Source organism: Cyrtonyx montezumae, unplaced genomic scaffold (assembly GCF_038088225.1).
Source record: "Cyrtonyx montezumae isolate F1298 unplaced genomic scaffold, pur_monq_1.0 scaffold_8, whole genome shotgun sequence".
Taxonomy (NCBI): Eukaryota; Metazoa; Chordata; class Aves; order Galliformes; family Odontophoridae; genus Cyrtonyx; species Cyrtonyx montezumae.
This window is the reverse complement of record NW_027072089.1, coordinates 20,988,474-21,059,620: the sequence shown is the minus strand read 5'-3', so window position 1 is coordinate 21,059,620 and position 71,147 is coordinate 20,988,474. Positions and strand designations below refer to the sequence as shown.

The 71,147-nt window shown below is 40.5% G+C and overlaps 3 protein-coding genes across 4 annotated transcripts; 1 reads left to right on the top strand and 2 right to left on the bottom strand.

The window, feature by feature from the left end:
* Positions 1-14,427: 14,427 nt before the first annotated feature.
* On the bottom strand, positions 14,428-18,327 carry LOC136058435 (cytochrome b-c1 complex subunit 7). The gene is made up of 4 exons (XM_065751859.1): positions 18,186-18,327; positions 17,421-17,492; positions 15,820-15,986; positions 14,428-14,668 (listed from the first exon to the last, which is right to left on the bottom strand). The coding sequence occupies exons 1-4, from the start codon at positions 18,310-18,312 to the stop codon at positions 14,591-14,593; spliced, it is 444 nt and encodes a 147-aa protein (XP_065607931.1). The 5' UTR covers positions 18,313-18,327; the 3' UTR covers positions 14,428-14,590.
* A 1,200-nt stretch (positions 18,328-19,527) lies between these two features.
* On the bottom strand, positions 19,528-35,991 carry MTERF3 (mitochondrial transcription termination factor 3). The gene is made up of 7 exons (XM_065752124.1): positions 35,705-35,991; positions 32,944-33,096; positions 31,205-31,394; positions 26,505-26,652; positions 25,163-25,234; positions 22,201-22,362; positions 19,528-19,890 (listed from the first exon to the last, which is right to left on the bottom strand). Exons 1-7 carry the CDS (start codon positions 35,973-35,975, stop codon positions 19,696-19,698), a joined length of 1,191 nt encoding a protein of 396 aa, XP_065608196.1. The 5' UTR covers positions 35,976-35,991; the 3' UTR covers positions 19,528-19,695.
* A 198-nt stretch (positions 35,992-36,189) lies between these two features.
* On the top strand, positions 36,190-65,786 carry PTDSS1 (phosphatidylserine synthase 1). 2 transcript variants are annotated; one of them, XM_065753624.1, is made up of 13 exons: positions 36,190-36,423; positions 41,299-41,390; positions 42,844-42,888; positions 44,911-45,035; positions 47,489-47,647; positions 51,212-51,363; positions 52,896-53,037; positions 53,882-53,994; positions 55,498-55,563; positions 59,500-59,599; positions 60,563-60,631; positions 61,119-61,188; positions 62,535-65,786. In XM_065753624.1, the coding sequence occupies exons 1-13, from the start codon at positions 36,245-36,247 to the stop codon at positions 62,642-62,644; spliced, it is 1,422 nt and encodes a 473-aa protein (XP_065609696.1). In that variant the 5' UTR covers positions 36,190-36,244; the 3' UTR covers positions 62,645-65,786. The 2 variants fall into 2 exon arrangements, with proteins under 2 accessions (XP_065609696.1, XP_065609695.1); XM_065753623.1 differs by having other exon boundaries at positions 62,532-65,786.
* Positions 65,787-71,147: the final 5,361 nt, after the last annotated feature.

The window sequence follows — 71,147 nt, the reverse complement described above, 5'->3', positions numbered from 1 at the left end:
TGCTCAGGGTGTCCATGCTGGAGCAGGGGTAGGTCAGAATGGTCCAGAGAGCCCTGGTAACCTTACTCTGCCTGGGGTTCTGGGGTTCTCCACAAAGGACAGTTTTTGTTAGCTTTGCTTCCTATAACATCACCCTCTCTTGGCCTCAGCAGAACAATATCTCGATTTTCCTAGTTCTCTGAAAGGACTGTATGAAAATATTCCTTTTGTGGATTGAAAATGATTTTTACCTTGATATGGCAACGGTTCTACATTCCTCATCTTTTCCAGGGCTGTAGGTGCTGCTGCTCCCACTGGTGGCTGCCAGAGGTGTTGGTCTTCAGTTTGGAGGGGGCTGTGGATGAGCACAGGTGCCACAAGTGAAGAAGGAACAGGAACAAGAAACACTACACTAATGCATTTATAAGAGTTTCCAGATAGCAACCACCAGCAACCTCATTACCCCAATTTATGCCCTGAACACATTGGGCAACACTTCCCATAGCAGAGCCAAGGTAGATTGGGTTGATGAGGACAAAGCAGGTGGTGGTACACACCCTGACTATAGCAGGGCGTTGAGTCTGTCCCCTGTCACGTTCCTGTGAGGACTGCTAAGAATATGTAGGCCAGATGAAGTCATTAGTCAGTGGGTGCGCGAGTGGTCGAAAAACATGCTGAACTTATCACAGTTCACCATCAAACTGAAAATTTTTTTTTAATGGGGTCACCCAGGGTCTGTCCAGGGCCTGTTTCTATTTGATATTTTCATTGGTAACTCGGATAATGGAATAAAGTATGCTTATAAAATCTGCCCATCACACTAAGCCAGGAGGATTGTGAGCGTATTGGGGCCCAGGATTAAAATTCAAAATAGTTATGAAAAATCGGAGAGGTTTTCCAGAATCAACAAATGGAACTAAATAGAGACACGTGCAAAGAGCAAAGGGGTCAAAAGGACTCCTATTGAAGTGGAGGTGAATGACCAGATGGAAGAGGAACCTGGGAGATGCTGTGGAGCCAGCACAGACCAGAGAGCACATGGCACCCCTGGGTGCACCCATGGAGATGGAGAAGGTGAGAGCTGGGGGTTTTGTCACAGATTCTGCAGCTTGAGCACTGAGTCCAACAAAGTACATCAGCTTTAAAGAATGATGTAAATAATATAGAAAGTCCTGAGAGACCAATAGAGATGTTAAGGGGTTTATAAAATCTGACCTGTAACAGGATAAAAGAGCTTGGGGTTGTTTGTCCAGAGAAGATGGAGAGGGCAGAAAGGAGCAGGATAATGGCCTTCCGAGATTACCACGAAGAGGATAATGAGTTGCGGCGAGTTGCTCGAGTCTGGGACAAGGAATAGTAGTTTTAATGGGAAGCAAAAGGTATTAGAAACTTCTCAGCTGTAAAGATAAGCTCAGAAGCAGGCACCCTATGTGGGTTAGGGGAGCTCAGCCATTATACATTTTTAAGAACATATGAGGCAAAGATCTGTTGGCGGCGGTCTGTGACAACCCATCTCACATCAGGGATCAAACCACCTCATCTTCCATTGCTGGGATTGCTCTGTTTTCCCCACTGTCATTTCCTGGAGTTTTGCAGGAGCTCAGGGAGCTGTGGGTCTGCTATTTGGGATGCAGGGAAATGTGGCAAGAGGAGAACACAAACACCTCTCTGAAGCATGAGCAGCCTGAGTGTATGGTGCTAGTAATGCATACACCTTACACACAGCTGAAAGCCAGAGCAGATAATCATTTAAGTTCCATCTGCCCTTTGGTTTCCTTGCTCAGTGGGGTGCTTAAAACATCTCCTTAAGGGACGAGATGAAGTTCTGCTCCAATGCCTCATTCCTGAAGAGTATGAGCAGGTTTAGTGCATGGAGGAGGCTCTCTGGTGACAGCCAACGCTATGGTAGAATCATAGAATCACAGAATCTTTTGAGTTGAAAGGGACCATTAAGGGTCATCTGTTCCAGCTCCCCTGCAATGAACGGGAACACCTACAGCTGGATCAGGTTGCTCAAAGCCTCCTCAAGCCTAACCTTGAGTGCCTCCAGGGATAGGACATACACCACCTCTCTGGGCAACCTGTCCCACTGCTTCACCACACGTACTGTAAAAAAAATAAATATATTTATATCCAACCTAAATCTCCCCTCTCTTAGTTTGAAACCATTTCCTCTTGCCCTATTGCAGTCCCTGCTAAAGAGTCAGTTCCCATCTTATAGCCCCCTTTAGATACTGAAAGGCCACTCTCAGCTCTCCCAAGAGCCTTCTCTTATCCAGGCTGAACAGCCCCAGCTCTCTCAGCCTGTCCTTATAGGAAAGATGCCCCACCCCTTGGATCATTTTTTGGTCCTCCTCTGGACATGCTCCAACAGGTCTATGTCACTCCTGTACTGAGGACTCCACTTCTGGATGCAGTATTCCAGGTGAGGCCTCATCACCACAGAGTAGAGGAGGCAGGATCATCTCCTTCACCCTACTGACTACGCTTCTTTTGATGCAGCCCAGGATACAGTTGGCTTTCTGGGCTGTGAGGGCACGTTGGTGGCTCATGTCCAGCTCGCCATCCATCGGTACCCCCAAGTCCTTTTTGGCAGCGCTGCGTTCCATCCTTACATCCCCCGGCTTGTATTGATAATGATTTACCATGACCCAGGTGCCAGACATTGCAATTGGATTTGCTGAACCTCATGAGGCTCACCTGGGCCCACCACTCAAGCCTGTCTGGGTCTCTCTGGATGGCATCTTGTCTCTCTGGTGTGTCAACAGCACTTGGATGTCATCCATAGACTTGCAGAAGGTGCACTTGATCCCACTACTGATGTCTTTGATGAAGATATTACAGAGCACTGGTCCCAATACTGACCACTGAGGAACATCACTCTGCACTGATCTCTGTCTGGACATTGAGCCATTGACCACCACTCTGGGCATGAGGTTATAATTTGAATCAGTCACCACAATGCTGTTCCTACTCCAAGTGCCAAAAAATAGAATACCAAAGCTGCACATAACAAAGGTAACCATACTACTTTGTACACCAGAACAACTGTTTACTGGCAACTCACCGTCTTTCTACTTTTTTATTTTTTTTTCATTGTGAGATGGCCTATGATAAAACGTGATTTGAAAAGCACATAGTTAAGTAATAAGTGCAATCTGCTTGCTATTACAGATCCTGTCCTGAGCTATGAATCAATGCCTTTTCTCTGCAACAGTCCTGGGTTATTCAAGCACATAGGGCTGTGTTCTAGGAAACTGTAAAAATTGTCTCCTCAATGATAAATAATTGCTTCTTCTTTAGAAGCACTTGTTATCACCTCTTCATATCGAGTATTTTTAGTACTAGCAAAATATCTTCTTTTCAGCTCCCTGGAGACATCTGCTCTCCATATGGCTGTCTTGCTGCCGCTCCCACAGCTTGTTTCTGAGGAGACTCGTGATATGACAGATTGGAATTATTTCCAGCTCCTTGAACCCTTCACTGGTTCCTGACTCATGTAATTGAGCTTAACAAATTCTACACAACAGTATATTTTTAATCCCTCTTGACGAGGAAATTTGTGTCACATTGCTTCTGTTGTCAACAAGTTGCCCTTGGAGCACAGAGGAAGAGAGCTGGTGCGGTGCTGAGCCCATCTAGCATGTGTCATCCCTTTGAGTCCTTCTGGTTCCCTGCAGAAGCCCATGGGATGTGATACAGGGACACAGTCCCACTGGTGTGACTGTTGGTCCAGCACAGCCCGTATGAAGAGCCCCATTCCTGTGACCCATGTCAGAAAATCAAGGCCATCCCACGGCTATCCTGTTGCTTCAGTGATTTCCAAACATCATTCTGTGGAACAAAGTTTTGTTCCGTGATCATGGAGTGGGAACATAATTTTTTTTGTTGGCTTGGCAGTGGATTCCGGAGTGCGGATCAAGAGCTAAAAGATAATGGCTTATGTTTGTGTGTTGTGCACATATCTATAGTTACCTCTAATTCCCCACTGTACCCTGACACGTGTGCGCACTCTCTGATCTCACACTATAAAACACATGCACTGTTCAAATATGTTTCCTCATGCTTTACTGCAGGGATTGACAGTGTGAATCTTTATAGAAGCTGTTATAGTAAAAAGAAACACAAAACTCTATCAAGTGATGACTCAGCACAACAGAATGACATTACGAAGACCAGTGGGGAAAAACCCCACAGCTGATATTTTAAGAGCAAAACCTTTATAAAAATGCAGTGGTCAGTGCTGAATGTTAATAGCTTTCACTCTGCAGGTTTGCATATTGCAGTAACAGTCCAAGCACACACTCTCCTTTCAAGCCATCAGGAATTAGGGAGCTGCCTGCGACCCAATCCCAAAAGCCATGTTTAGGAGATGTTGTGCCAAAGCCCCATGGGGCAGTAAACCTGGGCACCACTCGTGTCAGAGCAGCACAGTGTGCTGAGACCCATGGCTGCTCCTGTGCTGAGCCAGCACTCATTTTGCTCTGAAAATCTGACACTTAGAGCTTTCTGCACACTATAATTTCCATGCTATGTAGCTAAAACTCCAAGGATACAAGATAAGGCTGTGAGAAATTCACCCAGCCATGATATCTTTTTGATACCAAATTCAGAACAAATTCAATTGTTCTTAATTAGAAATAAAAGAAGTCAATTATTTTGGCAAATACGTACTACATACAAAATTCCTGGAGAAAAATACTCTGGGTCCCACTGAGAGTGGTGGGGACAAAGTAAAATAATAAAACAGGGGGAAAAATACCATATTTCTGCTACATTTTTGGTTAGAGAGAAACTCACCAGTCTTTTTATCCACTGTGTAAGAGATATGGTATACAAATTGTTTCTTGAACATGAAAAATAACATTTGGGCTTGCTCCTTTGGGTCGGTTCAGAGATCTGTGTTCTATGGCTACACAAATAACTTCTACATATGTAGCAGCATATAGGGCACATTCAGCAGATAGGATACTGCTTGGTTTCTGAACAGTATTAGATGCATTAGTAATTCATTGCATCATTAAAGACTTAAAGGGCAGAGATCTGTCAAGTTCAGTATGCTGCTTTGTCTCAACATTTCCTGCATCCCGGGTTAGAGCAGGACAATTCAGCGGCATGTTCTCCAGCGCTGAGCCACTGCCAACATTTTCTTAATGGGATTAAGTTGTGCCTTGTTACTGTACAAAGACATATTTTAAGTGTGCTTGGCCATTCATCTGGAGTAGGATTCTCTTCAGGTCAACTAGTACCCTGGATTTGTGAATAGTAAAATCTTTACTTCATTACTCACCAAAATTCTTCCCCTTGAATTTATCCAATTAGTGACAGAGGTATTAGAAGGAGAAGCAAGATTTTAGATCCACTAGAGTCGTCAGAAGCTTTTCCCTTCCTTTAGTATCTCTGTTAGTAACTGAGTAAACACGGGAAGAAGTTCAGCCTTTTGGCGTATGTACAGTTCCAAAGAATACTGAACAACAGCAGCACGGAGGAACTCTTCTGTGGTGATGCCCTGAAGCAGGAAGTTCAGACTGCGGCACTACCATGCACAGCTAATCTAAGGGTTGGAGGGAGTGCTCAGGGCATGGAGTGGGAGTGGGGGTGAAGTGGACTGCTTGGCTGCCCAAGGAGCAGCAGGGACCGAGTCATTCTTGGGCCATGATGCAGGTGGCCATCACATCAACAACAGTCCAAACTTGATGAAAATACTTATGTTTGCTTTATCCTCAGCCAAGATCCACACCTGCACAGATGTGCCTGGCACAAGAGCCAGCAGAGATTTCAACCAGGCTGAGCAGGACAGCTCACAGCCATGCACAGCAGGCTTTGCTCACCCGGGCATTTGGCACTCTGGGTACAGCAGTGCACTGGAGATTTACAATAGCTACAGTCATTACAAGTAGTGGATAGAAGGGCAGCACCCATACAAGAGGTAATGGTCTCAGTTTGTGCTGGGGAGGCTCAGGTTGGATATTAGGAAAAACTTTTTGGGTGCATGGTGGGGCTAGGTTGGCCGTTGGACTAGATTATTTTAGAGCTTTTTTCCGATGGAAGCTGGAGGCTTGCCAATGTGACTCTCATCTACAAGAAAGGCCGTAAGGAAGACCCGGGGAACTACAGGCCTGTCAGCCTGACCTCGGTATCAGGGAAAGTTATGGAGCAGATGATCTTGAGGGAGATCACACGACACATGCATGGCAACCAGGGGATCAGACCCAGCCAGCACGGGTTCACCAGGGGCAGGTCGTGCTTGTCCAACCTCATCTCCTTCTATGACTGGGTGACCAGACAGGTAGATGAGGGAAAGGCTGTTGATGTAGTCTACCTGGACTTCAGCAAGGCCTTCGACACGGTCTCCCACAGTATTCTCCTGAGGAAACTGGCAGCCCGTGGTGTGGACAGGTTCACTCTTCTCTGGGTGGAGAACTGGCTGGAGGGCCGTGCCCAGAGGGTAGTGGTTAATGGAGTTAAGTCCAGCTGGCGTCCTGTTATGAGTGGTGTCCCCCAAGGGTCAGTTTTGGGGCCCATCTTGTTTAATATCTTTATTGATGACCTAGATGAGGGAATTGAGTGTACCCTCAGTAAGTTTGCAGATGACACCAAGTTGAGAGGATGTGTCAAACTGCCTGAGGGTAGGGAGGCCCTTCAGAGGGTTTGGATAGGCTGAACAGCTGGGCTGAGCTCAATGGGATGAGGTTCAATAAGGCCAAGTGCCGGGTCCTGCACTTTGGCCACAATAACCCCATGCAATGCTATAGGCTTGGGGCAGAATGGCTTGAAGAATGTAGAGAGGAAAAGGACCTGGGGGTGTTGGTTGATGCTCGGCTCAACATGAGCCGGCAGTGTGCCCAGGTGGCCAAGAAGGCCAACAGCATCCTGGCCTGTATTAGAAATAGTGTAGCCAGCAGGAGCAGGGAGGTGATCATCCCCCTGTACTCAGCTCTGGTACGGCCACACCTCGAGTACTGTGTTCAGTTTTGGGCCCCCCACTACAAGAAGGACATTGAGGCCCTGGAGCGTGTTCAGAGAAGGGCAACAAAACTGGTGAGGGGTCTGGAGCACAAGTCTTATGAGGAGCGGCTGAGGGAGCTGGGATTGTTCAGTCTGGAGAAGAGGAGGCTCAGAGGAGACCTTATTGCACTCTACCACTTCCTGAAGGGGGGTTGTGGTGAGGAGGGGGTGGGCCTCTTCTCCCTGATAAATAACGACAGGACGAGAGGGAACGGCCACAAGTTGCGCTGGGGAAGATTTAAATTAGATTTGAGGAAACATTTTTTCTCTGAAAGAGTGGTCAGGCACTGGAATGGCCTGCCTAGGGAGGTGGTTGAGGCACCATCCCTAGTGCTGTTCAAGAAGCTTTTAGATGAGGTGCTAAGGGAATTGATTTAGTAGTTTAGTGGGTAGGGATGGTGTTAGGAGGATGGTTGGAATAGATAATCTTGTAGGTCCTTTCTAACCTAATGTACCTATGAACCTATGAACCAACCTTAATGATTCTATGATTCTACCACAGACACAAAGTCTTCCTGAAGGCTTGTAAACCATCACAAAATGTCCCCTACAATATTTTTTTTGAGAACTCTGCACTCTCTAGGAGTGTATCAAGGATTTTTGTTCTTGTAATTGTTCAGTAGTGGAAGTCCTTCGCTTGCTTAAACATGGATTTATTAAAGACTTCATTATGATCTTATTTCACAGCTATATAATTCTGCTGCTATGAAGTTATCCCAAATGACTTTTAAACACAACAAATGAATGTGAAAAAATTAGGAGTGTTGCCAAAATGTGCCTGGGGAGAGCATTCACACATTTGATTTTGAAGTAGAAGGTGCAGCACAGTGCCCTATTCTCCTCTTTTGAAGAGTGGTAGAAACCAGGAGTGACGTCATAGCAGCACTGGTGAAAAGGAGAGGAAAATCAAGACAAAGTCTTATCTCAAAGATGGATGTTTTCGAACTTCATAGCTTTATTCAAAAAATCTTTCCAGTTCTGTGGACCAAGCATTAGTGTTGTTGACCAACTAGTCTGTAGTTAAGCAGGGTCACCCAGTTGCTGCTCACAAATGGCCTAGGACAACACTAACAAGCTCTGCACCTCTGACAATGGCTGCAACACTACCAGTGCAAAAGCAACTATTGGTAGAATTAAAACAAATTTATGGCAAAAATTAAAACATTTATATTTTAACATCTCCAGACTTTATTAGGTGTTCTTTATACAGTCATCTGGTATGTTTAAAGAGTGAGCAATCATATAAAAGGAAATATGGTCATAACTGATTGAAGTAATAAAACCCTGAAACTAAATAACATCTCATAACTCATTACACAGCATATATTAGATTTCATTACATCAGTATATGACTTAGTAGTAAATTCTCCTGTTGGTCGTAAACCTCTAAAGTGTTGTCATCCTGAAAAATGAAATTAAAAAAGAGAAGACAATGTCAGGATGCTTTGGTAGTGCTCATATTGTTGTGGAACAGCCCCACCTGCCGATGTGGGGAAGAAGCCTTCATGGGCCATGGGTGATGCCGGGGCATTTGGCAGGGACCACAGAGAATCTGGTCACCAAACAGGTTACCCACAGAAACAGCAGTGCTGGGGCCTTCCAGGCCTCTCCCTCTCACTGCGAGCACTTACCAACACTTGGCCTACCAAGTCCCAAGGGCTCCCCAGGCCACTAGTGCCTTCTGCTGTCCTTCTAAGGCCTGAACGCAGCCCATAAGGCTGGTGCCTTGCCACAGGGCCTTCTCTGCTCATCTCCCCCCTCCATTTAACAGCTTATAATTACACCAAGCAACCAGTCGGCAATCGTACTGCCTGCAACATCTGGGAGATCTTAAGGCCGATCCCAGGCCAAGCGGCACTGATGTAATTGTTTTGCTGGGTGAAGGATGATAACTTTCCCCACGTGTGTTTATACTCCTTCAAAATAATCCAATGGTTTTTTTGAAGATCACTTATGTCAACACGTGCTTTATTGTGTCTTACGTGCTTTTATAGCACTGGGTGGAAGCAGCTGGTAAAGAAGTCCTCTTTCAAAGCATACCTTCTCTTGTTCTTCTTGAAACAGTTTGTTGGATCACTGTAAAGCAGAGAGACTTTAATGGCTGTTTTGGAGGTGTCCAGGCACACAGCAGATCTGTGGGGTTATACACATGGATTAAAAGCTAAGTATAAAAATGAATCAAAGAAATCCCCCAAAGCTCTAGGAGTGGAGAGGGCTACTCCCCTCCTTTCTACAAAGCTCACAACTGGTTAAGAATGAGGCTATGCAAAGCCAGGTGCTCCATACCCCAAACCTGCACTGAAACCAGCCCTAGGGAGCAGCTGCAGACCTTGAGGCTCTCCAGCAGGAGCTGCTGCTCCAGCAGAAGCTGTCCTCAGGGCATGGATAGCAGATGGGGCAGGTAACAATGCTCTCTGGAGCAAGCCAGGTGAACCTGGGCTGCTATGCGCAGGCTTTAAAGTACAGATAGGAAACATCTGTCGTAACAGTATAACCAGTCTTATAATGGGAGTAGCAGACTCTCCTTAAGACAGCTGTACTTCCGAATGAAATATACTTTGTTAGATATTCCCCATATAAATAAATAGGGGTAACTTCTCAATAATTTTTTATTCTCTATTTTGCAGGAAAAGAAAACTAAAAACAAAACAAAAACCACCTATCGCTGCTTTCAGTGCCGACACAGATCCTGATTTTGTCCTTCTACAGCCTAAGTAGCCCTAGGCAGGGACAAGTGCCATAATAAAGCTCCGAAATGCTGATCTCACTCTCTGGTAACTCAGGTTTTGCAATGCACAGAGCAGGGCTGAGCCAAACCTCACCTGGCAGCAGAATACATTTTGCTTTTTATCAGAGCCACTTTTACACTCCCGCAATAGTCTCATTAGCCCTAATAGGCAAGCTGGGCCCTGAGCATAGCTCAGCCCTTCCTATGCACTGATGGAAAATTAAAGAGTTTCCTTCCATCTTCTTCAGTGTGAGAACACAGCTGAGAATCTTTCAGGATTTGGAGAATTTTTAGCTAATTGAGGTAAACCAAACATACCTAGCTGCATTTATGACTATTTCAGAATAGTATCTTTTTAAGCTAATACTCCACCGGGGAGTACAACTTGCAGACAAAAGCCCTCTGAAGTGCCTTGAAGAGATCTGAGCTCTGTGCTCTGAACTTTGCTGCTTATAAGCAATCATTTCAAACTGCCAGGCCACAGCGGGAATATGAGGCTTCGTAAAAGGGCTTAGGTGTTATAATACTGAGCGTAGCAGCATTTCGCTGGGTGTCTCACTATCCAGCATCCACACAATCCAGAAGACTTAGAAACAAAGAACCAGATCGCACAACCCAGCAGGGAACCACTTTAGGAAATGTTGAAGAGAGCATAGCCCAGCTGTGCTGAGGTACCTCTTTCTGATCAGGTTTCAAGCCCCACATCCCTTCCCAGAGTAGGAACTGAAGCAGCACACGCTCATAAAACAGCAACGGCAATTCTAACACTTGCTTAGGCCTTGGAAGAGAAAGATCCAGGTCTCCTCTTACATTGCAGAGATGTGAATATCTACTCCCAGCCTTAGGCTGTGACTATTGGGAAGTCCTCTTGAAGCCCTTCTGCTTTTCATGGGAAGAAGCCGATGAGGTTGAGAAAGGGGAATTGGATAGTTCGGTTATGTTTGGACACTCTGGCAACAGCACGAGGACAGCTTGGGCCCCTCTCCCAACTCAGTTCAATGGAAGATAGTCTCTGAATATATGTGAAGACTGATACGTCAGTGAGCACCATGAACTGGGGGGGTTCCCAAAGCTAGGACACACAGATGCCACCTTCTCTAGCAACATACAAAGCTTTTTTTGTGAAGAAAAGGAATTGAGCCCATTGCCGCCCAGCATAAATCAGCTTGAATAGCTAACAAGTAGAAGGTATTGATGTGGTCTTCACAAGGCTTGCTCTGAAAACACCCACACTGCCAGGTAAACAGAATTGTCATTCCTGGCATCCCAAGCTGTCCAACCAACCTGTTACCTTGTCCATGACTTAGGTCTCGGGCAAGCCAAGGACCATTTGACACCGAAGCATTTAGAAAATTGCCCTGGAGGATATCTGCACCTCAGCATGACTTGCAGTAGAATTTGGGAAACCGAGCTTTGGGATCAGGCCTAGTTCTCCAAGGACACTTAGATACTAACCCAAACTGTTTACCGTGGAGACAGTCGCCTGTGTAGTTTCCAGATCTGTCCTTTGGGCCTTAGACTGGCTGCAAATAAAAAGGAGGCTAAGAAGTGAAGTCACTCAGGGCACTTAAGTCAGCTGCATACCCAGAGGGCCTCCAAGTTCCATCTCTGGCCTCTCCCCAGAGCAGCAGTGGTGCAGGTTATGTTTGCCTTCTGTGGATTGCACAGGCAGCCCTTCCCACAGCTGGAGCTCCAGTCCACAAAAGCCAACCGCAACGGTGCAACAGCACCGCGGTGAAATCCTGAAGATAATCTTTGACTTCTGCTGTCTAGAGAGAAAACACTTCAAGTAGGAATGCGTTTATCACATTAATCCTAAAACAGTTCCATTATAATGACAAGTGTGATGTTTCATCAAAATTCTTAGGAGATTTATATCTGCTGTAGCTCTCCTTTGGATGGAAGTTGGATGTAAAACAAGCATATGTTTCTTGTTACAGAGCTGCAAAAAAAAATAATCCATTGTTTCTTGGTTGACTGATTGAAAATTTAAAGAAATCAGTCTGCCATAACAAACATGATCTCTACAAATCCAAATGCATTCTTATATTTCACTGTCTATTTAATGAAGGAACTTAAATGAAGTAAAGGTTCACTGAAAAACAGTTAAAAACATTTAAGCTATAACCATCATCAAGCTGCAGCATTAATAATATTAACTCAGATTCTCTTCATTCCATATTTAGATGGGCCTAAAAATGCGAACTCAAACAAAGAAATATATCTCCATTTTTGGAATCTGTATAGATTTTATATCCAGAAAACTACAACAGTGAAGATTGAGGTTTCAAAATCAAGTTTGTAAGCTTAGGAGGTGCTGCTGCCTTTTTTATTACAATAAAGTGACAGTTTTTTTTTTTTTTTCCAGTGGGAATCCCTTTTATTCAGGAACTCTTTTCAGCACACTGCTCCACCTTGCTTACTGCACACTGTGCAGGACACAGAAGTATCAGCTTCTGGACAAGTATTTCTACACTTCACTTCATAGGAATAAGGACTGTGAGGTCTTTTTCAAATCTTAGCAAGAGTTACTCCTGGCAATGCCACCAGTATGATCTGTCTTGTGACCTAACAAATACCAACGCCTTCATCTAGTATTCTTCAGAACAGATCTACTGAAAAGATACAGCTACAATCACTTGGCATTCCTGCAGATGGAAATCAGAACACTTACAAAGTGCAATGCATGGTGTTACAGAACTTCATGACAGTAAAGAAAACCTCATTCTCCAAAACTTAATGCTGTTTTTCCTTCACCATCAGACTGTTTTTTCATCCTTGTCAATTTGTCTCACTTTACTGCTTTACTTTTCTGCAGACAGCAAGCCCATGGCTGCACAATCCTTGATCGTTCAGAAACAGCACACAGCTTACACAAGAAACTTGCAGGATCCCACAGACAGCTGCTGAGATAGGTCGAATTTCTACAAGGAGATTACAGATATTATAATTGTGTCTCCAACATTTGCAAGTCCACTCTTCCCCATCCCAGACGTTTTTAATGAAGAAGTAAATTATTCAAAAATAGGAGTCACACTGACTCCAGCTTGTCACCAATAGGATTTGAGTACTTCAATACCATACAGCTTTTACTCGACTCTTAACGCTCATAATGTCAAATATGAATGTTAAGTCAGTGATTTTGCCTGTCATGCCAATTGGTACATGGAAGCTTCCCACTCTGTTCAAAAGTCAGCCTATTTTCAAATGCCTCATGTCATCAAAACCCTTTTCTCCACCCTAATTTTTTTTAAAAAGCTTTTGAATCACAATAACCACAGTTCAAAACTATGGTCAAAGGGATACTAACTTTATTTGTAAGTTCTCAAAAATGCATCACTGAAGGATGCATGCTTCAATGATAAGGTTTTACGATAGGAGATGAAAGAAACCCCAAATTCTCAATGTAATCTATTTGCAAAATTCTTAAGGAATATTGGCAATACAGATACTTTAATACTCTTTCGATTTTATGTCAGGCTGTAAAGTACTGGGATAAATGTTTAACCCAGGAATGGCTGTATCCATTTTGCAGATTGTGTTGTGGAGTCTCCTTCTCTGGAGATATCTGAGACCTATCTGTACACCTACCTGTGGGATCTGCTTTAGGGAACCTGCTATTGCAGAGGGGCTGGACTCAATAATCTCTAGATTCTGTGATTTTTAGAGATGCAAGCAAAGAAAGCAAAGAGATAAAGATCAGTAAGTGTCATGAGCAAAGCTAAAAAACAGAATCCTGGATTAGAAGTTCAAATAGAAATTAGTCGTATTAATCCAAAGTTACAGTCATGGCTTGCTCCATATCTGTGTACCTTTTATTCTTTTTAACTGTTCTAGCTTTTGCTCTAGGAATTTTTGCATTTGTCAGATAAGCATTCGTAACAAAAAAGGTACTTTGCTGCTATCACACAGGATAGTGTGCTTCATACCAAAGGGTATAACAGATTTCAAGTTTTGCAATTTGTGTGTAATAACACAAAACAGGTCTCAAATTAACACTACCATTAAACTCAAGGTCTTCAGCCAGCAAGGGCTGCCATTTTCAGATACACTTGAATCACTTCTGTGTTTAAGTGGAGCCTGAATTATACACATCTCTAATATTTAAGCCTGTTAGTGTAACAGTTCAAAATATTTGATGCCATTCACTGTAAATAATATCCTCCAGGCCAAGCAAAAAAGGGGAAGTTAATTATACTGCAAAAAGCACATTGGTGTATAACCTCTATCCTTTTAAAAAATGTCATAAGCTGAAATGAGACAGACGTTAATATTTATATGAAAATAATCTTTTATGTTTTAGCAACACATATAGTACAAAAAGCTAGAGAAACATCCCCTGATTTTATGATTAAGGAACCATTTCAATTTGTTATTACTGTAAATACATAAGTGCTGATATACACACATGCTGTTACCTTCTGCTGTCTCACGACACCAACGCAACATGAAGAGCAGGCCCTGCACTGCCACCTCCAAGGAGAAGATAAAGGAAATAGCACCTCCTTTTTAACTTAACAACTTCACCAGCAGTTCTGGGTGTTTCTTTCCTAACCCTCTAACTACAGGAAACAGCTGTACTACAAAAGAAGAAAGTATCAAGAAGCTGGAATGAAGACCACATACCGTTAAGCTAATGTGTAATGTATATGCTCAAAGGAAAGATTTGAACATTAGCTTGCAAACGTTTATAAAGAAGCCTTCCCAGGAGATGTTATACTTTGACATATTTATTTAAGTTGGACGAACAGACTCAATGAACAAGCTGAAACAAGTATTCCTTCAGCCTTACATGTGCTTCCCTGAAGACTTCAATAACCAAACATTGATATATCAAAAAAAAAAAGTGGCTATTTGCATGAAGTAGTTCAATAGTTACTTCTTGTTCCATGCTTCTCTTTCAAGTCGTTCACGGATTACTTCTTTTAGGTATGGTTCAAGATAAGGCTTATCCTGAAAAAAGAAAGGAATATAAACATGCTTATATTTAAAAGGGAGGTCCAGAAACAACTCAGACCATTCCTACAGATTGCCTCTCTCTCATTCTTTCTCAGATTTAACAACAGAGTGTAAGAGAAGGGGGTTAAAAAAGGGGAAAAAAAGGAATTGCACTACTCATTCTGAAAAGGTAATTTGGTATCTGACAAGTTTTGCCAAGTCTGCAAAGACAAATTCCCTAATGTAACCAGTTCTAATTCCTAATGCCTCACCATAAAAATGATGCTTTCAGTTTCACCTTCAGAAATAGCATTGGGCTTGCCCAAGATCCACTTGAATTACATCAGGTCCAAGTAAAATACTATTTGCATGGGAGAAACTTATTTTCAACTTAACTTCCAAATAGCACTGCAAACAGATTCAGCAGAACACCTGACTATGTTTAGTTGCTAATCAAACTGCTGCTCAATCACTCTATGGAAACAGATAGTCAACGCAGCATTTACCAAAAAAATGACCAATAACACAAGGAACAGCTTCTGCTTCTGGAGAGAAATTAAAGCTCTTGTGTTACCTTCCAGTCCAAAGCCTAGTGGCAAGATTCCTTTCTACCTCATCTTTGGAGAAAGATAAAATGGAAAGCAATGCAAATCTGTGAGTTAATTCACTGCAAAGAAACATTTTAACTACAAAAAAAAGGCAGATTTTGTTTAATTTGGTTTTCACATTGCAGTAAGATGCTTACTCTAACACACAGTTCTACTTTAAATTATTCTTCCTCCTTGGCATACTCGTGAACTGTATAGAAAGTCATGAGCCATAGCTTTTATTAATAAACTCATCAGAAGACTCTCCATAGTTACTAGAGTGTATCTGGTTACCTGACAGTTTAGAATATGTCATCTGAATACAAGAGTGCTATAGTTTTGAGCTGCAGTTTAAGCTCTTGTTATCTTGAACAAAACGTTCTAATTTCCACTGCTAAAATCCAGACTTGTAAGCAGAATTCCAAAGCAATGTTAGTCAAAGGTATTTTATAAGATATATACTGATTTACTCATTTTAAGTAACATGTAGGCATGCATCTCTTCATAGAGATTCAGAGTCCCACAGACTGATCACAGCCCTGTCATTAAGAGCACCTTGAGAAGACCTGGCACACTCACCTCCTCGTATTTCACCCACTGTTCTTTTGGAAGGATCCGGTGTTTCAAGCTTAAATCAAGTGCTCTCTTAATGCGAAACATTCTTTCATTGTAAAGATCCTCTGGAAGTCTCTTCAGTGCCTCTTTAACATCATCGTCTTCATACAATGTATCATCTCGCATTAATCCTGTACCAAAAATATTTTTACAGTATCACCGAACAGATCTTCCTAAGTCCTAAGTCAAGACTAACAAAGATGTTTCAAGACCTGGGCATAACATTTAGAATGCAAAATTGTGAAGAAATCAAACATAGGAAAAGAGAGATACTAATTCCTCATAGAGAATAAAACTGTGAATATTGAGTTACACACACTTTTGTTCCTTTTCTTATGAAAGGATATGAAAATGGATACTTGATTCAATGTGTTTCATCAGATATTCAGATCTGAGAGCAGATTTCTTCTCTACTTTCTATCCTTGTATTTCAGATGGCAGCCTATGTAAGAGGTTTAAGAGCTGATTCTACTACAGTCAGCTGATCACAGATGTGACCACTTCAGTATTTAAGAACAATTCTCTTAAAAGTCCAGTGCTAACAAAGCCTTGATGCCCACTGACTATAACAAGCAACAGAAATATGAAACTACTCAAACTGCTTGTGCCTGAGTTCTTATCTTTCCTCCAAATGGGACATAATTCAAGTAGAAACATCTAGTCCTCTGAAAGGGAAAACCACCACCACTTTTTTTTGTTTGTTTGTTTTTGGAATGAAGAATTTCTGAAATTTAACCAACCCTGCTTACAATTTCAGTATTTACAACAAAGGACAAAACATTACTTCTGTATCATTTCAAGACTAGATTATAAGAGTACAGCTACTGACTTGAGGTCCAAGGTGTTGATCTCACATTACTTGGATTGGCAATCATCTCCCAGTAAAACAGAATTTATTTTAAGCAACATATTCTTGAACCCAGTTTTGCAGTTTCTTGCTAAAGGCACAAAAAACGCAGCCACTATTTTAATCACTAGATTTCAGAAAAGCAGAAAAAAGCATTAAAGTCTTCAAGAGTTTAACAGACAACTGAACCTCTAGAAGAGTGACAGTGGCAGAGGAACAAATTTCAGTCGTTCAAATTCTGTTTTTCATAATGTCCCCGGGGAAAGTATGTGAACTTCCTTTAAATAATTCACTCAAACTGCTGTCAGTAGTAATAGCAGTCTTCATATTCAGATTCTCTTGTCATTCAAAAACAGTTCCACAATCTGTATCATTGAAACAAGCTCAGTAAAAACAATGGACAAATAAAGTACAATACCATCAAGGTAATCTCCTTTAATTAAGGAAACACTACTTTTACAGTTACTTGACCATTAAGCAGGTCAGAGACTAAATCCTTTTTTGCAGACTGAATACTTTGCATAAATATCCCTGACTGCTATCAGCAGCAATTTCTCCATTTTCAGAGATAGTATTTGGGAGGATAACTTTTTTCCACAGATCAATGTAGCAGCTGATGTTGATAGAATGACACATCAAAATGCCTACACTGAACCAACCATAACTAGATTGAGGACTGTCGCTCTTGAAAAGCTCTAAGTCCCAGTGAAGTACTTGCCATATTTGTTGAACCCAGCTGCGTTATAGTACCACTTTCGAATCCTGTCCATCAGGCGGCCACCTCCTGAAACTACAAAGGACTGTCATCAGTTGGAGAACAAGATAAAATTCAGCATTCCACACCACTATATCAGCATGAAAATATTTGTTAAACTCTTTCACACATAGTAATACAACACCACTCAGAAGCCTAAGCCTCTCTGCTTTCCAGTATTCAGAAACAGAGATTGAGCATACAGGATGAGTGCTTGTTCCACGCAGTATTTTGACCTGTTCCATGCAATTTAAATATCAGACTACTTTAAGGCTGACATCACTGCTAAAAATTCATAACCAAAGACAGTAGTTGTAGTGTCAAGCTCTGTAAGTGTTACTTGAGCTAAGAGCAGTGTTCAATCTTTTCAGCTTTTCTAGGACGCTTTAGGACCTGATAAGAAATGTCAGTGACGGTCAGAGCCCGATGCCAGCGTTCTGGCAGGTCACCAGAGCCTCGTGGAAAGGTGGCGGCTCCTAAGCAATTCCCTATCGCTTGCGAGCCCCTCAGCCCCACCGAGCTGAAGGACAAGCTCAAAGAAGGCCGGGACAGAGGTTACCGAGAGGCGACAGAGGCCAAGGACACAAGGCACCCAACGCGTCCCCACCTCCCCGCCGCGGCCCACAGCCCCCCCCAGAGCCGCGGAAAGGATGACGGGACGAAGACAAGCCCGGCGGGACGAGCCCCGTGCCATGGCCGCCTTCAGCCGCGAGCCCTCTGCCGCCTCACCCGTTGCCCTCGCCGCCATCTTGACCTCGGCGCGGCGCGCTGCCTGCTGGGGGCGACCGGCTGGGGACACTGCGCAAGCACAAGGGGGCGGGGGGCGGCCGCCAATGGCAGCGCGGCGCAGGCGCATGCGCAGAGAACCCGGCGTGGGGTGGGGGCGGGGACGGTGGCGGCCCTGTGGGAGCGAAGCGGGTTTAAAGAAGGAAAATAAAGAAAAATCTTTAAAATAGAGAGAAAAAACCAAAGCGGAACTACTCGAGTTATACCGCTGCGGCGCGGATAAGGAACTGCGTTAGCTCTGGCAGTGGTGGTTTCTTTGTATTCAGAAAGATTAAAGCTCAGGTTTTAAGACGTCCATGACGGGAGATACCATGGTTTGTCATCAGCTGGGTAGTGCTGAGCACAGCAGAGCAAATTCACAAAAATCCCTCTCAGTTGCTGACTGCCTACAGAACCTTTTTCAGCCTCGTGTGACAAAGGGGTACTTCACGTTCCAACACCAAGCTTTTAACAAACGGAGACGTTTCCATTAAATAAACAGAAATCCAAATGGAAACATCTGGATTTTAATTTCCTGACCTATTTTAACTGGAAGAATAGAAGCTTCTAAACAATAAAGTATTAGCTTGCATTTGGGCTTAGTTTCTTCACATTGCTCAAAAACACTGCAAAATATTTCATAATTCAGTATAAACATAGTTTACTCACTGATAGTATAAAATACCTTTAATACTCCCACAATTCCCATTTTACTTCCATTATAATTGAGCAACTGTCAATTAACCACATACTATAGCCCCTTTTTGTGCAGTTATTTCTATCCTAAAGTCATAAAAATCACATCAGGGTGAAGTAAAACTGCTTCTCCTGTCAACAAAGCAAAGACAAAAGTGACTTAAACAAAACTAGACGTGTCTCTAAAATTGAGGAGCTTTTTTTTCTTATTGTGATTTGCCAGCTTCAAAAAGAAACACCTTTGCAACCTGTTAAAAAACGCCCTTTTGTATGAGCAACTTAACTTTACATATGTAATAGTGTATTTCTCTCTGCTAGAAAGAAGAGTAAATAACATTACTAGCTCTTTAAAATGAGAATAGGTAATCATGCCAATTCTTTGCTATTACATTAGCTTGCTAGTAGGGTGAGAAGATGGAGGGAGACACTGGGAAGATGTCACTATCCAGTTTTCCCATCTCTCAGAACACTGAAGTTATTGGGAAAAAAAAAATCCACTTCAATTTACTTCTCTGTGTGCTCCATCATTCACGCTGAATGAAAAGCTAGCAATTAATCACAAGGTTTACATCAATGGCAGTCAACATCTACCCACCTAATTCTTTTAAAATATAATTTTAAGTCACCATAAACATTGCTGTAAGCCTTTAGTTATGAAACACTTGTAGGATGTAATGAATTCTTAAACAATAAGGAAATTGAGACCTTAAAAGGGAGCAGTTTTTCAAAAATGTTTATTTCATACCTTTATTCTATTCCTTTCTACGTGTGTTAATAATTAAATAGTTTTTAAGAATTTTTCGAAGTCCTCCATAGAGGCTTTGGCAATCTCTGTACAAAACACCTCATCGGGCAAGGACACTAGCTGGTCCAGAGAGATGTATCTGGGTTGAGTTGGGTCATACTGGGCTCTTCCCAAGAATATAAGAAACATATGTCTCTCTTTGATTCGTAATAGTTTTGAGTTGAAAACCTAAGAAAGGAAGAAAGAAAGAATCATAAAATCACGGAAGAGAATCTCTTGGGTAGTCTGAATTTCAGATTCTGTCAAATCTAAAGTAAAACATTCTTCAGACAAACTGGAGCAAGAAAACAAATAATTTACATCTTTCCTCTTCATTTTTGTCAACCATCAAGTAGTTTGTATTTATATATATGAATGATTTAAATTCTAAGTGAATGTTTCAATCTAACATACTGAGATGTATACACCAGGAAAATCAGGGAGCAGTACAACTCTCTTGAGCACAATACTTAGAATCATAGAATGGCCTAGGTTGAAAAAGGATCTCAAAGATCATGTAGTTTCAACCCCCCTGCCCTGGGCAGAGTCACCAACCACTAGAGCAGGCTGTCCAGAGCCACACCCAGCCTTGCCTTGAATGCCTCTAGGGATGGAGCATCCACAACCTCTCTGGGCAACCTGTTCCAGTGCATCACCACCCTCTAAGCAAAAAGCTTCCTCCTAACATATAACCTGAATCTCCCCTGTCTTAGTTTAAAACCATTCTGCTTTGTCCTCACTATCAACCCATGGAAAGTTGTTCCCACTCCCTCTTAGTACACTTAGATAACTATATGCTATAATTCATGTAAACACAGCCAAAGAAGTGAAGTCAGCATTCAGAAATAAAAAGAATACTGAAACATTTTTCCTCTATTATAGAAACACTTAATTTTACAGTCTGGTTTAGATTAGCATTGTTATGAGGAAGAAAAGAAGTGACAACCACAGAACAGTAGCATCAGAAAAGGTGAGTGGCTGCACCTTCTTTTATAATACAGGCAAAAAGCACAGTGCAGAGGTTCAGAACACCCACCTGTCTTCTCCTGCACAGCAGTGTCTACCTTTGAAGACATTTGTCACAAAAAGAACTGCAGACCATCAAAGGGTGAAAGTAATGGTGAAATCAGAGGAACACATTTGAATGAAGTGGAGAAAATGGCAGGACACAGATTATCACAAATAGAGACCAAAATAAAATCTTACAAAGCAGAGATCTAAGTCTGCATTTCTGTGCAGTACTACTGTAGAGAGAAGCTGCTAAAAGGTGATGTTGAAAATAAGAGTGCTAGATTAATGAAAGAATGCGGGAGATTTTACTAAAAATAGGGAAGACTATGCTACTAAAGCAAGAACATGATGAGGATGCAAACTAGAACTGGTACAAAAAATAAAATGGCTACTTCTCTTCTGTCTTCCTAAAATTCTAAGAGGGAAGACAGAGTAAAAACCTTAACCACTGCTTATGGAGTTAGCTGACAGGAAGCATGGTTTCAACAGCAGCTGTGACATCAGATAAGATCTGACAAAAAAATCCAGTGTGGCTTTCTAATTTGAGCATCAGAGAAGCAAGAACAGATGGAAACAAGTAGGCACTTGTGAATGCACTAGTGGCATAAATTACCCTGTCCTGAAACTCATCACTTTTGAGGAGATGGCTGCTTCTCTGGCCGCACAAAAACATGCTGTATGAGGAGTGCTGATTCACAGCCTGAACCACTGACTGAGCACATGAAGGAAAGACCCGTCAGCCCTGGGAGCACAGGTGAAGGCAATTCACCTGTGCTACCAGAAGGGGTGGAGCCAGGCTCTTAGATTTTATTTAAGGGCTGACTTAATGGAGGAAAGATCTCTTGGAGATCCCTCCTTTGGAGTTCTTTCCTTGCAAGCCTAGATCCTCAGAGATGGGCGAGCATTATTTTTCCTTCATTTTGTAACATCTCCTTGTTTGCACTTTACACACAGAATGGAAAGAAACTCTCAACTTAATCTTCCAAACAAAAGGAGGAAAAGAAAGTAATGAGGTGAAGCAGTGCAAAGCCCCAACAACACAACTGAGAAGGTAGTGGACAGGACCTGTGATCATTTATGGGTCAAGAAGAACAAAAGTAAGATACAGATTGGAGATGCAGCAAGCATCTGTTTTAAGCAATGGTAGATGTAGTATATAACAACATGAGTAATGAAAATCCAGAAAAGAAGTCATATTTCCCCCCCACAATTTTTGCTTTGTAGTCAACAGTTGTTGAGTTGCCAGTAAAAGTAATCTCAATCAGAGTAAAAGTCACATACAAGTAATTGTGTGTGTCCTGCATACAGTGAGCCTCCACTTTCACCAAACCAGTGATTCTGAAAACCTACTTGTCTTCCTTTGCACAGCAACATCTGCCTTTGAAGGTATGTGTCACAAAAAGAATTGTAGACCATCAAGGAGTGAAAAAGATGGTGAAATCTATTAGATCATGCAAAGAGCATCTAGTATTTAGATTAACAGCTCACCTGAGGAAAGCGAGTAAGCATGTTGTGGGGAATGCCCATTATGTTGTGAAGGTAGTCAAATGTCTGCCTGAGCCTCTTTTTACTTGCAGTTAAAATCTTGGGGGTTTTAAATGCAATCTGCTGAATTTCATTACGTTGAAAACCAAATTCAATCTGACAAACCTGAAAAAGAGAATAATATTCAAAAGTCAGATACAACAAAGTTAGCTTGTTTTAACATGCCAGTGAAATAAATTAATATAAGATTATTCTAACTTCTGTTACACAGTAATTTGAATGCAATCCATAATAATCTAGGTCTTTGAAGTCAGGGAGTGTGAACTGTTTTATCACCCTGGATTAAAGTATATTTTGTTTATAGAGATTAAAGAATATTTTATTATCATTTGAAATTTAGATTACTTGTGTGAATGCTACCTATTTTTCAGTTTGTCTAAGTTAAAAAAAAATGCTTGTATCTCAGTATGCATGGCAGTTACAAGCATAAAAATTCTCCCCCTGAGAGTTTTCATCACCTCGAATACCAAACTTTCTGAAGAGACTGACATTTTAGTTGTGGAGCTGTTGAACCCAGTAAAACACAGTAATCAAAGTGAGCACTTTTGTTTATGCATTATTTCTTTTGCTAATGTATTCAAGGCATATTTTTTACATTAGGGACTATAAATTCAATTCTAAACTGAAATCTATTGAAAGAGTTGTGCAGAATGTGCACTGTGTTCAGTTTAATTTACAGTTGATTTGTGTCTAAAGTAAGATGTCTTTTTCAAAGCCTGCCTTGACTTTAATTATCATTTCTCAAAAGGAAAATAAAAACACGTTTTTTCAATAAAATTGTGAGAACTCCTCCCAATGTGCAGGCAACAAGCAGTTCACTGAGTTGTTGATAAAGGAATTTAGCATCCAAGAGCATCTTGTAATTCAGCCATTTCTTCTATCCTCCAGTCACACGTACAAGGAGTTTGCTTTCAATCATGCAGTGGGTATGCTTGCCAGTCAACATAAAACAGACTTTGAAATCCAACTCAGGTACGTCTTCAGAGTTGGCAAAAAGATGATGTTTTTTGTTTGTACAGTTTGAGGTGACAACGCTAAAGCTCTTTTCCAAGACTTCCTGGCAAATACAGAGCAAAGGGCCTGGGATCTGGGTTTTTATGATACCTTTTAAGATACCTTTGGCAATTGCTTCCAAAGATGACTATAATCAGGTCTTCCAACTCCTGATTCTTTTCATCTGCTTTATAAATATTTGTCTATTGTGGAAATACTAACCAAGTAAGACAGCATTCAGGTATGAAGAGACATGTTTGCACTACAGTGGTGCTTTCCACGGATCTGAGTTGGCAGGGGTAGCTTCTTGCATTAAGAATTACAACTGAAAGTAAGACCTGGTGTTAAATCAATGGAGACATATAGCTGGCTCCACTGCAGAGTGAATTCTGGCAAGTCTCTTCACCTTTTTTCTAAAACAGAACAACAGTTTTCTGGATGTAGATAAGGAGCTCAACTGTAAATTGCTTTGATTGTGTTCACTTAATATGTGGAGTAGAGAATTACTGACTATTAAGTATGTTAATTTCCTTACTGTGTAAGTCCTAGCTGTTACTAACATACTCCACATGATTCCCCCAAGAGGTCCCGCTAACACAACCTTTCCAGCATGATTCTCTCACTGAATCTCTAGTTGTGCTTGATGAGGCCTTTAGAAGATGGAATAATCTATCCTTGAGCTCACATAATCCGTGATTGGTATGTTCTGACAACCAATGTCAATTGGAGCACTTGTTTCTAAGCAGCAGTGAGGGATAGCACCAGCTCACTTCTGAATGCTATTAAATGGTTACGCTTTATGAATGCTGCTCGCCCAACCCCAGGTTAGGACATACAGGTCAGAGTTCAGATTCTGAGTTGAATTCATCCAACCTCCTGAAAAGATGCTTCTAAAGTATCACTAGATTCCACCATCAAGGACCTAGAATTCCTTCCGTTCTCTCCATGTGTTAACAGTTGGAATGCTACACTTTACACTTCCTTGTAGGTAGACAAAAGAACTGAAAGTCTCAAAAACCACATTCATTGTAATATACTGACTCCCCAGCCTGTGGAAACAATGTTCATTAAAAAGAAAGCACTATTAATTGGAACAGTCTGCTACTTTCCAGTCTCCTCCCTTACCACACACACATTTCAGATTGCGAGATTCCCAGTGCTTAATGGTTTCAGAGCAGTGAGTCTGTCTGAAAAATTACATATTTTAATTCATAGTTATGCATTATAGGATAATGGGATTTCTCAAATTGTTAGACTACATCATGCTGTTTGGCCTTACAGCATGATTACAGCTTTACAGCACAATAATTAAACCAATACACAGTTACATTTTCAAAAGGGAAAGGAGTCCCTATGGGTTTTAAGTTATTTACCCAACAGTTGTTAATAATGACCATCTGCTATCAGACAATAGGTGTCAAATGCACATTTTGGCAGACTAGCTACCTGCCAAGAGGAAAATAATCAAAAACACATTTCTTCCTCCTAAATCTTCATAAACAAACCAAGTTAGCAGAAAACCATAGTAATTAAGAAGAAAAAGGAAAAAAACCCAACAACCAAAGACCAAAAAAGCCCAAGGAGCCAGCTCTATTTTTCACTCATTGTAAAGGAACGGGTAACAATTTGTGTCACTGGATAGCAAATTTTGGCAGGAAGGGAGTCAGATGAAGTTTCTAACCTACATCAGAATATAAGACAGAACAAGACATTGTTCCAAGTACACTGTATGCTTGCGAAACATAGTGGAAAATAAGCTGTTTGACAAAATGCCCTATTATTTACTGTCTTCTCCCAAAATTATTTCAAGAAATTTTTTGTAAAGGTTTCTCCTCCAAGGAATTTTATTTTCTATCAGCTCTTAAACTCCATGGATACAGAATATACTTCCAACATCTACCAATAAGCTTACCTGAAGATTTTCTTTGACAGGCTCTAATTTGCCAGTCAGCAGCCTTGGAAAACGAATTACCAGATCCTTTGTCTGCAATTAGGAAAAAATCCACAAAGAAAACAAAGATTATTATTGACAGTGTGCCTACAAACCTATCACTGAAAGAAAAAATACGGATCCCATACAAATTCTATTTTGCAATTAGAAGAAGAATGAGATTTCACTTTTATTTCATTAGATCTCTAATACAAAAATGAGTAAATTTTTTGCATCTTGATGAATTAAATCTTCAAGCAAAATCAAATGTAATGTCATTTGGATAACAAAAAAGATGCCATAGCCACTACAAAATAGACAAGAAGACAGAGTAAAAGCATTCCCCAGAAGGAGAAAGCATACTGAAGAGCTCTTTTTCTTTCTCTCAGTGCTTCAGCTGTTTATCTCTTTATGAAGAATAAAGGAAAACCCACCTGATAGAGGTTATAACAGAATTCTTCAACTGCATTACTTTACCTGTCTACTTCAGGATCTACTAACACCATAATATTATAGAAACACAAGAAATTACTCCACATCTCCTGAGTCATGGAAGTACTTGTAATCTGCCCCAAGTACAAAGCAGTGACTAAACTCTTCCATACACATCTCTTACCTGAAGCCTGGAAAGATCAAGAACAGGTATTGTGACAGTTATGACTGTTAAGCTAAAGAAGCCAACAGAAGAACACAAGATTCCACTTGAAAGTTGACATTTATTGCAGCCACCAACAACTGCAGGAAACTAAACATTGCACACTCATTCTAGGAAGCTTAAGCTACTAGATCTTGTCAAAATCCCAAAGCATGGTTCTAAACCTTCTAAGCACCTAACATGGTAGTGCTTTGAGATGCAGTCTCAAAGGTGCTCAGTTTACAAAGAGTAATATGATGGTGTTTAGTCTGACCTGTATTTGGAGACTAGACTATTCCTCACCGATAAGTAAAGTATGTTACAGTATCTTGAAGAGACAAAAAGAGACAATCTGCTCAAAGTTAAAAAGCTGCATACAGTTTTCAGCAATGCATTCAATCCTGTGAACAACCACAAGTAATAAAACTGAGTACACACATGCTTGTTGGACAATGTCCTGCAGCAGATCATCTTCAAGAACTCTAAGACTCAAGTCTTCAGGATTTTTGGAACATCAGATGTCCTATTACTTTTCTAGAAGGCTAAAATCGTGTTATTCATCCTGTAATTCTCTGCATTACATTTGTAATGTCTGTAAGGTTTGTGATGACAAACTTAAGTGTTCATGTTCCAAGGCCATAGAGATGTCACTGACAAGGTACTTAAAAGACTTCAGAGTACAGTTTTTACCTTTTTTACACTGAGGCCAAGTTCATTTTTGAAGAAACCCAGTCTGTTATCCAATCTTTCCACTGAAAACAACAGCAAATATGGAGCTCTTGAGACCATCTGAGCAATTTCTGCATTACCAAATTTTTTTGATTTTAGGTAAGCCACTCTAGAAATGAAACAAAACAAAATAAAATCCAGTGATGAAAATTTTATTGCCTCCATTTATTCAGTACTTGTTTAAATTCCTCAGTGGTATCTTATAAATGGACAGATGTTCTATCCCTAACATGCAACTCTGCCAAAAATAATTAGAAGGAAATCTGCAGTTATCATAAAAGCAAAATACCATCCCTCCCAATTAATTAGAAGTTAAATAAACCTCAGAGCAGAATGTCAATACTGAAGACAGATTTTAATTCCTTCCAGCTGTACTTAAGCAGATAACTATGTTAACCTACATTTAACTACCAGTCTGTCTCCTAGATTACAAACACATTAATAGATCATCACAGGACATGGACAAGAAGATATACACAGCCTTTTGCTATTTTAATGAATTCCATTTCTACTGCTGAAAGAACACAGTAATATACCTCATACAACTCCATTTCGCCAATGACACTGGAGAAGAAATATCATACAACAATACCACCTGTAAAGACACTGTCCAAAGACATTTCTAAATCAGCTGCAGTTCCTCCTGTTACAATAGATTCCTAGTTCCAGTCACTGGTCTAAGGATTTTAGTTACAAAACGTGCTTATCAGAAAGGTGAAGGGGCTGACGAAAGTTTTTACATTTAATGGAACTGTCTTTCTTTCCAACTCAGATTTTTTTCCTGACTTCATTGAGTTTGATGCACGAAGTATGCTTGGAGGCCTGTAACTAGAGGTGATCCCCAGGGGTTAGTGTTCGGTCTGGTTTTGTTTATCACCTTCATCAATGATCAGGGTGAAGGGATAGAGTTCACCCACAGCAAGTCTGCTGACGTACAAAGCTGGGAGGAGTGGCTGATACACCAGAAGGCTGTGCTGCCATTCAACAAGACCTGGACAGACTGGTGAACTGTTCAGGGAGGAACATGATGAGGTTTAACAAGAGCAAGTGTTGAGTCTTGCACCTGTGAAGGAATGACTGCGTGTTATCAATACAGGTTATGGGCTGACTTACTAGAGAGGAGCTCTACAGAGAATGACCTGGATGTTCTGGTGAACAACAGGTTGGCCATGAGCCAGAAGTGTACTCAGACAAAAAAAAAAAAAGAATGGGAGGGAAAATACAGGGTACAAAAGAGACATGATTAACCTATGTGCCACCTGCATGGGAACTGTTAGGTCACAGCCTAAACCAGTGATTGAGCACCTGGTGAAGGGGTGTAGCCAGCCCTGGGATGCACAGGTGGAAGCAATTCACCTGTGAGACTAGAAGGGAGGGGGGTAGGAAGGGGAGGGAGGGACACGACAATGGGTCCACCCCTCCCTAACCTCATTTAAGGGAGGGCAGCAGCAGCAAAGGAATCATCTCTACTTGGAGATTGCCTCCTCTGGAGTGCTTGGTGAGCTCTGATCCTTGGAAAGGCGTTAACAATTTCTTCTTTATTACTGGACTGTGACCTCTACCTTTCCTTATTTAAAGCAGCTATATCCACTATTGCCTATCCTTACACCACCATTTACAAAAAAACTGTACTACCATTTGAAGAGGTTTGCTTTGAATACAGGTAATCAGAAACATAAGTATTTGTTGTTAGATGAAAATTGGTCATATAAGAATTGATTTCATCTGACAGCAATTGAGATACTGTCTAGACTGCAGAATGCTCTGCAGAAACAGAGATTTAGCAAATGATGCTTACTCTTAGAGTGGGAAAAGCTAAAGGGCTAAATTAAATTATATCTTTTTGAGAGTAAAAAGTAAAAATAGCTACTAGTCACTATATCCCTTTCCATAAAGACTCAGAAATTATATCACTATATGCCAAAAATCTCTAGAGAGTAGAGAATAAGCTTCAGAGAACTAATTGCTACCTAAGTCTACCCTACTCACAAGGCAACAGCCTAGTCTCCAGGCAATGCTGATGTTACTGGCTACAGTAGCTTCAGAGACAAAGAGAGGTGAAAAGGGAGACAAAGATGGCACACAGAAATATGAAGGAATAATTCTCTAATTTATTTCATTATTTTTTGAATGCTGTAGGTTGGCTGTGCCGGACTACTTCTGTTCCATTTTTCAAGGGTATATCTGTCACGCATCTTAAAAACATAGCTAAATGAGTAGTCAAAAAACCAAAAACTTTTGGTTGTTCTGACTCTTCTCCTTTTGTTCTCTGGTAACAAGTAAGATTCACACTTGAAACACTTCTGTGCAACCTGGAAAGGCAATTATTTTAAAAAGGGGATAGCAAGATTATAATCAGCTGACTCTATTAGACAGTACACTGAAGAACAGTCATTCAATCTGACGAAGGCTTGAGATAACTTTGTGAGTATTGGCACAAAGGTTAGCCCTCATTCTTACTACAGGGGTCAGCAGTTCTATGTAGAATGTTAATAGTTTTAAGTCATCATTAACAATACCGTAAAAACAAAGCATCTGGTGCAGCTGCAGTACAGACACTGATTTGCAACTGTCAGAACTGTTATGAATTATGGAATGTTTTGACTTTTACAGTGTTTATCTGAAGTCAAATGCCAAATCTATGAAAATTTGTGTTTTGTTTCCTGTGCAATGTGGAATCCATAGCAATAAAACATTCCAGAGTGATGTAAGCGATACCCATGTCCATCTGTGATGGATTGTTTATATAAAGGTGATACTCAGCTTTCCAAAGACAGCTATTTGAGACATGTTCAGCCTCTGTGGAACATTTACCTTAAAGTTAGTGGAAAGGCATTCATCAATGCCAATCTGAGATAAACTTACTGAAAAAAATCAAGCTATAGAATATGAGTAAGAAATTGGATTGCCCTGTTCAGCCACAAAACAGTCACTGAAAAACAAATCTGACTTCACAGGTGAGTTACAAAGCTTACTGTAGCAAAACCTACTCTCTCTCGTAAAACATAAGCAGCTCAGACAACCTCAACTCAAATACTACTGCTGAATAATGAGCCAGGCTGGTTTTGCCTACTGTTTCTAAAAGGCCACTTCCTGAATTAGCAGATGGAAGAACAGAGGAAAAAGGAGAAAAAAGTCAAGTTTATGTTGGACCTGAGCATATGCTAGTATACCTGTTTCCATAAAGGTGTACTTTCAGATTTCTGTCTTGGAAAGCTATTACATACATAATCCAAGCAAACAGACTTTCTTTTTTTGGGACTTCCTAAATACTAGGATATTTACAGTTCTTTACAAAGCACATGTGCGTGCACATGAGTTATTCTGCAAAATAATAATTTAAAAAGTGTTCAATTAATGCAAGCCTCTTTGAGGTAGTTTTGACAGTGTCCATCTCCTGCAATTTTTTTGGTCTGTTATCAACACATCTAATGGAAGTATAGATCAGGAGAATTAAATTACTCCATTTCAGAATCTAATCCCTACTAAAGATAGGCAACAAGCAAATACAGCTAAACAAAGAAAGCAAGAATCTCTATGACTACAAGATATATCAGTATCATTTGGTGCTGGTACCCTGAATATTTCATAACTTAATGGTATCCCACTTGTGAACATTTGGAAGGAAGTGGTAAAACAAGAATAAAGAGAAACTGTTCCTATCCATAAACCAACAAGGAGAACACACAAGTCATCATGTCAGCCCTATGGCAAGGAACAGTTGCACAAAAACATATGCTTACAACCTACATTCAATTACTCTAACTAAATCAACGACCAAGAAGAGCTCTTTTTTTTTTTTTGAGGAAAAAAAAATATAAATATTGCTATGTATTACCGTAAATATCTTTATTATTTTTAATTTGGGATATGTAACTTTGGGAAGAATTATGCTCAAAAGTGAACAAACTTTAGATAAAGTTCTACAAATAATCCTCCAAAGTTAACAATCCAAAAATACTAATGACAGACTTCTGTGAATCTATATTCACAGCTACAATTATTATGCCATTATATCTCTAAAACCAACCAGACAAGGAATTGTTAATGAAATAATTACCATTAAAGAGGATGTTCCACTGTTGGTAGAGAATAAGCAATACTAGTGAACAGCTTGATTCAGACAACACTAGAACCAACAAAATTGGCAGTCAGACTGTCATCTTCTGACAGAAATCCCATCACTTTACAAATCATGCTCCTGGGGAAACAGGAGCATATACATACATTTATCTTATTTCTTCAGTGCTTACTTTCAGTCAAGTAGCTATTGTATTCAGAACACACTGTCTTCTGAAGCATACGTAATCAAGGAGCAGTCTTCTTGGTAAGTCATTTCCAAGCTGCTAAGAGAGATGGTCTTTTGTTTATTCTCCTTTCTAAAGTACATCTCTCATCTTTTTATGGAGATACGGCTTCACATCTCATTAAATCAGAATGAAAGTGTAAGCAGTAAAATTTGATATTATGGCCAGTTTTCAAATGGATCAGAGTGCTGATTTATGATACCATGACCATGGGTTAACGCTGACTGATGGGAAAGGAACACAGAGCCAGGAGCTGAATGTAAAAGGCAGCAACACACGTTCAGACAAGATTTAGTCAGTTGGGAATTTCAACCCCAGGGCCTTAGCACCCTGTTGATAACTTTAGTGGCATACCTGGTTTCTAGAGCTTCCAGATCTTCACCAAGGATGTATGGATTTTTGGTCAGGAATGGTCCCAGTTGATTGTCTTCTATACCCACATCCTTCAGAAACATAAGTATTTTAGTTATATCTTTTTCAAAGTCCAAGGTCAGTAAGAGTTGACCTGCCTTCTGACGTTTCTCCACTTGGGATAAATCAACTCCTACAACAAATAAAATGAGAGACTGTTTTAAACACAAACCTGATTTCCTATAAATGTTTCCAGAAAGTCATGTTGAAGTTTCTAAGGAGTAATATATACATATATGTTTGTCATGGTTTTATGATTTTTTGTTATCGTTATTCCACATCATATCATGTGAGGCACAGGAAGTTAAAGAGTTAATGCTCCAGTTCCGTGGACTGCTGAATTTCCAGGCACCTGGTTCTCAGACGAGAACTACATACCCCAGAGGACTTTGTGTTCCTGGTTTCCACCCAGAAGGAAAGATAAAACTGCACACAAGTCCCGACACTTCCTCTTTTTGCTGTTCATCTCAGCAGTGAGAGCTTCCTACCCATCTCACCTTCAGCTTTAGTGTAAGGCCTTGAGTTTTTTAACACTCTCTCTCTTTATTTACTAGCTTCAATTCCAATTACATTGTATTATATTGTGTTATTTTCCATTCCAATATCTTATTCAGTAAATTAGCTTTCCTCCTCCGATCGTTGCCACTGTTTTGCTTTTACACCCATCTCCCTGCCCTTTCCCTTCTCCCCCTTCCCCTTTCCTGGGGCGTGGGCCAGTGGGTCCCCCACCCCATTCATCATGGAACCTGGCTGAACAGGCCCACAAACAGCTGACAATATTTTTACTTTTCTTTTGCACACTTTGCCCAACACAGTAAGGTTGTGATACCTTATATATTACTGAAATGTTCCACATAAAACAAGAAGATAGGTTTCAGACTCTTGCTCAATTTGTTTTCTGAAGGGAGACATCTCCAGTGAATCCTGCACGCGAGGAATCGAGCGCACTAGTATGCACCACATGCACAGACCTGTCTTATTGCATAGAAATATGTACAAGGAACTCTGAACTTCATTACACAAGGGAAGGGGACAATTTCACAGTGAAGTACCCTTGGTGTGTGACTCACACACAGCAAATTCTTATTCCACAGGGCCAGACTATTCCCTCTCAAACACGTATTTCACTGACCTTCTTCTAGTATTCCCTAAACTTTTGGGAAACAAGAAAGGCACCAGCAACCGAGAACTCAGCTATTCTTCTTGCATGGTCCAAATGCTTTTTGATCAAAGTAAGGGTCTCTCCCACTCCCTCCTCCCTTCCTTTTCAGTCTACTGTGTCCCACTTTTATGGTTCTGCATAGCAACCACTCTCTTTCCTTCCTAGGATGGAGAGCTGCAGTACCTTTTGCAGGAAACTAAAATAGCCTTACTCAGGCAAAAATAAAAAGACCAATGAAGTTATACAAGTTACACAAAGAACTCCCTATTTTCAGAAGCTCTGGGAGGTATGCTAAGGAACTGGAGCTGGCCAGCCTGGTTTTCAACTATACAGCATTGCTATAAGTCTTGCAGTCACCTGTCTTTTTCAATTTACCCTGCATAACATTACGTAGCCCTTCTCATTGGTCACTGTTTATACAGCCTGAAATTTTCAAGTTTACAAAGCCACTGGTAAGACCAAAACTCAAACTGAGGAACCTCCAGGCACAGAGAAAACATGTAAACAAAATCACGCATACCTAGATGGACAAGCTTGGTCAGGGTTTCTGAGTGATCAACATAATCTCGAAGCGTGGAAGACTGAAGGGGAAGAAGTGGATCTGCAATGATCTTCACAGCTTCTTCCTCAGAAATCTCCTTCAAAGCAGACGACAGTGAAACATCATCCCAGTCTAAGAAATAAATACAGAAGATTAAGGTGCATTTTGTGAACAACTAAGCTGCTCCCTTCAAATGCTACAGAGATCTCCTAAAATCCATTTCAAAATGCAAGAACATTTTGCAAGACATGAACAGCTTATCTATTGTTATGTGAAAGCACATGCAAACAGACTCTGCTCCCAGTTTTTGCCTCTGTGACACTGCCTTGTCACTGTCCATCAACTCTTGCTCCTAAGGCTAAATCTGAGCCAAATGCTTAGCAAGCCTGCATTCACACTCCCAGCTTGGTCAGTGCAGACAACAGATCACATCACCTTACTGAAAATTACTTCTTCCTTGTCTTCTTAGATGCATTATTGCCTGATCATATCCAGACCAAAAGCTATTGGAAAGATTATTTTTAATTATCTGGTAGATCTACTATATTGCATCTCTTCTGAGTACAATACTTGAACTGCAGTTGTTTTTAACTTATAAGATATTTCACAGCCAACTCCAACTATGCTATCACATCTTAACCATTACAGAATGGCTGCTGAATGACACCACCTCTGACAGCTAAAGAAACTGAGCTCCGTTTCCACTTACTAAGGTTTCCAAATCAGCATCATTATGTTTGCTTCCACTTATAACGTCAGTCACAGAGTATGTTGTCTTTTTTGAAGATATTTCTTCTAAACTCATTTATTTCTCAACTGACAGGAACTCACTGCTGGTAAATCAAAATTGCTGTTTGGAAGACCGACCATCAGCATTCATCTCAGTTGTTAAACTGACTACTGATCAGCAGCACTAATTATAAACTCCTCAGGTTGGGGATATTTTCTATCCTGTACCTTACTTTGCACAACCTTCCTAGACACTTGAACTGAGACTCCTCCATGGCAAAATCACAAAGCTACACCTGAACTATGAAGACAGACTCCTAAATAAGCAGGAACGTTCTCTTGTTCTAGGAAGAGTTGCATACACTAGCTCAACTACTGCAACTCTTGCCACAAGAAAACATTTTTAGCAACACGTACATCTTAAACAATTGTAAGAGCTCTCTAGGAATCTGTATGGATATGCTGCCTTTCCTTTCAGGAGCAAATAAATATAGACTACGATTCATTCTCTTATCACAGATGCATTTTTCTGCCACTCGAAGTTCTTTAAACTTCCTGTAATAAATCAGAACTCAAATTAATAAATAAATCATAATTAAAAAAATAAGTGATGTTTCTCCCATTATATACTGCCAACTGGGCAAATTGCTCCACATACTTGCACAACAGTAAGCGTGCCTGCAGATCAAAATCTGGCATGTAAACAAACTGTGCTGCAGGTGCAGAGACATATAAGCTGGCTGACCTGTCAGATCTGGTGCAGCACTGTTTCCAGAACCAGCTGCATAAACACACAGATCTCAGTTGCAGCTTTGAGCCACCCCAAAAATAAGCTCTGTAGGATCCAAGCTGTCTGGGCTCAAAGCTGAATCTGAACATACAAGACTGCCTAATTACTCCAGATCACGTTTCCTCAGCATGCTAATGTTATTTTCAGATAATACTATTTTTTTATTTTTATATCCTAACTCAGAAATGAGTATATATATAAAAAAAGGCCACCGAAAATATTTAGCAGAGAGCAGTGATGTTACATCCTCAGCAGACAACACCAAGGAGATCTCTCTCTCTCAGGAGACAGTTTGACAAACACTTCTCACTATGGCAGCACTTCAGACTCTGCTGTCTCCTGTTGCCCACTCTGGACCAACCCTCACTGTTGTGTGAACTGCTTTGGACTGGCTTGCACCACTCCTGCTCAGCTGCTGCAGGTAGTTATGAAAACAAAAAGTCCCCAAGGTGCTGCTCCAGCCCAGCACATTTCTTTTGAATTAGCTCTATTTTTGGATTTGGAATTTATATGCTATGGAGTTACAGCAGGAATTATACATTAATGATAGGGGTAAAACACAAGTGAAAGTCAGGAAATGCAGATAAATGTGAGGGCTGCTCTGAAAGTAATGACTCCTATCTTATTCTGTTGGCCTGCAATGTCAGAGGTGGATGTCAGTGGTACAGCAGTAGAGGCTGCACCTTCCCACCATCTGTTGCATGTTGCTGCAGTGTGACAAGTGTCAGCAGTGGGATGGCCTGACAGAATGGCATCAGGGGAAGTGGGCTGAAGCAAAGGTGCATCACTGAATTCCTCGAAGCGTGAAAAAATGACACACACTGACTTTCATCAATGCTTGCTGACTGTTGATGGAGAGCAGGCAGTAGATGTGAGCACGGTGAGGTGGTGAGTGGTGTGTTTCAGCAGTGACAACAGCGGGTTAGCTCTGCTGGGGCAGATGTTTACAAGTGCTGCATACAGGCTCCTCGTCATCACTAGCAAAAATGCACAGCTAACAGCAGTGACTGCGTTAAAAAAATAGCATTTTGTAGCTGAGAATTTGCTCTATCGAATAGTTATCGTGCTCTTCATATCTGTTGTTTGCATGGAAACAAATAGGAAGCATTACTTTCAGCGCAACCTATGGATTTTAGCTAAGTAGGTCAGAAAAAGTGCCAACGGCAAGACTGAAAGCACGAGTTAGACCTGAAGAAAAACAATCTCCCTGAGGCCTCTTACCTTCACACAGTTCTGCTGCACTCAGGTCAGAGACCGTCTCCGGTACAGCCTGCTCCTCCTTTACTACCACAGACAGGCTATTTCTAGGAGCACAGACCTCGCCCTTGCCACGGGAGGGCTCAGCACAGCCCCCAACGTGCGGCCTCCACAGAGTTAGCCTGTGCGCAGAGAGCAGCGCAGGCAGCGGGACCGCACCACGGCTCCCGGGGCCCAGCAACCCGGCGGCCGTGAGCCAGCCGCAGCGGGCGGCCTGCCGCGCCCACACGGCCATCCTCTGCGCGGTGCTCCGCCGACCACAAAGCGCGAAGACAGAGCAGGCCCCGTCGGCCTTCCCAGTCCAGAGAGCCCTGCGCGCAGCGGGGCGGAGGCGGCAGGGAGGGAAGGGGCCGTCCCACGGCGTCTACGAGGAGGCGGCCCTGCTCCGGCCCCTCCCCCCCCGCCTTCTCCTGTCGCGTGGGCGAGCGGTAGCGCGGGGTCCGCCTCTCGGCGCGGTCGGCGGCGCCGGGCTGGGGCGGGTCGGGCCGAGGGGAAGGGGTCGAGATGGCGGCGTGCCTGGGGAGTCGGACCCTGAGCAAGGACGACGTGAACTACCGCCTGCACTTCCGCATGATCAACGAGCAGCAGGTGGAGGACATCACGCTGGAGTTTTTCTACCGGCCGCACACCATCACCCTCCTCAGCTTCACCATCCTCAGCCTCATGGCCTTCGCTTTCACCAGGTGCGGGTGCCCCCGCTCCGGCCCCGTGCCGCGCCCAGGGGAGGCCCCGGGGTGAGGGGGAAGGAGAGGGGGACCCCGCGGGGTGAGGGCGGGCGGGGCAGGGTGCCGCCCGTGTGTGCCGTGCTCTGAGGGAGCCCTGCGGGGAGAGCTGCCTTTGAGGGGGCCGTCCTCTGCTGCTGTTGCCCCTCCTCGGGATTGTCCGCCGTTTTGTGGCTCCCTTTATGAAAAAAAAAAAAGAGTGTGTTTTGAGCAGTAGCCAAAAATGGCTCTCCTTAGGCTATCAAGGAGCTCAGCGGTGACATCACCCCAGTAGATAATTTACCAAGTGGGCAGAAGTGGCTGCTTTGTGCTATCATTTTCACGTAGCTTACTTTATCTGAGGGTATTCGCTCGCTGACTTAGCGCCCTGTCCTGATAAGCCTGGCCACGTCCTTTCCCCGCTATAGGAAAAGCTCTGTGGGCTTCACTGCTGCACTCATTCATGGAAATTCATTCATGGAGCCTCATTTGTTAACAGGGTGTAGCTGTCCCCTCTGTGGGGTATGTTGTGTTGCTTTTCCAGGTTGTCCATGTGTTTTGTTCCTCCTACTGGATGGATGATGGTGGCATGATGATCCTCCACTAAGAGATGTCATGCGGCCTCTGATAGAATCACAGAATCGTTAAGGTTAGGAAAGGCCACTAAGATCATCTAGTGCAACCATCAACCCATCACCACCATGTCCACTAAACCACATCGCTCAATATCACAGAATCATTAAGGTTGGAAAGGATTGAAAGCAGTTCCTGCAAGGTTCTAACTAAACTGATGTATTGAGTGCTGGACTCATTGATGCTTTCGTTCTGTAGTATGTATTTAATTGCAGATCGCAGTAGCCATATTGATTATACCTTTGACAGTAGGACATCATTATTTATCTCTAGGGCTGAGATGCAGTTTTGTGTGTAATCTGTAATACTCTAAAAGTTCAAGTGGGTAGTTTATGTCAGTTACAAAAGTAATGGTCAAGCCTGGGCTGAGCTGAGAAAATAGCACGAAGAAGCATCAAAGAGTGTAGCTGCAAATGGCCCTTAGCGTGCTTTCTTATTACTTTTTATGCATAGCCCCACTGAAGATGTTCTTGGTAAACATACCCCTTCTTCTACTCAGGTGTCAAAAATGTAAGCTGAGGGATGTATTTTTTAATTCTTAAATCAGAGGTATGTTTCTATGCTTTGGTGTGATATTAAATCAGGAATCTTTCCTATGAGGGCCCTGTCTCCCATCTTGTCCTGCTGTAGGGCTGATTTAGGTCAAAATGATCTAATTGAAGTCAAACTTGTGAGTTATTAGGGAATTCTCATCCAAATATCATTCTGAAGAATTAATGGAACTGATTGCTCGCCTCTGGGAGATGAAAGGGCTTTTACCTGTAATTCTTCCAAGTAGAGGGTGAGTCAGCCAGCAAGTTCAGAACTATGGAGTCTTCAAGGCCCTGAGAATATTGCTTTAATATTGTGGTGGTTATTTTTCCCCCAAGAGGATCACTAGTTTTTATTTCCATTTGTCTTGCTAGCTTTCTAACTGACTTCAGTTTCATTTTCTTCTGCCTGCCTTTCTTCACTGCCTCACTTCCTGTGTTTAAGTACCTATCAACTTCTCTTTAACTTTTCTCTCTTTCTGTTGTGGGAGTTACTCTTGTTTGTTTGCTTGGTTTCTTTTTTCCTCCTTTTTTGCTTTCTCCCCCAGTCTCAGGAGTTCTCTAAACTGGGATGATACCAGAGTGCTGCCTCTGTTGCCTTGGAATGCCACCCAAACCATACATTCTCTTTGAGAAGCTGAGGTGGAGAGGGAATAGTTCCCAATGTGCTGCCAGTGTGTGCTCCCACCTCTTGTCTTCCTTTTCCCATCAGCTTACTGTGTGAGTCTGCAGTGGCTTTGTTTATATTTCTACCTACTGGGCACAAAGCACTGTGCACAGTTAAGATGTGACAATTTTTCTTCTTTGCTTCTTCTGTGCCATCAGTTGTTCTGTAGTGCTCCTGATCAATTTATTAAGCAAGGGATTTTCCATGATACATTCATCTTCAGCAAATTATTTTTGTTTTCAGGAACTTCAGTGTAGGCAGAGGAAATTCTGCTTCCCTTGAAGTCTCTTGCCTCTTCTGTAATTGTTCAGTGCCAGGAATACGGGAGGGTTCAGACTGAATTAGAAAATGCTTTTCCCTTGGATGCAGCAAACCATAATGCGGAATCTCCCTTGGGATCAATGAGAGTAAGATGATACTGTCTTTGAGCTCAGAATTGATGGTGAAACTCTGCTTCAGATAGCACTAACGTTCTCACATCAGTAATCATAATCCAGAGGAAAAAAAAAAGTGTTCTTAGCTTCTCCATTTTGAAGTGTGGAGTAGTGAGTTATCTGTTTTTAAAGCACATCCTTCTAGTGCCTCTGACAATGGCTGCAGCTGCCTTGCTTGTTTCCTGCTGAATGAGGCAGACAGCAGCTCCTCTGCTTCCAGGCAGCACCCCAGAGCAGAGGTGCGGAGTGGCTCTAGCTTTCCTTGCCCTTTTCCTTCCTGGAGAAGGGAAATGGTGGCCCTGCAGGAGGGCACATTCTTCCAAGAGGAAGGACTGAGGGAGGTGGCAGACTGGCAGCTTCCAGTGTGAAGTGCAGGGCTTTATAGGAAAAGGAGCAAGACCTGTGTGGATGTTGATCTGTAGTTTTTCCCATCCCTTTGATCAGACTGGATTACTACATGTTTAGGGGCATTTTTAGAAAACTGTTTTTCCCTCCATGTGGTCTAAATTTAGTGCTCTATTTTTATATCAGTTCAGTGTCCTCATTTTTATTTTTCTTGTTGGTGTTTTGTGATGTGATAACTAATGTTTTTGTAATGTGTTAGTGTATTACAGTGCTCTGGAACAGGGAGAAGATCAAGAGAGAGGAAAAGGTTATGCAGTTATGATACACTTTTAAAAATTTTTATTATTTCTGCAGAAAGCATCAGACTTGAAAAATGCATTTGTGAAGTGGATTTAATCTGAAGGATTTTTTTTCTGTCCTCCCACACAAGCCTCATTTGTGCTGCCTGAATGCCTGTATTTCAAAGTCAGCATCAAAGTTCCTAAGGCAAAGTGAAGAGATGATTTAGCATATTTTCCTGATTGCAGCTTGTCGTGATTGCCTCTTTCCTCCGACAGTTATTTTGCTTCTCCGTTTCTTTTGGTGTTCCCCAAAATAACTCTTCCAGGAAAGCACTGTAATTCTTATCCTAACTAGCACACAGCAGTGAGTCTCCTGCTGCTACCTGCTTTTACCTGCTGCTGGCGAGGAGCTGGGGTATCTATCCCTTTTCAAAAGTAACTCCAACCAAAATAAAATGCTTCTACTGCTCACTTGGAATGAGAAGCAGTTTAACACAGCATGCAACATCTTGCTGGCACTCTTTTCCCCCCAAAATCAATAAGATTCGTACAGCTTTCCTGAAAATGAGTGATACTCTGAATGCTGATAAGCAGAGGTGAGGGCCTTGGCGTGAGAATCGATTGATGTGATCGCAGTGTCCTTCAGTTCTTGCCTGGCTGCGTTGAACTGCGTGGTGATGTGACTTCAGTAACTTCTTATCTCTTCAGAAAATAGCAAGGAATCCCCCCACTTGATGACACCAGTGACAGTATGTGAGCATGTTATTTGTGTACGTTAAAGCAGGAATATGGCTTTAGCTGAGCTGTTGGAAGCTGGGGCTGCGTGGGCAGTGCCATGGATGACACGAGGCTCTTGGGGTTGCCAAGAGAACCGAAGTTAAGGCTGAGAGCTTGAGATTCAGCCTGTGCAGCGTGGCTGCTGGAAAATGACTGGTGTATCTGGAGTCAGCTGGTTTGAGAGAAATGCTGTATGGAATCCCAAAGGCCTGCAGAGGAACCATTCATGTTTAATGTACTTTATCCTGCCATGCAGATGAACTAACGCGGTGCTTAAGTGCCTCATGATGATAAGGGTCTGCTATGGAGCTGTCAAGGTGTAGTTTTGAGGGGAAGGATAATAGTATGGCAAAGTGAGGAATATTTTATGACTGTAGCAAATAGCTAAGGTGGAACACATTATGCTGTCACAGATTCTTTGCTGTACCGTCTAGAAATGTGCTGAATGCTCCACCTCTGATAATGTGCTTGTTACTATAGTTTGAAGTGTTTCAATTTCTGTTACTTTAGTCTGCTAGGAGCTTACTGCTGATGAGACTTGGATATGTTTTTTGGTCATCTCGCTGCTCATGGCTTTTTATTTTTTTCTAGCTTGAAAAGAAAGAGGAGCCCAGTCAAAAGTGTGCCTTGTTATTCCAAACTGAAATCTTAGATCTCTCTTCTGGATGTAATATGACAGTAGCACAAATGTTACCTGGTATTTCATTCAGAGCTATGGCTTAATAGATAACAGAGCAGGTTAATATCTTCCTCTGGCTCTTTTAAGTTCAGTTTTGTCACTGTTATACTATTAGTACCTTGCCTCACACAGCCTAAAAGCTATTCTGTGGGCATCTCCCAGCCCCAGCAGAGGGGCTTTCTGGTCTTTGACTGTGGTACATATACCTGGGGTAGTAGAAAGTTAGAGGCTGATTACAATAATTAATTTACCTGTCCTGGCACTTTCATCTGGTATTTGTCATTGGGAACAGTCTAAGGGAACGAAGGGTACTGAATAGACCACAAAAACAGGGTTAGCCAGAAATACAGTGAAAGTTATTCAGTGCAATTCCTATCTTGACTTGGTACATAACCAGCATGCTTATTTCTTGTACTTTTTCTGTCTTCATTTAAATAATGATATATTCAGCGTCTTTCAACTTCAACCTTAAAATGACACTTTAACACTTTGATGCTCTCTGTCTCTTCAGGGATGATTCTGTCCCAGAGGAAAATATTTGGAGGGGTATCCTCTCTGTGATTTTCTTCTTTCTAATCATCAGTGTTCTAGCTTTTCCCAATGGTGAGTAAGGTTTATACATTGGTTTTTGCAACACATACATTTCTCTTTATAGCCACCATATTCATTTTGATTGAAGTACTGCATTGAAATGTAACTTTTTTTTTAAACTTCTAAATCCCTTTATGTTACAGAACAGTCTAAAAATGGGTTGCAGTCACTCTGAGGGGAGATAAAGACAAGCTATAAATAACAAGGAAGTCAGGTTTTCAAAATCAGTGTCCATATTTGCAGGTGCACAGTTGCAGCTCACAGTTGCTAATAATGCTACCAGATCCTTAAGAAATGTGTTAGAGGAATTTACCTTTACTTTTAACAGAGTGTAATTCTACAGATTCTTAGAGATGTAGCACACTACGTAAATCACTTAGCGATAGTCTAAATCGCATTACAATATAAAACCACAGTTGTTTAGTGGAAATTTAAGTCAGACGGAAGTTCTGGTAATTGTGTGGGGAGCAGAAAGTACAAAAGGGGCAAATTGTTTGTGTGACAGTCAATTAAAGAAAATTACACGTTTCCTGATTTTTATTTATTTGCTTTTTTCTTATTACTGTGTGCAAGAGAATAATTCTTGCATCAACTCCAAAGATCCTCAGGAGTGGCAACATTCAGAAATAAGTTAACAACGATTGTGTACATGACTGCTTTGTAATTCAGAGAGTATTTTTCATGCATTTTAACCTCATTAATTGATGGTTCTCAAAAAGTAATCCCTGAAAAACTGAATGTCTGAGAAAAACGAATTTCATTCTTATAACTGTGAAAGAGCAGTCCACAGTGTGCACTGAAAATATTTTTTTCAGCCAATTCTTGCGACCTAAATGTGTAACTTATGTGAAAGTAAATCTAAACCAAACTTACCTCCTCTGCTTTTTGGGCTCAGAGGTTTTTAATTTAATAAAGTCAGTGAAATCATTGGCTCTGAAGTAAATAATAGTGACACTGGTAAAGAACATGGATGTCTTAGATCGTATTAGATGTCTGATATTTAGTTTGTGAGTTTTTGTATGCTTGTTTGCTGATGTTTTGTGGTCATCTGGAGGCTGAACACCATGTTTCTTTGCTAATGCACAAAAAATTGTATTTGATGTCTTCAGTGATAGCAAGCCATGTGTTAGCCGTGGTCTGGAATCCATGTCAAGAGATTCTTAGCTGAGATAAGATAGCTGTTAAGCAAATGGTATATTACTGTTCTGGAAGCAGCTCCCATTAAAACAATTGAACACTTTGTCTGTCCTGCTAATTGGCAGTTTCTTTCTTCTCTCAGTTCTCCTGTTATCTATTTTTTATTTTTATTTTTAAATATTCAGCAAAGACCCCCAGACTTTGATATGTTATGCCTCCATGGAAAATTTTTCAGTATGTATGCCAAATTTTTGTATGAGAGCTCAAAGACAGATTATATGGCTCTTATTGATGGTCTTCTAATGGGCTTTCTGTTTACTGTCCACAGGACCTTTTACACGACCCCACCCTGCAATATGGCGAATGGTTTTTGGTAAGTTTGTGTTTCTAACTCTTGGTGCTTCTGTGGGGCTAATAGCCCTCTTCCTTCCCCCTCAGCTGAAAAGGTTTGTCATGAAACGTAATTGTGCATCACAATTCTGTGAATAACTCTTCCTTCCCACTTCTGAGCAATTACTTATAATCTGTTCTTAATTATGTTGGGAAATGTCACTGGAGTTTCTGTGTCAAAATGGTGTAAATTAAATCACCAGAAAGGGAGCGTTCCTTCTGATTCTTTGTTTTAATCCCGTTTTGTCTCTAATTACCTTCCCTCTAGCACCATCTCTTCCCACTCTAAAAAGTTTTTAAAGTTACTGTATGAGCTAGTTGACTTCTGACTAAATCCAGTTCAGCAGTGCACCTCTTTCATTATCTACAAAACATGCTATTCTTTTATTTCTTACAAAGCATACTTGTGCAGCTCAACATATGTTTGTATTCCTAACGTGTATTTTTTTAAACTTTTTCCTTTCATAAAATCAATATAAAAATCAATTGCATTTGTAGTTGGGGAAAGATACTGCCATTAATTACAGGAATTAGAGTGAATTCTTGCTCCTTAAACATCTGAATTACATGGCAAAAGTGTAAGAAATTGCATTTGTAAATAATTCAGAGTTCACAGGGCATAGCTTAGCCATTAATCTTGCTTACAGAGAATTAGGCCCATTTGCTTTAAAGCTGATCCACTTTTTTTTTTGAAGGGACTATCAGTACTTCTCTTGTGCCACCTTACATAACTAAAAATAAGTAGGTTCCAAAATTGGTTGATTACTCATCTGTTGACATTGAGGGGTACTGCTGATTAGATAGTACTCTTTAATGAGTGTTGATCTTGTTGGGAGAAACACAGGTCCTACTGCTCCCTTCTGAGCAAATATAAACTACAAGAACATTCTCAGTTACAGCCCCTGTACTTCTGGGGGGAAAAACTGCGAATATCCATGAGCAACGTTTTCCCCTCTGTAATTCTGCTTCTTCTGGCTTGAAGTCTCAGCTGTGCAGTATGTGAAAATCACAAGTAGCACGTCCTCAGCATTTCAGAATGCAGTATTCCTACCTGCTGTGTTTTTTGGATGCACTGCAGAGGGCAGTATATACTTCCTGTACGTGCATGTGCGCTTGAATGGGACTTCTTCTCTAGCATACTCTAGTGGTTAATGACTTAATCTCCAGTTATAAATTAATTTTATTTTTATTGAAGAATTGCTGTAATTGGTTTTAGATATTAAGTTAACTTATGTTACTTTTTCTGCCTTTCATGACATCACTGCAGGACACAAGTAAGTCTGGGTAATAGACTACAGAACTAGTTTATATGGTCTTAGCTGTCTGTGAACTCGTGAATAATGTAAAGATGTGTTGCCAAAAGCAACTCCATCTATACACATCTACTCAGGACTCTTCTTAATTTCTTACAAGTTTTATTCTTTTATTAAAATCTCTACTCCAGCGTTGGGAAGAGGAGGTGGTCCCAAATAGTGTTTCATAATGTAGAATGGTGTAAAAATCATCATCTTTGTTTCAGAAGTTTGAAACAGTAAATTTTCTAACTCAGAAAGCTAACTAGGCATGCCACTACGCTAGTTTATATTTGTAGCTGCTCTAAGTTGTAAGCATAGCTCAGAATTGCCGGGTAGGATTTACAGATTGATCTCTGTGTTGCATAAAAACAGAGATCCTAATCTGTCATTTACTGCAAAGCTATCTGATCACAGACTTGTGCTACTGTGCTGAAGCTGTCTAGACTGATTCTTTTTTTGGCTGGGTTTCTACAGTTGAGTGTGTATTATATCATGTGAAATGGGAGGTGATATGAAAGAAAGGCTGAATGCTCAAAGATTACTGCCTCACTTGTCCATTAGGTTTTGGGGCTTGTAGCTTCTGCATGTGGAGAACTTACTTGTGCAAACCAGGCACGTATTGAGTATCAGTCAGTTGGAAGGCAGCTTTTTTGGACTCTGTGTCCCAAGGGGTTTTGTGTATATAATTCTAAAGCAAAGTATTTTTGCAGGTCTCAGTGTGCTGTATTTTCTGTTCCTGGTGTTCGTGCTCTTCCTTAACTTTGAACAAGTAAAAGCAGTCATGTACTGGCTAGATCCTAATCTTCGGTATGCCACAAGAGAAGCAGATATTATGGTATGTATCCTTAGCATTTCATCAGACACTTTGGCTAAGTGTGTTTTCCTGGGTGGGAAGGAATACATCTTAATTTTCTGACATGACAGGCACAAACTTGCATTGTAAAAGAGGGTGTGAACGATTGAGTGCCAGAAGAGTGATATTGCAGAGAGAAATAAGAACTGTCAGTTTACCCTTCTTTGTCATGTTGAGTTACTCCACTTGACCAACGTCTCTGCTCTGTATTATGTTTCTATGCACCATGGTCATCTGCTGTCATCTGTTCTTGCCCTAAGAGTAAGCAAGTGAACTAGTTGTATTATGTAGTAAGTTGCTATTAAGCAATGGCAATTACCACATGGTAGCACAGGCAGTAGTAGCTGCAAAACTCTGCCCTATAGCACATATAAATAATGGGAATCTTTACATTGCACTTACCTTATGTTACTGATTGATAGTGAGGGCTGCATATATGCTCCTTGTGTGGAAAACAGAATGCTTCAGTTGGTCAGCAGTATGTGCTGTGCAGCTGTAAGATCTGGAGTGTGACTGTGACTTTGGTTGGCAGGATATGTGGTGGTGGTGAGGCATGGACAGCTTGCTACTGGAGTGCTGGGAGAGCACATTCCTAAACACATGGGGGTTAGTGATGTTGCTGAGCAACAAAAGGGAGCTGACATGTAGAGTCTCTTTATAAGGCAGGCTCACCTGGCACTCTTGTCACTTGAGCTAGAAATAGATTCAGGTCAGGGGAGGATTAGTCTTACTGCTGTTGCCAAATTACTGTACAGCATGTTTCCTGACTGCAGTGTTGAAAACTTAACTGTGCTGTTGATCTTGGTATGGTTACTTAAAGAAAGTTGGAGTACAATTTTGAAGTGCAACAATAATAAAGGCTGCAAGTTTGTCTCTTCCTCTGTACTGGCAGTGTGGCTTGAGAATAAAAGAAAGTTAAATACATTTCGCTGTATGACTGGCAGAGGTGCAATTGAAAGGATTATAGGTGTAGCATGAAAATGAAAAAGCTTTTCTTTTGTTGTAATCTGTATACCAGGGCAAGAACCTTGAAAAATAAGGTGTGTTTTTTTTTTTAATTCCTTTTATAATGACCTTATTGTATCCAATCATCTCAGAATTTCAGGTATCATGATGTAACTAGGAGCCCATAGGTTCTGTTTTATATACTTTCTATTTTTCTCATTCTTCTGTTCATGAAGTGGAACAGAGTGGCTGTGAGTGTTGTGTGTGAGTGTAGACCAAGGTACACAAGCATCCTTAACTCAGAGTTTCCTGGGATTTGAACGTGCATATTTTTCTCGATATGTATATGAAAGAAAAGAAGAAGAAATGTAGATAGCAGCTCTGATGTGCTTGGATTTGTCCAACATTCTGCCAAAGTGTTCCCACTGGTACTTGGAATGCAGCAAATAATCAAGCTGTAGACCTCTTTGAGTATTTGTGATAAAGCTGCAGCTTTGCCATCCTTCAGACAGGAGACACACCTTTCTCTGAATGATGAGCAGCACTGGTATCTCCAAGAGGCAATGTCATTCTTTAATATCAGGGAGCACCGCCCCAAGGAATATTTATAGTTTCAAAGAGGGACCAAGCTGCCTCTTGCTAGGGAACATAAGTGATGGGATAAGTATTTGTGTGAAATTTTGTCTTCACAGAGACCAGAATTTAATTATTTATCTGTCAGTTCTTTTCCAACTTGATGGTTCATTTGTGCAATAGTTAAGAGTCTACAGGTGAATCCTTTAATTCAGCAGCACTGAGCAGTGCTGTTTTGTCACCTGCAGATGGCAATGTACAATTTGGAAGGTTTGGAGAGGAGAGCATTTTTTTTGTGAACTCATCTGTGGCAGAACAGTTGCAGGTTCACTTTCACTGTATTTTTTTTTTGGGGGGGGGGGGAGGATGTTTTCCTTCAACCCTATGACTGAACCTTCTCAATATGAATATGTTCTTGGAAATTGAGTAAGGAAAGTAAGACAAAAAGATAGCCAAGCAAATATTGAGGTGAATAACATCACAAACTGATGAGAATTAGATGCTGATGAGTATTTCTGATTACCAGACAGTATGAAAATAGGGAAAGGTGGTTATTGCAAATCAGAACTCCCAAAGAAAAGCAGAGAATATTTTTTCTTTTCTTCTTTTTTTTAAGTATTGCTGTTTGCTGTTTTTATTATGGATTTTATTGTTCCTGCCGTTCCTCTGTTACATAAGAAATACATGCTCCTCCAAGAACCACATTCTGTTCTCTCACTTCAAATTGGAGCTGCACAGAATGCTGAGTTGTAACACTGCAAGTTTTCCCAGAGGGTTTAGGAGAAGAAAGAGGAATAATATCTTTATGATTTCAGGCTTGTTGCACTGGATAGAAGGTAGTTACTTCATTCTAGTGTTTCTGCAGCTGTCTGTTAATTGAAGGTTTTTTGTTTGTTTTTATGTTTTGTCTTTAACAGGAGTATGCTGTGAACTGCCATGTTATCACTTGGGAGAGAATCCTTAGCCACTTTGATATATTTGCTTTTGGGCATTTCTGGGGCTGGGCAATGAAGGCTTTGCTGATCCGCAGCTATGGCCTGTGCTGGACTATTAGCATCACCTGGGAGCTCACTGAGGTAGGTCACTCATTTGTCTCAAGTATGAGAAAATGTGTGGGACTTGAATTGTTCTGGGGGAAAGTGTGAACGTTATTAGATTGATGACTTACTAGTTCTCAGTATAAATTAATATTTTAAGCCTTATCAACTGGATGACAAGCGATTGGTGCTGTTGCACCTGGGATTTAGGTAAGTTAGGCAGATGATGGCTTACTATTACCTAAAAGGAGTCTTATTATTACCTGAAAGGAGGGAAGTCACGACCAATATATTGGTGCCATCTACAGTTTTTTTCCTACTGTTATAGGAGCCAACACTCTAGTGACTTGAGGTTCTGGTTTGTATATTTTGATTTAGAGATTTATTTCTCTTTTTCACCTTGCAGTATATATTGTCTTGATCCCCTTGCTCCAAATATGACAATGTTTGTACATCTTGTACAGTTATGAATGCTGCACATCAAAAAGGAGATGCAGGATCCCCAAGGAAAGTGAGAGACCCATGAGGAGAAGTCTGTGTGGAATAGCAGGAAGTAATGCGGTGTGGTCTTTCCTCAAGCCTCATGATAAGAGTATAGCTGCTTGTTTTCTTATATCATACCCCAAAACCTTGATTATAGGTATTCACTGACATGATGTAGTTATTCTGGACCAGGATCTAAACTAGTTCACACCTGTTAAAAAACCATATGCCATGCTTTGGGGTACCACATATTTTTTTTGTTATTCAGCTTTACAACAGTTCTCTCAAGCAGGTGCTTAAGTTGGTTGGCTTTTGGCACCTCCAAATCCTATTTTGATGTAAAAGTCTTCTGATACTTGAGTCAGTCATTACTGTTGTTTGCATTGCTGGTCCTTACTGTTAGATCTGTTGAGAATTCAAATTGATAGTTTCTTGTATTTTCCTTTTATCTAATTGGCACGTAATCTAGAGCTTGATTGGTAGAATATGTCATCTAAAACGCACAGATGTGTTCTTTTAACAATTGAGTTAATTTCATTATGTTCTTTGGTCAATTCTGAGCAAAAATAGAAAAATCTAGTTTTAATCAGCTTTGGGGACAATGTAGTTTAAAATGTCACACTTAAATTACTAAATACAGATGTTAACACATGAATTTAATCTTTAAAATCTGCTTTCTTTAGAAGGCATTTATAATCCAGAAATGTAGATAAGAATCTGGTTGTCTAACATTAAACTTCAGGTTTGGAAGTGTTGGTGTCACAAGTTCCTTTTCAAAGAAGTGTTTTGTTCCACGATATTTAACCATAGTTTTCATTTCATTTTGAAGCTGTTTAAGATCAGAATTTCACAAGTACCCAACTACGCAGAATAGCTTTGGCAGTTATTTTACTATTCCCCCTCCCCCCCCATCCTCTGGAAAGGTAGTTTAAATTCGGGTTTGTTTCACACACTTATTGTTCAGTCACACAACTGTTGTCTCCAATTTGACACTGCATGGGATGTCTAGTATTCCCTGAAAAGCCAGATCCCTTCAAAGCCAGATCGTTAGATCAAACAGTGTGTTGGGTAAGGTTCAATGTATAGAAGGGTTATCACTACTCAAATGGATTTTTAATGAATTAGTTAATTCAGGAGAGTCACTAGAAACCTGCAGAAGTTATCAGGGCAGTTACATGGGGATTTAGCTGTGCATCTCCTATTAGCATTAATGGTTTTCACTTGGCTCTGCATCCTGAAATGGGACACTTGGCTCATGCTACTATCAGATTAAAGTTGGGATGCAGGCAGTCCTTGATCTCCTGTTCTGGGAAAACAGCAAGCATTTTAGAGACAGGCTGGCTAACACCTGTGATCTGTTTTTTGCTGCCTCACTATCTGTAACTTCTGGTGTCTTTGGCTGTTTTTTTTGCATGTTGAGATTCATAGCCTAGTGCCCCTTTCATGTTAAATCTTCTTGAAACATGAAAAGGAAGCTGTTTGTATCAAGATAACCAGCAACATTGTATAGCTTGGTTCCTATAGGAAAATTCTGCATTTCTTTTCTACAGGTTGAAATTCATGTGGCTTTGTCAAAGACCAAACTACATCAATGCACTTGACAAGAATTTTCAGAGGAAGGGTCACTGTCAACATTGGTCACTGTAAATTTTTGTGAATTGACCACTATTCATACAGAGGACATTCTCATGTTCTTTTTCACATATCTGATTTTTTGGGGGAGGGATATTTTATTTGTACATTTATCAACTGAAGATGCTCTATTACAAAACTGTACCAATAATTTTCCACAGACACAAAGATGGTGTGTATACATTAACTGACAAAACTTGTGCCATGTTTATGGGCAGGTTATTTAGCTTATTGTGTGTTTTGTTAAGCATCTGTGTGTGTTCCAAGGGGGCTGCTTTGACGTAAGGATATCTTGATTTCCAGTCTGCAACTAGATATTTTCAGTCTCTTATTCTTGGGTTGCTGTGATTGTTTTTTTTTTTTTTTCCTTGTGGACTAAATAATACAATTACTTTCCTTCAAATGAGAATGGGAAGAGTTGAATCCACTGCTTGCTCTCAGTAAATTATGCTTATATCTTAACTGTGCCTGTCTGGCCAATTATTTTCCTTCAATTCAAAAAAAAGCTTAAAGTTACCAAATGTATCTGCAAATACATTTAATTGCCTTACTGACCACTGTGGTCTTCTATTAAGCTGTAGATTAAATTCAGAGGGAAGCCAATTGCTGAGGAAGTTCATCATTCATATACTTTCCAGGGAAAGTCCTTAAGGACCTAAATATGTTTTGATACATCCCAATCCTAGCAGCTTTTCAGTCTGATGATGGCTTGTTTTTTACCGTGTTTTCCAGTATTTTAATAGCACCTTCAGTTATTAATTCAGTTAGTAATTACCAGAGAGTAACTAGGAAGTGGGACCTAAACATCCTCTCAATTGTTTGTGCCATTCTGGATCAAGTATTACAGCAAAGCTTGTAGTGTCTGAGTTATTGGTGAACTCTAAACCTTCTTACTAAAAATAGTAAATGAAAGACAGAACTTTGAAGTGTTTACATGAGAACAAGTTTTAAGTCTGAAATTCCAAAATCGGAATTTCGTCTGTTGCTGACAGTTACTTAAAAATAGATCTGTTCTTCTTACTGCAACTTCTTGCTTGTCTAGAAACATACCACTTCAAATAGCAGAAAAGAAAAATGTTCTTTTCATTTTCTTAAAGCTCAAAGCACCTGCTTTCTCTGGAAAAAAAAAAAAAAAAAAAAAAACAAACCCAAGTAGTAGCTTTGATTGCTTCATTTCATTTCTGTAGACATTCTGTGTATCCTCTTTGAGGCTGAAAGCTGAACAGTATCTTTGTATCAAACATAGCCTTGTATATAGCACAGCCACAGCAGGAGATGAAAAGGACCTCTGTACTCTTATCTAGACTTATTAAGGCCTTCTAAAGTTAGTGGAAGGACTCCCATCAATTTTCAGTGATTGTGGCTCATGTCCTTGCAGTGTGACAAGTATGAAAAAGCTGAATTTTTTTTTTTAACGTGCTCTTAAAAATGAATTTGTGTGAATTCTGTGCTGTTCCTCACCCAAAATCTTTTTGCTGTATTCTGTAGCTCTTCTTCATGCATCTTCTGCCTAATTTTGCTGAATGCTGGTGGGATCAAGTCATTTTGGACATCCTGCTTTGTAACGGGGGTGGCATCTGGTTGGGCATGGTAGTTTGTCGTTTCTTGGAGATGAGGACCTATCACTGGGCAAGCTTCAAGTAGGTCTAAACTAAAGCTTGATTAAATGTTGTTAGTTTAATATTAAATTCAGTTCTTTGTAAAGCAAATTGCCTTTACATATGCATGTAGTATAGAAATAATATGCAATCTGCATGTGCTGACAGTGCTGTAAATTTGAGTGTTAAAAATCCATCTTGGTACTGTTAGTACAGACCATATATTCTAAAATATGATTAAATATATATAATTTTCATTTGCCATCTATGTTACAGGCATTAGTCCTGAGTTTAAAAAAAAAATAGTTATTTACATTTTCAATTTATTATTTATGCCAATAAAACTTTGAAGAAGACAGTGAGCAAAGCTAGTTGAAACTGTTTTCTCTTTATACAATGTTTATAAATGCTATGCCGGTGCTCATCTTGATGAGACGTTAGTCTGTCAGTCTGGCAGCACTAGCTATCCATGCAGAAGAGAGATCAGGCTGATTGTACTTATGCTGTGAATTACCTTACCCTGCTATTGACCTTTTAAAATAAATCAAAATTCAAAATAAAGAAATTTTTGCATCTGGATGCTCAGTATGTTACTGGCCCAGTAAGTTCCAGTACTTATCTCCCCCAAGTTTATTTTCTTTGCTAGATTTTGCCCTTCCCCCCACCTTTTCCCCTGCCATTAAGTGGCAAGCACCATTACCTGTAGGTACCATTACCTGTACCATTGCCGATAGCATAGATGAAACTAAATAAATAAATAAAATTGAATAAAATTGCCAAAGGTCAGTGCTTTGAGATGGTACTGGGTTAGGAGAAGGAGCCTCAAGCCCTGACTTCCAGTTTTTTTACATGTATGGGCTTCTGTCCTGCTTTCTTCCCTTACAAATATGTACATTGTTCTGAGAGCCATCCAATTTTTAGTCTCAATTCAGTTTTCCTACATTTGGAAAGAATAATTAGCGTTGATATTCTGTCCAAATTTAGAGTTCAGTGAGAATTAAGATGATAGAATATCTTTGGCAGAACTATTTTGTCCTTTCAGTGCTGTTACTTAACTGAATTGATGTTATCAAAAGTAAAAACATCTGTCAGATGAACCTCTGTTTACATCCCCTTTCAAAAAGGAATCTGCAAATCTGCTAGCTTATAACAGTACTATTGCACTTCTTACCAGAAGATTCACATGCAGCTAGTATGAGAACAGGAAGGGCTGTGTGTGCTGTAGGTGCAGTATGCCCAAGCCTCTGGAGCCTGCTTTTTCTACTCTTAATGAATAACAAATCTGATCTCCTTTAAGGATGGATATCTACAAGCTGTGGGGGAAAAAAAAAAAAAAAAGAGGCAGTGGATGGGAGCATAGATTAAAGAGAAATATCCTCTAGATTCTCCAAGGCATTTGCAGCACCATCGTGATTGTTTCTTTTCCCCTTGTGTAGACAATGATAGATGCATTTTGTTTTTAGTTAGACTCAGGATAGAGAAGGGCAGTCTTTCATGGCAGAATGGCTATTGCTTTTCTTTTTTTTCTTCCTTGTGTCTTCCTTGTTTTAACTGCAGCCATTCTCTTTTTATAGGGATATTCACACAACCACAGGGAAAATCAAAAGGGCTGTATTACAGTTCACCCCAGCCAGCTGGACCTATGTCCGCTGGTTTGACCCTAAGTCTTCATTTCAAAGAGTGGCTGGAATCTACCTTTTCATGATCATTTGGCAGGTAAGAAATAAATTCTGTGAAATCAAAGCTGCCATCAGCTCAGTTACTTATTGGCTGTGTTTGGCTGGAAGATATTCTAATGCGATGTATGTCCATCATTGAATTGCTCAATTAAATGAACTGATGGTACAGAACGGGTCAGGACATTGTTCACAAGAGTTAACTGATAGTTCAGGAGTGTAATTACAGAATCTCTAGGAAAAAAGTTACAGATTGTTGTGCTGGGTATCAGATTTCTCTTTGCAACTGATGCAGTATTTAGAACTGCCATTTTTTTGTGGCTTTTTTTTTCTTTTTATTTTTTTCTTCTCTGTCGACTATTAGATGGCTCTGAATTCTGATGACCCGGAATTCTGGCTGTGATCCAGCAAGACTCCATAGTATGTCCCATGAGTTGAGTATGTAGTCATGCAAATGCTGACAGACTTCACTTTCTTAATTTGTCTCTTTTTCTCTTTGAAATGGGAAAAGCGTTCAATATACTTAAAAAGTAGATACGATCTCTTCTTTCTTAAAAACTAGTCTTAATCACTCTTATCTGGCATAGAATATGAAAGGTTCCAGGAGACATCTGCAGTGCACCTTAGTATCTCATCCCTTAATAAGTTTCAGGAAGGAGACCAAATACTTTCTTAGAGGTGTCCAGAGGAGAATTCTGTTATATTTGTACATTCCTTATTTGTCCTAGGCTGTGTAAATTCTCAGCGTGCTTACAGTGGAGTGTAAACAATTTTTATTCTGTTTCAGTTAACATATTAACCTTTGCAATTTTTTGGTAGTAGATCATTAAGAGCTATGCAAGTTGAAAACTGTTAATGACCTTTTTTTTTAATTACTATTTTAGCTGACAGAGTTGAACACGTTCTTTCTGAAACATATCTTTGTGTTCCAAGCGAGTCACCCTTTAAGCTGGGGGAGAATTCTCTTCATAGGAATCATTACAGCACCCACTGTAAGGTAATTTTGTTGCCATGGTATTTCATCTTACCTTAAGAGTAGCTTAACTTCTAGGCTCCAAAGAACTGCATGTAATTTGTGAATAAGAACAGTGCATTTCAAGAAATACGTGCATTTGCCCCCATGAAAAGCAAAGTAGTCATCATTTTGCAATACAAGTGTCTTTTCTGCCTAATAAGCTATTAAGGTACATGTGTGCTTCCATAAGGATGCAGAATGTCTGTTCCATCTTTGTTTATGTAGAATCATACATTACCTTGAGGACCCTGAGTAAAAATAGCTGAGTTGTTTAGTCAGATGCTCACAAAAGTGCAGATGAGGGTAAAGAGAGCTGTCACTTTTTCCTACCTGAGCTCCTTATTTTACTTTTCTAACATGTTAACATTTCTTGTAGACGAAGACCAGAGTGTTGCTTATTCTGAATGATGTAACAGTATGTATGCACTGTTAACACGTGTAGAAACATTAACCTCCTTTTAGTCATGCATACTATTTCACTTTGTCCTCGTAATATTTTTCCTATGACATAGCTGACAAATTCACCCAGTTTTGATGAGTCGAGCAATTTCATATTCATGAGTAAAGTGTTGTTACGTTTGACAGTTAAATGGCAGGCATGCTTTATTCCTAAAATACTGCTTTTTGTAGCTGGTAATCTCAGAAGTTAGGTGCAGTTTTTTGCACTGCTAATTAAATCACCTTAGACATCCTATAAGAATCTCTATAGGATATATATGTATATCCTAAGAATAATAAGCTCCCACATAAGTGATTTTTTTCAAGTATTTTACAACACTTCACAGTCTGTAGAAGTCTTTATTCTTAAACAGCTCTTAAATTGTTGGATTAATAATGCTTGGCTTCCCTATCTGTCAGTAGAAAACAGAGATTGAGAAAAGGAGCTTTGTTCTTATTTTGGAGGGGGGGGGGAAGATTGCCACTAAATTATTTTTTAAATTTATGAGTTTAAAGAAAGCAGAGCAGAATGGTCTGTAGACTGTTTTCAAAATAGTGAAGAATTATACTTTGTTCTTGAGAGAAAAATGTACTTAGAGCACTCACCCAGGATGTGGCATAGCCATATTTAGCTACTTCCAGGATTCAAACACAACTCTCAAGAAAATGCAAATGAAAAAGAAACTGAAAAAAGAAAGGGGTTTTCTCATCCTTCCAAAGCTATTGCATGTTGCTCAGAGAAACTGGAGATTCAGTGGAGAGGCAGGAGGCAAATTTGTAGCTTTACTCACCTAGTTCAGGTAATTTCCCACTCCTTGCTCTCAGAATTGTTTTCTGTGTTGTTTCAAGCCATTTGATCTGTATGATAATCTCTGCTGCTGGAATTGAAGCCATCTGGTAGATATCCAGGTTGATTGCTTGTGAATTCAAGCAGCAGCATTTCATTTGCTGTACAGATCCACTTGTAACATAAGCTACTTTTCTAAATGTAAATGTTCTGGGAACTTTTAACATCACTGAAGAATTTTCTTACGTTTTCCTTCTCAGGCAATACTATGCATACCTCACAGATACACAGTGCAAGAGGGTGGGAACTCAGTGCTGGGTGTTTGGGTAAGTGCTCTTGCTGCATGCAAACCTGAAACTTGGACAGGATGATTCCAGCACAGAAATGGGTTCTTGGTAAAGCCAATGCCTGTATTCTGTTCTTTTTAGTAAAAGAGAGATTTTCTTCTTGCTAGTTCAGAGGAAAAGAAAATTGTGGCTTTTGAGATATTGAAATGGGAAGTGATTGAATGACTAAGGAGAAAAACAGAAGGAAAAGCTAGAAACTGCTGGATAAAGCTAGCCTCTTTCAAAGTAGCATTGGCTTTGTTCCCCATATTCTCAGACAGATGAGAAGGATAAAGCTTTTGCACCTACTGCTTTCCTGTTATTCAAGTAACGCTTACCTAGCTGTCAAGGTGGGCATTGCCACCGCTCAAATAAATGCAATAAAAGATTGTCAGAAAAATCACAACTGTCAAGAATGCCTGCACTGCTCTCAAAGAGGGAAAAGAAGAATACTCTGAACAATGGTTACCTTGTTTGCAATTTTTTTCAGTATCTCTTGGAGACCTTTAAATGAAGAGTTAGCAGGATTACTTCTGGTGAGAAATTCCTTCTCTAGATGGCTTAACTAGAGTGGACCCTTCTTGAAACCAGAAGTGTATGCTGTTGTAGCACTGTGACAGCTTCTTATAAATAAGCAACATAGTAATGTGCGTTTTGGTCTATGATTTGAAAACCTAGAAATTGGCAAGTTTAAGAAATCCTTAATTTAACCTTGTGAAAAAAATGTATTTTTTTTAAGAAAGTAGTCAAGAAACTTTTCTTTTCTGATGGCAGTGATTTTAAGTTGAAGCAGCTATTTTATTGTCATTGTCAAGATTACTGTATGTCTTATCTCCAGTTGTTTGAACTATTTTTGTGCTTAATAGAAGAAGCTATTGCTGTTTTAAATTGGAATAGCACTTCAACGATCCATAAAATGTTCAGTCTTATTTAGAGACTGTGCTTTGGCAAACTCTCACCTTTGCTGTTAGTCTCAGTGTTTCAGGAAGTGTTGAGTTAGCAGGTTTTCATATGAAATAAGCAATGCCCCCTTTTGCAACAGTTAATTGAGATGAGAGCAGAACATGCTGAAATCTAATTAAAGGGATTTCTAATCTTATTTTTATTGTACAATGGAGAATATGATATGCCTCCTTGAGTTTGGATGGACTTAAATACTCACTTCTTTCACTGAATTACCGTCTTCCTCAATGGATCTATTACTGTGTTGAGCTCATGATCATAACATCCAATGGATTTTCTAAAGGTAGTAATGTTCTGTTCTTGTTTAGTTTTATTGTAGCTCTACAGGAGTTCATAGTATTTTCTGTAGGTATCTGGAGAGGCCTTGGAATGTGCATTATGATTGATAAAGAGAGGCTGTAACATACATAATCCCTAAACAGGCATTTTTGGGGTGATCATTACAGGGTAACCTCTCCTGGTTTTTGTATGAATGGTGCATTAGCACTGAGGATATGTGATCAATCGTACAACTAAAATGACTACTTAATTTACAGTTAGAACCAAATACACTTCCTCAGTTTGTGCACAAGGGTCTTAGTAGTTAAAGAGCAACTGAATTAGCATTTCAGATATTTGAATTTAAATACAGACATTTTACTGAAATATGAAACAAATCATTTCAATATGTACAAACATGTCAGGTCCTAGAATTTCTCAACTACAGGTGGTAATCTCAGAGTCTTGTGGAGGATGTGTTTTGAACTATTTTATAATTTGGGAAGAAGAGATTACAAGTTCTGTGCTATTAAGAAAGAAATATGAATACACGTGAATGTAATCCTTTGTAAGATAAAGGCAAATAGGATTCGGAATGTTTACTACCTCTCTCTGGAAAATCATTAAGGAGTACAGTAAGCATATCAACCTTGGTTTAAAGCTCTCCCTGAGCAAATTAGTGTAACATGTCAGAAAACAGTCAAATATTGCACAGTAGGAACTGCTATTAAACATTTGTTGACAGTCTGATCTAATTGTGCAAAGTGTGCATGGAGCAAATATTCTTCTTCGTGCTGTTTGTTCCTGTAGTCTGCTAGAAAAGAGTAACATCAAGATGCTTGCTGGAAAAACAGCACTCATCTAGTAATTTAACTATACTGAATATAATTTTTGAAATGATAAAAAACTTATATATTGAGTATTTGTACCTGTGATGATCCAGAAATGGATCCGGAGGCACAAGTTGAATATTTACATGCCAGAGTGTGGAATTAATTAAAATCAGTGCTTTGCATTCATATTAAACAGTGCTCTGCTGCTTAGCAGTACACTACAGCATCACTTGGTGGCAGATGGACAGTAAGTGATATAAGCATGAACAGTGCCAGTACAAAGGGTCTGCTGGATATTGCACCATTTTCATTAAGATGAAGCCTTGGAAAAAAGTATATTTTAGGATGTTAAAAGATCATTTCTACTGAATGCGAACAGTGTGTGCAGTCCTTCAGCACAGGAATCATAGATTCATAGATACATTAGGATGGAAAGGACCTACAAGATCAGCTAGTCCAACCATCCTCCTATCAGCATCCCTACCCACTATGTGAGTATTCTTATCACTCTTCAGAAGAGGCAAATGCCTTCCTCTGTTAGCATTCTTCTGTGTTCTAATCTACTGTTTATTGTATTAATATTTTATATAACTGACCAATTGTACAATGCATTTAGGTCAACTGTTCTTAATAAGAATCATGGAAACAGTGTATGAATACAACAGAAACAGCTGTATCATTTTTCAAGTGCTTGAAAATAGCCTACTGCTTTATTTATGCCTTCAAGTGTGTCATACCCTCCTGTGTTTGTTTCTTGGTGGTGCTCTTTCTTTTCCAACTACTGCAGTTCAGTTAACTAAGTTTTCTTTCTCTGCAACTGTATCAGTAAGAGTAGTATAAAACCAAGAAAGAAAGAGAGCTGATGATTAACAGAGTAACGCTGCTCTCTAGTTTTTACTAATCTTCACCTCTAACTTGCAATTGTCAGATGACTATTATTTTCACAGTTCTAAGTTTTGATCCCATTCAACTGCTGCAGTTCATATTAGATGGTTCAAAACCAAATATTATTTGCAATTTATTGATGAGTATCAGGGCTATCTCTGCAATACCAGTGACCAAGTCATATAGGTATCTTTCCTTCTCTTTCATGGAGGGACCTGGGGGTCTGTTGGCTGTTCTTGGCAGCTGCCTGGCCTGGATCCATAGCCCCCTCATTCCACACTGTATGGTGGACAAAGCTGCATAGCTCTGATCCTCAAAAACGTAAATATCTGGAGATGGGAGAGAGCTGAAGACACTTGTTTTTATTCTTATAATTCCAGATAGGAAAGTAAATATTGCAGTTTTCTTTGTAAATCCTCTGGTACTGTAGTGTAGACCTGGCTTTACACACAAACCAGAGTAAATATGCAAATTCTCAGAGGACATCTAATACTCTTCAGTGCTATTTTTCTCATTAAAATCAATCTGGAATGAGCAAAGTAGTCTAATTAGAATTGTGGCAAATTTGTGTCCTGTCAAGAAATATCCTAAGCAGTTTTACGTGATAAAACAGGGAATACTACTATTGGTTGTTCAGCATGGAAAAGACCTTTTTTTATGTGGTGAGCACTGAAGCATAATGGTAGATATGGATAGAAATTCTCTGCTGTTGGCATACACTCCTGCTTGCACAAGCAGAGAGTTGTGGAATTCTGGACTGCTCGTTGATCACTTTTTGTGGGCTGTTTATGCTGAAGAGAAGTAAAGAATAAAAAATAGATTTCCCAGAGTCTTCCAGTTAATCTTGTCACAGGGGAGCTGTTTGCTCACTAGAAAGTAGCTGTTGTTTAGAGCTGGCAGTCCTGAGTCTGGGCTGTGAATTAGGGAAACCTTTATTTTATTTTTTAATTATCTATTATTATTTTCTTTAATCCCCTCCTCTCTCTGTTACCTGCAGGGTTATTGCTTTCCTTGAAGCCATTGTATGCATAAAATTTGGACAGGATCTTTTCTCCAAAACACAAATATTGTATGTTGTGTTTTGGCTTCTCTGTGTGGTAAGTGAGACTTCTTGCATGGTGAATTGGCAGCAGGGGGCCACTGTGGGAAAATGCCAGTGAAGAACTTTGTGCACATCCTAGAAAAAGCAGATGCAGGGTCATTTATAACACACTTTGGAGGGGCTAGAATAACTTTTTTGTCCACGTTTCTTGACGTAGCAGAATGTAGCCACTGTACTGGTACTTAACAATGAAACGAACTGTGGTTTGAGAGCTTCTTCATGAGAGAAAATGGCAGTTTAATTTAAGATAATTTTGGAGATACGTCCAATGTTGCCCTTTGGAAAGGAGCAGGTATCAGGCAAACTTTGCATTCTGTACTTCATTGTGATCAGTGCAAATGTAGCACAAGGTGCCCATTTTATAGTGTATGCTGGTCTTGCCAAACTTGTAAATCCTATGTCAAACATATTAACTGTCATTGAAAAATAGCTGATAAACACTTCTCCCTACTGACCGGGAACACAGCTTTGAATAGGTGGTAGGGAGTTGGAATTGATTGTTGTTATTTAGCGTGATGATTTTATTCCAAATATTTCAGAGGAGGAGTACTAAATTATTTCCCAGATCAGAACACTGCAAAACCAAATGTGAAAGGCAATGTGAAGTATGGAGCAGGGAAAAGGAGGATTGTTTTCTCCCAGACTGATTGCTGGTACATACCTACAAATGCCTGTTAACTGCCTGTTTATGGTGACCATACGGGGTCGTGTGTGAGTCATCTCTATGTATGTAATTCTCTTGGTCCCACTAAGAACTGGTCTGCATGCCTCAGGGTGGCACAATCTCTGCACATTCAGATGTTGGAGTGCAAGTTTTACTCATCACGAGAAAAGATGCAGAGAGAAGCAGAGCATGAAAGTCTCCAGCTGTGGGATGTCCAGGAACTCAAAGATCTTGAACTAGCAAAGAGGTTGGGGGAAAAAAAAAACATTTTATTTTTTCCTTCCTTCTTTTTAGGCCTTTACAACTTTCCTGTGTTTATATGGCATGGTCTGGTATGCAGAATACTATGGCCACCGAGAAAAGGTACTTTATTGGGTAGCCTGTTCTTGTTTCATTCTTTACCAGTGCTAGCATACATGGGGAAGAAGGGGGTGGTCCAGAGTCTAACTGAAGTCAATAGAAAGAGCTCTGAATTCAGTGAGCCTCAAACAGATCCCACGTTTTACACTGTGGTTTCTGAAGAATGCTCTCTCTTAAAATTAAGCTGTGATTTTGTCAAAGAATTCAGGGATGAGTAGTTCATTAATGTTCTCATTGTACAGGTGGTATTCTAGGGGAATATTAAGAACATTTGATTTCACAACAGATCACCTGGCAAGTGGTGAGTTGTTATTGTACCATCTACATTGTGCTTCTTAACTAGCAAGGGAAATGTCCTAAGTACAGGCTGTATCAGGATTTATCAGGACATCTGCCATAGTATAAATCTGTGAGTCTGACTGAGAACTGGAGAAGCTCTGATTTCAAGAACCAACATCCTAATGACACATACCCCTCTTGTTTTTCACAGACCTTATCAGAAAGTGAAGACAGCCCATACAGTCCAGATGCTTCCTGGCTTCATTCTAAATTCAGTAAAGGTATTGGCGCTTCTGCATGTATATTCTCAGAATGGTAGCATTAAAGCTTAGTATTAGGAAATGAAACTTGAGATTCTTGAAGACAGCTGGACTTCCTTAACGAGCTTGTAGGAGCTATGCAGATAAATCATCTGCAAAACTATTTGTTTTTACTGCCTTTTTTCTTCCAACTTTTGCAAATGTATTTATTCTTTAATGAAGCAGTTTAATTTTTTCTGCTGCTATTCTAGATCATTCTTGTAGTTTTAGGACATTATGTATTTCATAACTGTTCTGAATGAGTTTTCTACCTGAACATTGCATGTTTGATGAATGTGGGTTATGCCATCATTTCTACTTTGTACGACAGTCAAGAAATTGACCTGGAGCTTATGTTCATGGTCATAAACAGCTTCCTCTGTACTAAGCAAAGGCGACCCATTTTTCTAAATACTTTTCCCTACACCAGAGCCCAGTTAAATTACTAAACTCCTCCTTTTACTCATTACTGTGGGCTGCATATTGGAAAAAAAATCAAGCTTCACATCTGGGAGTTATCTGTCAGAGCTAATGCTCCAGTTGTGCTTGTATCATTAAAATCACAGAACTGTAGGGGTTGGAAGGGACCTCCAGAGGTCATCTAGTCCAACCCCCTGCCAAAGCAGCTCCCTACCCAGGTTGCACAGGTAGGCATCCAGGCAGGTCTATGTATCATATGCATGGTTAATTGAAAAGCACCCACAACAGAACTTTTTTTATATATGCTACATGTGGCTTTTCTAGATGCTGATATTCACTTATTCGCTGTATAGTAAGTTTGTAGACTTCTGTATGGAGATAAATTACTTGCATTCAAAAAGTTTCTCTTGCATTGCTGGAGAAATCTGGCTGTGCAATTATATATTTTCTAACTTTAACTGTTTCTTCACTGCAAGCTTCAGCCTCCCTCATGTTTCAGTCCCTGTTGTCTCCCTTTGCTTTTTCAGAGTCACATGTGGGCTGTCATATGAAACATACTCTTAAAGAATCTGTGACTTCATGGCTCATAGTTTCTGATAGTACTCTCTGCCAGCAATAACAGTGTGGAGATCTGTACTATTGATGTCATTTAAAATAGATGGTGTTGCATTGCTGTATTTTGTTATAGAAAACTTCCAAAATTTCTTGTTGGATGGAGAATTTCACAGAAATCTTTTAAGATCTTTTTTTTTTTTTTTTGTTAGGCCACTAGATGGAGTACAAGTACTAGCCAGTTTATATTAGCTTGAGTTATTCCATACTATTCCACTGTAGCTCTAGAAAGCTCTGTTGTCTTTTGGGCAAGAACTTAATAATGTCAAATAGTCAGAAAGTATTTTTCTCAGCAGGTACTGACAACAGTCCACCAAAACATCCAGTCAATAGTGAAAGCCATTCATCTCGAAGGAGGAATCGACACTCCAGATCAAAAGTAACAAATGGAATTGGCAAGAAATAAGGATGATGTCTGAAGATATTCTGCAATGAGACGACAAAGGAATTCAGATTTAGCTCTGAATTTCCAATCGGAAGATTGATTTTTAAATTTTAAAACAAGGTGTTGAAGTAAAGGATGGTTCAGATGGAGCCACCAGAATAGTGCAAATCATTGCCTGATGATATTTGCCATTCACTGATTTAAATCTAATTTCTTCAGCATGTGGCAACAAAAGCTAATGAAGAGTATGCTGAAAAGAATATAATCTTGTCGTAGCAGGTATGCCCTGTTTTGTGTTCAGGTGTTGCAAGTTTTTAATATCTTAGTTGAGGACATAAACACAAAGGTTAGTAAGCTGATAATCAGTTTGTATGGTTGATGGGATTGTTTTATTTCACTGTGTCGTTGTTGTTGTCTAAAAGAATATGCAATCCTTTGACTAAAAGCAACTGCCAGTCTTTCTCAGTCTCACAACTTTTCTATACAGGAGTCAGTAAGTATTTTAAATTTCTGTACTAATATCCTGCTGCTTGCTTTTATTTAATGGCTCTCCCCACCTGGTCACAGTGTTTTACCAGCTAAGAAATGGGTCCAGATTTCCTGTAAAGGATGTGAAATTGACCTTTAAATACGACTTTTTAGTTCTGTGTTGTCCTTTTGCTTGACTATTACATACTCTCATTTCTTTAAGCTTTGTTAAATGCTTATATAAAACCTATTGCAGAGTAGGGAGGGCCATGCCTCCTACACTCAGTTTTGTCATTCAGTTGTTTTTACTGCAGTACTTAGTTTTCACGTCATTCTTTCAGCTGTGTCACCTTGTGTTCAGTTTCTTCACACTCCTTTAATTTGCCTCTGCCTCAGCTGGAACCAAGAAATCCCAGCTTCTTCAGACAGATAGCAGAAACTGCTTTGGAGGCTCTGAGGTACTACCAGGCCCAATGATAAGGCAGATTTTCTGCTGAAATCGAGTTGCTTACTGCTTCCATAAACAGTTATTTGTAAAGACTTTGTAGACTTTGGTATCTGAGAGGTAGCATGATATTACTGTGATGTACCACATTGATTTGGTATTTTCTATCGTGCAGTCAGATACCCAATAGCAAAGGGACTCTTCATACAGGTGTTGGGGTTTTTTGTTTTGTTTTTTATTTGTTTGTTTTGAAACTAATTCCAATGTCTGGCAAAGTAGATAACACACCAGTTGTGTACAGAGATTAAGTCAGGAGATAAGCAATCAAGAACAGTCTGTTCCTGTATTAAATTATCAAAGTGGTTTTGTGCCAATTAAGTTTTGGGATTCATGGAGTTCATAGAAGTAGATAGCTTAAGTAAGGCTAATGCCCATTAGTCATTAATCTGCAAAAGAGACTGGGGTTTTCTTGTTCCATGATTAAGTTACTGTGACTTGCCACAGAGTAAATGCTGAAGAAAACACAGCAAAGACTTTATACAAGTGTATGATACTGTAAATAGGAAAAGAAGTATCCTGTGTAAGCCATGAATTCCTATGTGCCACAAATTATTGACGTTTCCAATGCACTTAACTGTGTTGCTGCTGAATTGCTCAGAGGCCCTTTGTTCCCCTCCCTTTTACAATCAAAGCAAGCATACAACTTCAGAGGTAACATAGAAGCTGCTATATAATCATTGATGCAGTAACATTAAATGTTATGTGAGAAAAATGATAGGAAGACTTTAAAGCTTTCCTGAAAGTACTTGGTTGTCATTCAGATCCATGTATTGTCTTTATTTGTGGTGTGCTGCATATTGATGAATGTATCTGTGGATTTGTTTGGATATTCAGTCTTGTTACTTTTTTCTTGATCAATAAGTCAGTCTGTGTAAGACTGATGAGTGGCATTGTAAATTTTCTGTCAATTCAATACCAAAGCAAGAGCTTGGAAGTCTGATGGATATGGGTATGTTAAGTGCTATGGTTTTGAAAGGCGAGAGCCTGTTCAGTGCCTGCAAGGTGCATACATGACAACTGTGTGTACAAAGCCTTGTATGTGCAAGCAGATGCTGAAGTACACTATCCAGTTGCCTGTGGATGAGCACACATTTTGTGAATGCAGACCTGGTGCTTACACTGCTGAACTGCACCCTAAAAAATACTGAAAAGGTAAATGCAGTGTGTTGTCCTGGTGGAAGCTGATTCTGTATGCTGTTACAACAGTACTGGTCTAGAAGAAATGTTGTTTAACAACACCTTTTAAATGTTTCCTGTGATTTTTCTGTTTGGTTGCTTTCTTTGCTCCTGGAAAGAGAGAGGGCTACAGTGGGCACGAACACAAGTCAGCCCTCCAAACGCTGCTTGGAAAATGACATTTCTTGTCCTCTGTCAACAGTTCTGGCTGGAATTCACACGTGTTCACTCAAGTCCTCTGCTGACTGACGACTGTGTTTTCAGCCCCGTTGTCTTTGGGTGTGAGCTTTGTGCTAGCTCGCGTTGGAAAGGTGCTTTTTGATCACCGCTGTAAACTTACAGTGATCCCGGTTCGATCACTTAGTATGCTGTGGCTCAGTTTGGTGTGTGACACCTGCAGTCACCAAGCTGTTTAGCAACAAGCATCCATGTATGAATTCTGCTGCTTGAACTGTATTTTGTAATAGTCACAGTTGCACTGTTATGTTTTCAACTACTTGTTCTGTCTCATTCTTTCTTTCCTGCTTCTGATGTTCTTTCTCTGTCCTCTGGTGATCTCCTGTGCTGCTGTGAGAGATCTGAGTTGGCCTTCTGGAGGCTGTCCATTGGTGCTGACAGTCATTGAAGGGAGGCTAATTTGGGGCAGCATAGCATAAGCAGAGGGTTGTGGCATGAACTTTATGTGGTGGACTAAATGAAAACAAAGTTTTAAGATGCAGGCATGAAGTGAACCAGTGCTAGCCTGGAGTACTTGATTCAAGTGCTGAAGTTGCTGTATTGATTATATACAGCATCTAATTAAATATTTGGAGTGTGTTTTTGACCAGTGCTTTTGTTACTCTTCTGTGAAGATGATAAATTGATGTTCCAGCCGTTAAAACTTTTAGTATTTTTTACCATGTTATCACAAGAGGACACAAATGTTACCATGTACTTAATAGTTTTGAATAGAATTGCTCTGTATTGATTGCAAACTATTGTATTTTGCAATAACTCAGTAAATCAACCCATGTCACCCTGTGTGTGTGCTTGTCTGTACCTGTAAGGCATAGGAAAAAATTACATACTACCTTCAGAAGTTATTGCAGTTTATATGTTATGCAGTTTATAAATAAATATAAGTTTGTATGCAATTTCATGCTGACAGTCCCAGCAGTTCCTCAGCAGCCTACTATGGACACCAAGATTTTGCTGTAATTTATTACTTCCACACAGCTGATCTGATAGTGAATGGTTGTATGCCTTCTGAAGCTTCTGTAGTTTACAGAATAAGTCTTGACTTAGATTTAGTTACTCTTTTGGAATTTGTTTTACTACTGGATGGGAGAACTGAGTTGCAGGATTGTCTCAAGAATTACAGAATAGTGGGAGTTGGAAGAGACTACTGGTAGGGTCACATAGTCCAACCTCCCCTGCTAAAACATGTTCCATACAGTAGGTTGTACAAGAGAGTGTCCAGGCAGGTTTTGAGTATGTCAAGAGGGACTTCACAATCCCTGTGGGCAGCGTGTTCCACTCAAACCAGCTGATGTTTGTGTGGAGGAAGATTTGAAAAGGATTCCCTAGTGAGGGCTATGCTGGCACAGTGGCAGTAGGTACAGTATACCTGCTGTGAGCCATCTGCCTTTCTCTAGTCAGAGTCAGCCTGGGACTATAACCAGGTCAGGTTTTGCTTGGCACCAGTTCTGCCTGCTCCCAGCTCCTTTTGGAGTTACTGGTGTACCTTTCATGCCTCTCAGCCCATCTGAGTCCAACAGGACTTACCAGTGAAAGCATGAAGTTAATCAACTTTCAAAACTAGCTCCTTGTGTTTTAACGTGGTTCCAGTCATGCCAATAACCTGCCTGTATGGGAGGGTCCCACTCGTAACCCACCTCCAGAAACCCATTTAAGAAGGCTTTCCAATACTTGTTGGGTTTTTTGTTTTTTGTTTTCCAAAGGATTTCAGATTTTTTGCCTTTGACAATGCACAGTCAGTCATATTTCACAGAATATCTTGAACAGACCCTGTACAACTACTATATATGTTTTTCTCATCTATATCCTGTTCACGTGGAGTACTCCATCCAGATGTCCTCAGTACAAGGAGGGCCATAGCCCTGCTGGAGTGCACCCAGAGGATGGCCACAAAAATGATCCAAGGGATGGAACAGCTCTCCTATGAGGACAGGTTGAAAGCTGGGGCTGTTCAGCCTGGGAACAGAAGGCTGCGAGGTGACCTGAGACCCTTTCAGTATCTAAAGGGGAGCTACAAGAAAGAAGGGGACAAACTCTTCAGCAGAGTCTGTGGTGACAGAACAAGGGGAAATGGCTTCAAGCTTAAAGAGGGGAGATTTAGGTTGGACGTAAGGTAAAAGTCTTCTACAGTGAGGATGGTGATTGGACTAGATGACCTTAAAAGGTCCCTTCCAACACAAAGGACTGTGTGATCCTATAGGCTGCTTCTCAGCAAAATGTACCAAGTTTCTTCATACTTAGATGAGTCCAAGGCATGGTTACTTGGAAAGGCTTTCAGAATGCTTGGTACCAAATTTTATTTCCAGCTCCTTCCTACATCTTTCTTTTGGGTTATATCTTCTCTTGATTCCATCCCCTCCTCAGGCCAGAATTGCTGTCTCATGTTTGGGCTTTGCTTGTCTCACAGAGACACGATCCTGCTGCCCTCAGTGGTCTGATTTATTTTATGGCAAGGCCAAGTGAGCTTTTACTTCAAGTCAGGGAAGAAAAAAAGTCTGGGAAAGAATGTAAAGTGTAAACATTGAATTCCTATAATCAGCAACAATGTAAGTGCCAGACTACACTGAGCATACACATGGGTTTAATTTTCATAGTTTTTGTGGCTCTCAGCTTGTAGATGATCGTGGAATAACTGAATAGTTCAGATTTTTTTCTTTTTCTTTCATTTTTTATTTAGTTTTTGGTTTCTTTTTTTGAGTAGGGGAATTTACAGCAGTAGCATTCCTATGGATGTGATCCAGAATATGTTCCGCAACCGTTGTACCCTCTGATTCGGTACCTTGGTGGTTCTTGATTTAAAACAACCAAAAAAAGGAATAAATGCCTGCAAGTATGTATATATATGCACCGAGTTCTGCTGGTAGATACATGCCATCTAAATACTCGGGGCCTGATGGAGAGCAGGCTCTGTGGCAGAGGGTTCTTAACTGTGTCTGCACAACGGGCGTTAATCTGCGTCGCAGCCCCTAGGTGATGCTGTAACACAAACGCACAAACGTATCTGGATTTTTTTTTTTCAGATGTTGCTTCTAATTTTGGGCCGCCTGGCTCAGTTTTAAAGACTTGGTAACTTCTGTTAACTTTAATTACATGCGCCATACACGCGGGCCTGCAAAGTGCCCGTGCTGTCAAACTTGCTGCGGGACAACCAAAGCAAAACGAATTCAAATGAGTAGCTTTGAGGAGGCTTTTAATTAAAGCGTGGAATGATAGCTCTAGTCTTCAGGGAACAAGAAGAGAAAGACTTCTATTCTGGTCACTACCAAAGGGACAAGGCTAGCAATTTGTACCTTTCCTGTTTGAAGGAAGCACTACTCCTCCTAAAGGTCTCTGGGCTGAAGCTGTGGGCAGGGTTCCTCTGGCTCTCCTCCTGTGCCTGCTGCCCATTGCTCAGGGCTGTGGGTCAGGGCAGGGTGACCGCTGTTTGGTCTTTGCTCCCAGGAGCAGAGAGAAGAGCACCACAAAAAGAAACTTACTTCCATTAATTAAACTATCTGGAAGAAACACAGGACTGTTTATTGAATTAGTGGAGGCATTCAGTTGATTTTTTCTTTCTGCCCTGTGCTGTAAGAGCAGTATGCGATGAAAAGTGAAGCTTAATATCTATGAAATCTTCCCAGTCCTGCACGTTAGCTGACTTTGCTGTATCTGGATTGCAAATCTAGATCTGCACATTCTATTTGCCCATGTTTCAAATGCAGTTGAAATATCAGAACTGAGACTGGGGAGGAGAAGCCAGATATATTATGCAAAGCTGAACTGCAGTTTCCTGGTGCTGTTCTCTAAACAGCCTAGAATATCACAGAACTGTAGGGGTTGGAAGGGATCTCTAGAGATCATGGAGTCCAACCCCCTGCCAAAGCAACTCCCTAGCCCAGGTTCAGGCAGCACGTGTCATCCATGCAGGCCCATTGCTTTTTGCAGTGATGGTAGCAAGATTGGCAGTGACAATCTTCCACGCTGTACACTTTCCTCCTTGCACCACTTCCATATCAAAGCATTTTCTTTCAAACAATGCATAGAACATGGCAACGTCGATGGAGTGGTCAGCAAGTTTGTGTTAAAGATTGGAAATGGGGGCAAAGGGTAAGTGCCTTGTCTACATTTCCTCAGGAAGCTGAAGACAAAGACTAGAGTAAGATTCCAGGTCTTCGGTTCCCATGCTGTAACCACAAAATTATCATGGGACTTGCTAAAAAAAAAAAGTGTTTCTGTAGTAAATCCAAGAATGTTATTCACATTTCTTAATCCCTAAAAATGAAAACATACTGTGCTATATAAAAAGGAAACAGAAGTGAGGTGTCACTGCTCCTACCCTTGTTCTGGCTCCTACCTATATTCTGGTGTTTGGTTTGTCTTCCTGGGTTACTTCAATTTACCCACCTTTTCCAATGAGCTTTCTTGACCAATACCTTGACTGTTGATTTAAAACTCATGTTTACCCAAGATAGGTAAACATGTGTGGAGCAAAGTAGAGCTTCAGATTGCAATTTTTGTTAGAGTGCAGTCATTGCTCTCTGGTGCTCTATGATTTGTGCTTTTGCTGTGCAAAGGCATGCTGGAGCACAGTACTTCCTACCAGCTCTGTGATTTTCTGACCAATTCTTGTGGTTGCATATGTTTGGCTTTCCAAGCAATGAAACAGGCAAACAGTTTGTGCTCCTTGCAGGTCACTGATATAGGTGATATTGATTGTATCAGGGCTGCAGAACAGGCATCATGTAGAAGCTTGTAGTGAGGTTCTTGTGCTGCTTTTGAGCCAGTTTCAGAGGGAGATCTTTGCCCTTTGGAAGACTAAAGCTCATTGTTAGTCTCGATATATGTGAAAAAAAAGTGCAGCTGGAACTGCCCTAAAATAAATAACATGCAAACGGTTTTGAACTCCTTTGCTCCTCCCTGCTTGCTGGCGCATATGCAGACACGTGCTACCTCTGACCTAAGGTGTGAGATTATTTCAGACCTTCCCCTTCATTCAGGAGTGTCCATTTGTCTTGAGCCATGGTCGCTTTTCTTTTACAGCTTACTTTCTGCAAAGTTGTGAGGGCCTCCATAGTGATCATCGCTTGCTTCTTGTGTGTCCAACTATCTAATTCCAGCAAATTTCTAGAGAAAATTTCTGAGGAAAGCTGCAGCAACCAGCTGATGGCACAATCCTGCATCTCAGCAGTGCATCTTTCACGTGTTAAATGTTACTGAGGCACAAGCTTGGTTGTGGAGGTGGCTATGGATGCCAGCTCTTCCTTCAGCTATTGCATGCCCCTGCCTCTGTATAATGGCCAGGACTCCATGCCAAATAACCAGAATATTGCAACTGCTGACTAAAATATACTGCTATACCTCTCCCAGAGCACCAGCACTGAAGCATCAGTTACCTTTCTGGAGATTTTGATGTCTTCAAAGCCCCATGCCAGAGTGTATGGGAACTGCTTATTCACAGCCTGCACCACTGAATAAGCACCTGGAGGCAAGATCTGATCTGCCCTGGAAGCACAGGTGAAGGTGATTCACATGTGTGACCTGAAGGGGTGGAGCCAGGTTCCATCCTTCTTAGACCTCATTTAAGGGCTGACTGCCACTAAGAAAGGCTCTCTTGGTGGAGATCCCTCCTTTGTAGAGTTCCTTCCCTGCAAACCTAGATCTTTGGAGGTGGGTGAGCGCTTATTTTCCTTCTTTTGTAACATCTCCTTGTTCCTGCTGGTCTCTTTGCTTTTACAACCTTTACACAAGGTAATAGCAGGCTGCCTCTGCATAGATTTAAACTATTTTATGAGTAACTTCGCTGTTGTGGAGAAACGTGTTTGCTGTGGGATTGTGTACCCAGGCGTGCGTTGCTTGCTTACACCCGCATGAGGAGATTGCAGTTTGTTTCAGTTAATGGTTTGGCACAGTCCTGCTGTGAATGCCCAGACTTTAAGGCCCTTAAGTTTTTGGTTTTGCATTTATTAAAATTGCTGAATGGCTGATTACTTCCCCATCATACTGTTTTCCTTGTTTGGTTAAAACAAGAGAAACTTGCTTGTTTGGAGGGTGTGCTCAATCCCACTGTTGATGCCACTGATGATGTTAAAGAGCACTGTTCCCATTACTGACCCCTGAGGGGTGCCACTGGTCTCCATTTGGACACTGAGCCATTGAACA

What these genes read in the sequence shown, in the direction of transcription:
- LOC136058435 (XM_065751859.1), bottom strand. Translation starts at nt 18,312, where the DNA reads ATGCGCCTGCGCCGCGCTGCCATTGGCGGCCGCCCCCCGCCCCCTTGT. An exon ending in AGCTGGGTTCAACAAATATG is followed by an intron (nt 15,987 to 17,420) that starts GCAAGTACTTCA and finishes TTTTTGGTACAG; the next exon opens with GATTAATGCGAGATGATACA. An exon ending in AGTGGGTGAAATACGAGGAG is followed by an intron (nt 14,669 to 15,819) that starts GTGAGTGTGCCA and finishes TTCTTTTTTCAG; the next exon opens with GATAAGCCTTATCTTGAACC.
- MTERF3 (XM_065752124.1), bottom strand. Translation starts at nt 35,975, where the DNA reads ATGGCCGTGTGGGCGCGGCAGGCCGCCCGCTGCGGCTGGCTCACGGCC. An exon ending in CTGGAAGCTCTAGAAACCAG is followed by an intron (nt 26,653 to 31,204) that starts GTATGCCACTAA and finishes TTTCATTTCTAG; the next exon opens with AGTGGCTTACCTAAAATCAA. An exon ending in TTGGCCTCAGTGTAAAAAAG is followed by an intron (nt 25,235 to 26,504) that starts GTAAAAACTGTA and finishes TCCTAATTGCAG; the next exon opens with ACAAAGGATCTGGTAATTCG.
- PTDSS1 (XM_065753623.1), top strand. Translation starts at nt 36,245, where the DNA reads ATGGCGGCGTGCCTGGGGAGTCGGACCCTGAGCAAGGACGACGTGAAC. An exon ending in ACTCAGTGCTGGGTGTTTGG is followed by an intron (nt 55,564 to 59,499) that starts GTAAGTGCTCTT and finishes TGTTACCTGCAG; the next exon opens with GGTTATTGCTTTCCTTGAAG. An exon ending in ACTATGGCCACCGAGAAAAG is followed by an intron (nt 60,632 to 61,118) that starts GTACTTTATTGG and finishes TGTTTTTCACAG; the next exon opens with ACCTTATCAGAAAGTGAAGA.